At 38.9% G+C, this 57,825-nt stretch overlaps 2 protein-coding genes across 4 annotated transcripts; one reads left to right on the top strand and one right to left on the bottom strand.

The window, feature by feature from the left end:
* Positions 1–7,916: 7,916 nt before the first annotated feature.
* Positions 7,917–37,857, bottom strand: NHLRC2 (NHL repeat containing 2). The gene is made up of 11 exons (XM_038140175.1): positions 37,453–37,857; positions 35,373–35,525; positions 31,305–31,760; positions 28,857–28,978; positions 27,633–27,762; positions 18,564–18,663; positions 17,907–18,138; positions 17,337–17,459; positions 16,050–16,259; positions 14,751–14,976; positions 7,917–13,926 (listed from the first exon to the last, which is right to left on the bottom strand). Exons 1-11 carry the CDS (start codon positions 37,613–37,615, stop codon positions 13,661–13,663), a joined length of 2,181 nt encoding a protein of 726 aa, XP_037996103.1. The 5' UTR covers positions 37,616–37,857; the 3' UTR covers positions 7,917–13,660.
* A 182-nt stretch (positions 37,858–38,039) lies between these two features.
* Positions 38,040–57,286, top strand: DCLRE1A (DNA cross-link repair 1A). 3 transcript variants are annotated; one of them, XR_005257322.1, is made up of 9 exons: positions 38,040–39,194; positions 40,742–42,232; positions 43,569–43,702; positions 44,850–44,968; positions 46,395–46,538; positions 47,430–47,575; positions 48,550–48,704; positions 49,704–49,991; positions 52,084–52,208. XR_005257322.1 is itself a non-coding variant. In XM_038140173.1 (9 exons), exons 1-9 carry the CDS (start codon positions 38,780–38,782, stop codon positions 53,016–53,018), a joined length of 2,913 nt encoding a protein of 970 aa, XP_037996101.1. In that variant the 5' UTR covers positions 38,040–38,779; the 3' UTR covers positions 53,019–57,286. The 3 variants fall into 3 exon arrangements, 2 of the variants coding, with proteins under 2 accessions (XP_037996101.1, XP_037996102.1); XM_038140173.1 differs by lacking the exon at positions 49,704–49,991 and adding an exon at positions 52,852–57,286 and having other exon boundaries at positions 52,084–52,225; XM_038140174.1 differs by lacking the exon at positions 52,084–52,208 and having other exon boundaries at positions 49,704–52,063.
* The last annotated feature ends 539 nt before the right edge of the window (positions 57,287–57,825 follow it).

The following is a 57,825-nucleotide window of genomic DNA, read 5'->3' as shown; positions in this document are numbered from 1 at the left end:
CAGATCAAACACCATGTGTGATGCTCCTGTGTTTTTTATCTGTTTCAATCATCTCCTCATCCACTAGAGGAGAAAAAAAGCCAACAAATATCGTGAAGGCAGATGCATCTCTAGCCAACTTCAACATTTTTTCAGTATGTGATTAAACATCCCTATAAAAAAGCATGATAAAATCTTTGGATCCTTTAGGATTTGAACCAGGACAGACATCCAGCTCAGCTGAACTCGATGTGCCCTTCTGGAATTCCTGGATTAAGGATAAAATTCTCCCAGTTCAGGAAAGTTTTTTTGAATTTATTTTCCTATACATTGCTTAAACTTCAGTGGGACAAACAATGTGAGATTTATCTACAAACAAGTAGGCAAAACCAAGACATTGGAATGATGGAAGCAGAAATTAAAATTTTGTACAAATCACCTATTTTATTCTTCTGGCTCCCAAATCGATTTAAAAAGCTGTTTTGCTAAGATTAAGCACTGCCAGGGAAATAAACCTGTCATACCAACTATTATTACCCTCTCTGTTACCACAGTTCTCAGGAAAAACTCCATGGCACTGAATGCTGTGTAAACACATGGGGAGAAGAAAGTCCCATGTCCATGGAGAGCTTACACTGAGATTTTACAACTGATGGACAACACCAGGCACCAAATGGTGCACAGCCAAGAGCCAGTCTGACAGCAAGCAATGAGATATTGTTGCTGTAGGAGTGAGTGATCTTAGTCCAGCAGAGCCCACAAGTTGATGACATTTCAGTGTTGTAAGAAAGGCTTTACCGGTGTTGATGAGGAAATCCTTTTGAAAAACTAAGGGAAGCCTCAGAGCTTAGCTGTGCAATATTTGCAAGAATAATAGTGGATAATGGTGCAGAAAGATTAAAAAAAACCCCAGCAGCTGGAGCTGGTATCTTGAAAATCAATAGAATCTCACAGATAGGAAATGACCAGGCTGAGAGGCACAGTGAAATGTGTGAAGGGCCAGCATGTGACCAATACCAGCAGGGAGAGCTGGCACCTGGATTCTAGAAAGTCATGTTTCAGTCACCAGCCTTTGGGCTGTGAGATCAACACCTGACAGAGTCACATTTGGGATAGGCAAGAGCAGGCCAAGATTCTGTAGCTAACACAGTGTGTTGTAGAAACTGAGACATGAGGTAGAAAACCTCAAACACGTGTTCAGATTAGAGAGAGCAGAGAAAAGGAGGGGAAAAAAAAATCTGCAAACATTCAGATACTGTCCAAATGCAAGGATGCAGTGAGCTGTTTAAACTGAATGAATACTGAACTTCTAAGGCTTGTCTGTAATCAGAATAATAAATAATCTGTAACCAGATTTATTGTTATCTAGCAAAAGATTGCTTGCAAAAGAAAAGGAGTACCATGAAGGAGTAATGAACAGATGATTAGTTTTCAGGTATATTACATTTTATTAAGTCAAAGGAAGATAAATGGGGAGACTTTAGTAGAAAGAGACCATTCTGGAGGAGAGAGAGAGGGCTTTGACTCCTCAGCTTGGGTGGTTGAGGAACTTTGTACCTTCCAGAGACAAAATGTGCAAAGGCAGCAGGGAAAGAAGGGCAGCAGTCTATAGGAATTCCCACCAAAAACTGGAGATGGGAAAGAGGACTATCAGCTAAGTACGTGATGAAAGAGCAGTGTCCAAAGTATGCAGAGAGATGGAATAAAGGGAAGTACAGAGGCAAACAAAATGAAAATTTCAAAACTAAAAATCTGTTTGTGGGCGTTGAAGGCAACTGGCAGGCCAAGGAGTCTGAAGATGGTTAGCAATGGATAATTAGAAATCTTGCTGAGAGCAATTTCAGTGGTCAGCATGGAGACAGCCACATTAGTGGGATGTGGTAGAGAGGTGAAATAGAGGAAGCAGAACCTCTTGCAAATAACACATCTCATGAGAGTAAAAAGAAAAGGGAAAGGCATGTACATGGTAGCAGCAATTTTTTTTCAAATACAAGAGAAACTAAATTACTTTTCTTTTGAGAGAAAGGAGGTACAAGCAGGCTGCAAGCCTTGGGAGAACTAATTACGGAGATGAATGGAGAGTGAAAAGGGTCACATGATGGTCATTAAGAAAAAACTCAGCAGATATTAATGAGAGGAACACAGCAATGCAGGGATAAATGCATCTATTTGCTGCCTGAGAGGAATGTATATACTCCACTGCCCAGTTAGAAGCAGGAACATTTATTCCACCTGAGGGTTCAGCCTCCATGTGGTTTACACCATGGAGTCAAACTTAGCAGTGAATTGAATCTCTTCCCAAACTGAGAGAGCTCAGTAGGCTTTAATGCTGAGATGTGCTATTGAAGTGCTGTGCTGGAAGGTAATTCTAGTGGATTTTCCTCACTAATTCCCTCAGCTGACAAAACCAAAAAACCCCAAAGCCCCCTCAATAACAAAAAATAGAAATTATGGGATTATAGAATCATAGAATGACTTGGGTAGGAAGAGCCTTTAAAGATTGTCTCATTCCAGCCCCCTGCTACGGGCAGGGACACCTTTCACCAGGATGTGTCACTGCTTTCTGTAGTCCTCACAATGTTGAAGTGGCAAGTCAGAACTGCTTTGGGATAACCTGATTCTTCCTCCTGAAAATTCCTTTGCTTGACTGCAAACATTTCTGAGTTTAAAACATACACGTTTTCTAGGTCAGCTTGTTGGGAGTTTTTGCAAACAGCAAATAATTTCTTTCCTGGGAGGACTTTAATTGTAAATACAGCTTTCCTGTGAGACTTTGAGAAGCTGAGCATGAATTAAATCCTGGTAATTTTTTTGCTTGTCACTGTACAAGGTAGTCCATAAGCTTTCTGCATGTTAGGAGAAGGTGGAAAACAGTCACTCTGAGAGGTTCACCTGAGCTAGGCTGCCCTTGGAAAACAGATGCATGTCTGCTCCCAGGTGCCTGTAGCAAGGCAGTCCCTCTTATACTATCAAGAAAAAAGTTGTGAAATGCAGGGTCCCAGAGGGTTTCAGGGTGATCAGGCCACCCCTGAATGTGAAAGTCCCTGTACCAAGTGTGTAAGAAAAACATACAATCTTGTGATTGCAGTGATGCACTCACATAGACCAGAAATAGGTCTCAAAGCTGCTGAGACCTCCATCCACTAAAATTCGAATAAAGGTATTATTTAAAAATCAGCAAGCTTGTTATATATTGGAAAAAAGACACACTTCTTTATAGAATATACCATCCATCCTCTTTCACTTCTCTTGGCTAAGTTCTGTATTTTTTCTCTATTTTATGTACTTCCATGTAGTCTAAGCCTCCTGTAAAGAGAATTGTTCTGTTCAGCAGCCTCAAGTAAATAAGAATTTTAATACCCTGATAGTTTAAATTCATAACTAATCCAGTTATGATTCGGTAAATGTTTCATTTTACACTTAGCAGTGAATTTGTGAGGCAAATTTTTGTCACTGTCTGCTAGAGACTCCATTACACTCTCTGCATCTTCCTCATAAGCTCTCAGAAGTTCTGCCACATGCACGTCTGATCTGAGTCTATGATAACAACAGCACTTTATAGCACTTCCACTGCTAAGAGCATGGCAAAAATGCAAATTAAATCCATCTTCTTCACTCCACTGCATAAAGGAAAGAAAAATTTAAATGATGGGTTTCTCAGTAGCCCCCAGCAAGTTTCCTTTGGATGTAACTGCCACTTAGGCATTGATGCACCTACGCACTGCTCCGTGCATTTCAATGTTCTGCTTTATCCTGTGGTTCCACTTGCTGAATGTATTAAGATTTTGAAAAAAATGGTTCTATCTCTCATTCTTGGTGATCTCTGTGTCTCAGTATCAACCCCAGATAACTTGGAGAACATCATAGCTTTAGTCAAGTGTGTCAGCGTGCACAAGGAGCAGGAGGGAAGGCGCACAGACCTTGATGGAACGACTGCTTGCGCTCGCTGCTGACACACATCAATGCTCTCATCAGTGATAAATCCTTGTATCAATAAAAACATCATTAAACTGCTGAGTCTGCTTTGCTCTGATTAAAACACGTCACACTTTATGTGCTGTCATCTCAGGCACAGGCTTCGCTTCACTACAGAAGCAATGTGCTGGCCCAAGCCCTGCAGCCTGAAGTGGATATTAAACCTGATGTGCTGCCTTCTCGTTGGAAAATAAAGATGGTGTTGGAACAACTATTTAGTTCTCAAGGACAGTAATTGCAATGATAGCTTCAAAAATAACATTGCAGTTCCATGGTGAATGGATTTCAAAAGTTATGCAGCACAAGGGTAAGTTTGGCTAGGTATTTGGTTTTAGTGAAACAAATCTTCCTTAATATCTAACTACTCCTTAATATTACAGCTTTGTTCAGTGTTTGGAAAATATACCCTGAATTTACAGCCTGAGCTAGGAGCTCTGAGCACTGGCATTCCCACAAACTTTGCTTAAGGGAATGTCTGAGATAGTGAAATTATGGAGAGATTTAACTAAGGGTTATAACTTGCTAATGCTTTTCCAAAAAAAAGAAACAGTATGTGCTGCTCTAGCAACACTTTAGAAAGCTACTTTGCCTTTACAGGCAAAGGCTGAAATCCTCACCTCTGCTTTGACTTCTGTGCTTAAAGAAGAGGGCAGAGGAGCACAAACCTGCTCTACAAAGCTGAGTCACAGCAAGGGTGGAACTTTGCTACCCACACTGGCACGTAAAATAGCCGTCAGGTATTGTTTTCAGCTCCTGGTGGGATTGTGTGCACGAAATACCAGGGTGACAGGCAGAAAAGATAAAATTCAGATGGGGCAGCACAGTCCGGAGTTTGAACAGCCACAGGAAACTACTTCAGATGGGAAGGACAAGCCAGGGAGAGGAGCCCTGTTTAAAGCCCCATTTACCCAATCTCCAGACAAATTGCTCTTGGCAGGAGATGGCAGAATCCCTTGCAATAACAAGAAAATATGTTGGCCCTGTCAGTGATTTTAACATGAAAGGCTCCTTTCCCTTGCTTTTAGAAACAAGCTAATTAATAGTTTCCTAGAGCAGTGGCTTTGTGACCACGGAAATCTGCACCAGGCAGTGCCTCCCGGGGCTCTGGCAAAATGCACCAGCCCAGCTCAGTCCCACAAACGCCATTAGCCACGAAAACATCAGAGATGGTTCGCATGTGGAATGTGCAGCTCGGTGCCCACACAGGGTTTCCGTTCCAAGAACACTCAGAACTTGGGGGTAAAGGTGTCATTTCAGAGATGATGACTGAAAGCCAGTCCTGGTTCAGCTTTGTGACCCATGGCAAGCATTCACTAAGATGCTGAGATTGTGTGACCTGGCCTAAACTTGCTGAGTTTAGCTTGGCAGAAGATTTTGATGAACTTTTTACTGAAACAGAGAAATTACAATCAAATTTGAGTGTCTGTCAAATCTAGACTTGCTGCACCACACTAAGCTGAATATATTGCATCTGCATGGAAATCAAAGAAAGTTAGCTGAGTTTTATAAGCAGTGTGTATAAATAGTTTAAATATTTGAATAGATTATTAAACACGAGGAATAATCTTTAGTGGGGTGGTGGGAATGACACAAATTCAAGTTACACTGCAGTTTATAAGGCAGTAAACATTCCAGAATTTTTGTCACACAGTGCTTTCATTAATGAGAAATCACTGTATCAATAAAAACATGATGAGCAGCACAAGCAGTAGATCATCTCTGTAGGCATGTTGCTGTCCATCTCCAGTTCTACTGGAGCCCATGAGAGCCTGCAATATTGCCCTGTACCCACAGGTTCTGGGTCAAAGCTACAAAACTGTTATCTGAGTAAAACAATTATGCTTTTTAGATGCTGATGCTAAAATACAGTTCAGCCATAATTCTAATTAAACAGGCACCCACATGCTGCAAAGTGTGGCACAGCCCAACCGCAGTAACAAACACTGAGTCAAGTGGAGCTCCATGCAGAGGGATCTTATCCTGTAGCTAAATTTGCTCTGGGATCTCTGCAATAAACTGAAGGACACAATCAGGCAGCCTGTGACTCATGCAGTGCACCACTTCTGATGTCTCTTACGCGCAGAAATGAAAATAAAAGCAGATCTCCTGTTCCCAGAGCCCTGGAGGGGGGAGGCCTCACGACTCACGCTGTTTTACAGACCCTTGGTCACTGAAGGGCCGACTGACACCCACGGCTGCAGAGCCTGTGGCAAAGGGAGTGGGAAACAAACAGCACTTCTTAATTAAAGCCTTTTATTCAAGCTGCAACCCCTCACAGCAGACACATTTCATAACTTCTAGATCTATGTTCACACGAAGATTGACAGAAAAACCCAGCCATGAAAGAAAACATAAAATTTTTTAATGTTTATTTTTCCATGAAAAAGCTTTACAAGGAGAAAGAGGCTGCACAGGAGAAAGCATACATTCTTTAATCACTGTTTATCTGTTGGTTTGATAGCCAAGGCTGACATTTCTTCTACAGTGTATTTATTTGTTCTCATAATATTACAGGACATTTACCCTTCATTTAAAAAGGATCACCATCTATGAATATTGTTAAGAAGAGTTAGGCAACACTGTCAGTGAAGAATTTACATGACCCAGATCAGCTGTAGATGAAGTGCTTTCATTTTAGTTCTTCTCATATTTTGTAACAACAAATGTAAAACACATTTTTAAAATATTCAGATATGTGAAAGGCTTTGCATCAAATGTAATGGAGAAACAAAGGTTTAGTATCTCAAAGAACGGACAAAAATTTTTCAATGCCTACAATGCAACACTGAAATTCTCAAGGAAATAAATAAAATTCCTGTCTTTCCCCTTAAACCACCTGGAGACATTTATTAAGGTGTTAAGTGCTCAAATGTGACTTCTCTCATTATGTGACATAATGTGACATCCCCAGCATTATACTGCTGGGATTTTTAGATGTCCCAGCAGCAGAACCCAAATGAAGTTACACATTTTCAGTGACATAACCTGACCTTTCTTCACTGCCCCTACGCACAACCCTCTGCTGTGTAAAGCACCTTTGCTGATGTGTAGAACAGATGAAAACAACTCCAGAACAAAGACCAACTCTCCATCCCTCAAATCCCAAGAAGCATCACCACTGCCCCTTTATCCGTGCATGTTTTGCCTTCCATCTCACCCAAACCATGATTTCAGCAAGCTGTTTGAAGTCTCCCTGCCACGTTTGATCTGGAGTGTACAAAAGAGAGTAACAATAATTTCAGAACTAAGCTCACAAGATGGAGAAACAACCTTATTTTGAAATGTTTTGTAAGGAGTTTGACAAATAAGCACCCTAATTTAAAATAAATTCAGTAACATGACAGAGAAGGAAAATTCTTCACAGTTTCAGAATTAGTAGAATTAAATCCCTCTGAAGCTTGCAAACGATGAAGGTCAAATAGCTTATTTCAATCAGTACTCCAGCGTTTCTGTAAAGAAACACTTTCAAGTATTGTTACAAAAGGCACTGATTTTTTTCCTTCAGCCATCAAGATGTAATAAAAGCACAGAATTTCTGTCACATTGGGCCAAACTCCTGGCCCTAAAGGTATTTGCCATTAATCTTAGAGCACCTGGATTTCACTCAGTCACTGTCTAACAACCATCTTCTTTTTCTTTATTGATTTTCTTACAAAATCACATAAATCCATCATAGGTTTTAATGGTACAATGTTTAATGGAACATTATTGGTAATGACAGAGATGAGCATGTTTTAGTTGTTCTAATTCTATTTTAAAAGTGAAATTGAAGACTTCTGAAGTTAAAATATTCAATAGATAAAACATTTAGCAATTTGTTTCTCCACTTTACTATCAATTAATTTTTAAAATATGGAAATCAGATTTGGAAATATGATTCAAGCAACTCTCAGGATAGATTCCTTGAACATATGGTTCAAACCCAGTATTTCAGTTTAATCAAAAGCTTGGAAGATAGGCTCTTTTTTTTTTTTTTTTTTAGATGGATGTAAAATCAAATTGGGGATTGCTGTTTTGCTTTCTATGAAGTCTGACAATGGCCAGATGGGTTGAATTTCTCAATCCTTAGTCAAAATGGGAAAGAATACAGTGTGGAATTATCTCTCTTCTGAGGCATGTTGAGTACAGAGCATTAAGTTAAGGCAGATGTATGAACAGGTTTTCTTCAAACAGGATTTCTTTAGCTCAAAATTGTCAATGTTTTAAAGGAACTAGGCAAGACTTAAAAAATACTTGCAATTCTTTTGCTTAGCCCTAGAGCCTGCAATTGGACAGAGTTCCCTGGTATGCTTGAAAGCAAAGGACCACCGAAGAGGTAAACCTAGCAATATTTAATTATAGCTACACAAACATTCCTCAACTCACACCCAAGCTTCCAGCTTCTCATCTGCAGCAGGAGTGCATTACGTGACAATAATTAAATAACCTGCAACAAGACAGCAAATTACTTACGAGTTAAAATATTTAACCTATGGTAGTTAAAGTATTTATCTCTAGCATCAAAGTTTCCTGAAACCAAGAGCCACCAGAATCCCTGCACAGGGGATGGGATGCTCTGGGACAGCTGAAAACAACTGCAGGACCAGGTGGACCGGGCCAGAGGTAAAGGGAAAACTGACTGCAGCTGCATCAGTGCAAAGCTTGATGAAGCTGACCTGAGGATATCTTATTCTAATGCTATCTAGAATTACTTATTTACATCCCTATTCCTGAAGCAGGGGAGGGGCAAGGAGCTGCTGGAGGGAATTATCCTTCCTACTTGGATCCCTCCACAGTAATATGATAGCATTTCACTGTGGCTGCATTTCACTGTGGAAACTACAGGAGGAAAGACAGACCCAAAAACCCTAACCAAAATCCCCCAAAATGGTATGACAAAGAGACTAAGATAAACTTGGAAACTCAGTCATAGGTGTGATGAGTCCCGAACAGGAATGAATCCTAATCCTAAATGAGAGCAGTGACTTCATCTGTAAGAGTACAAAAACTACAAAACATAAATCTGCTGCTTCTAATGGAAGACAGTACTTGAATTTGGTTACATGAACATAATGGAATGTAAAATATTAGAATATTGTAGAATATTAGAATATTGTTTTAAAATTAATGATCTCTCGTTGAATGCAAAAACAGATGTGATTTAATGAAAAAATAACCAGGTCTCACATTTTCAAAAATTATCTCCAATTATTTGTCACCATTCCTATACTTCATTTGCTTGGGACAGAGAAGCTCCTCTAATCTCTGACAAACCAACTTCAATGAAAATTGTAACGATAAATTCTGAATGCTAAATGTTTGCTAACCTAAATCAGTAATATAAATTGATTATATGAGCAAGTGACCCGGCAGATTTCAGTGGAGAATTACTGGGGGTGACTGATGAGCTGTGGTGCGTGGAGAATTCTCCTTAGGTAGGACAAATGCAGCCTGGAGAACCCAATGTGTCACAGCACTTTTCACACATTCTACAACAAAGAAAACTTAATTTTGAGTTCACACTTCTGTGAGAGTGTAGCCGACACGTGTCTTTGAGGTAAGTCAATTAATACCAGTGATTTAAAAAAATTACAGATCTTGAGAATGTACATAAATCTCTGCTATTGTCTGCTAAACTAAAACCATTTAAAACAAGATATATCACTCATAACTCTACAAAGTCAGACATTTAAAGCTTCCATGTACATAGAAAACCTTGTTAGGAATAAAATTCAAGACAATTTTTGGTCAATAATGCCTCTAGCTTTGCTAAAATAAATAATCAATAATTAAAGGAACAAAAGGACATGGCCCTACATAACAAGGAAAGTCTCTTAATTTTCATCATCCCCCTCCTCTGAGCAAGAGGTAAGGAATATATTTTTCTTGATGTTCTCTCAACAAAACAGTTTTACCCATGGTTTCAGCTACAATATTTTCCTACTGAAATAAAATAAGTGCATTAAGAATATATACAATATACTAGAAGCCATATGCACTTCTTCTCAGGATAAGCAGATAAGGCATTTACCTGATGCTATAAAACTACTTTCTCTTGCTTGGTATCACACTACCACAGCATTATAGAAACATTATAATGCTCTACAGGTGGAAGATATGAGAGACCAAACACAAACTGTGAAGAACTGCATCCAATAGAAAAACTAAAAATGATGTGAGAATCTAACACAAAAAGAAATCAACTAAAAACATATGCATAAAATATGTGCCCACCAATAGATTTACACAGTCATCATCCCTACCCTTCCTTCAACAGAAGGGAGCAAACTACAGAAAGATATTACTGAATTCAAACAACATGAAGGAGCTATGAAAACAAATTATCCTCTCTTTTTGAAACCACTTTATCTTTTCTTCTAGTCTAATAAAAAATATTATACTGCAATTGAATAAAATTACTAAAAACATCTCATGGAACTATTAATACATCCATTCAAAACCAAAAGCTGTCCCAGAAATGCAAACACTACAACTAAAAACTGAAAATGCCACTGAACTTGTTTCCATTATACAAATCAACCATGACCAAAACTCTTTGAGGACTTGCTATAGTCTTTTAATGCTTTCTTAAGGTCTGCTGCAAAACCTGTTAAAGCCAGTAGAAAGTCGTGTTTGGGAAAGGCCTTGATTTACAAACTTTTACTGTGAGACGCAAATCTGGGAGTGCTGAGCCATTCCAATCTGCTTAGAATTTTTATATCAGGGAACATCAAAAAACTTAAGCTCCCATATGAAGAGGTAGCATCAATATATCTGATTCTTTTTTTACAGAATAGTAACATTTCCTATTTTTCTGCATCATATTCGGAAGATACTTTCTGGTAATTAAACAAATTTCTTGTAGCTTGTACATGCTATTCAGTTTGCCTGTCTGGTGAAATTTATGGCACTTGTTATTAACTGGAAGAGCAGCTTGTAAACCCTGGAGGAAGAAGTGGAAATAGTATCCCTAAATATCATAAGCTATAAAAAAAATCTGTGCTTTTCTAATCACAGAACATTTGAATATCTGTACACTACAAGTGAAACAGAAGTAGTGACTCTGGGAATGTGCATCCTTATCCCTTGGACAAACAAAACTTTATGTTAGACTGTAGGATTAAAGGCCAATCACAGTAAACACAGAGACTAAACAAGGAGAGAACATTTAGATAGAAAATTAAAAATTATACACTATAGTTCAATAAAGTGAGGAATACAGACTTTCCCCTACATCAGTACATTAATTGAAAGTGTCATATTTTTGATGGTTTTTTATAATATTGGTGTACAGGCAGAATTTGTTAAAGTGATCTAACTGAAATGGTAAAATATAATGTCAATCTAGCTGAAAATCTGAGCTGGGGTTGTTCAGCCTGGACAAGACTGGAGAGACCTTCTAGCACCTTCCAGTACCTGAAGGAGCTGCAAGAGCTGGACAGAGACTTTTGACAAGGGCATGTAGGGATAGGACCAGGGGGAATGGCTTCAAACTGAAAAAGGCAGATTTACACAGGATACTGGGAAGGAATTCTTTACTGTCAGGGTGGTTAGACACTGGCACAGGTTGCCCAGAGAAACTGGGGATGCCAGATCCCTGAAAGTGTTCACAATCAGGCTGGGTGCAGCTCTGAGGAACCTGCTCTAGTGGAAGGTGTCCATGGCAGGGGGTTGGAACAAGATGATCTCTCAGTCCCCTTCCAACCCGAACCATTCTATGATGGGACAAAATGAGAGACAGAAGATGCATCTGATGAATTATATGTTCAAGGTAACTGTGACAGTTTGGTTCCTTATTCTGAACTTCTGAACCTAATGCTTTTTTTTTTTTTTTCAGAGAGCAACAGAAAAGCTGCAGGCTACCTAGAAGCTGATTGAAGGTTTCCTGGCTACTATCCAAAGGTAAACAGACAAACAAGGAATTGTGAAAGACTGAGTTTTACTAAAGTGTAAAAAATAATAAATGCCTAAATCAGTTCTTTTATCTTCATCCAACAGCATTTCCCACCTGTGAACAAAGTAGCAAAGCTTTTTCACTCTTCAAAATGGCATGTGAGAATGGAGAGGCTTACCCAATGGAGCTGAAACAGGGAATTGGAAAGCTGCTTAAAAACCAAACATAAGAATAGTAACATTTCAGCCCTTGCTTTGCTGACAGGTGAGATAACAACCATTTCTGGTGCCACAAAGAACTCTCAGATAGACTGGCATTTCAATGGAAGGAAGAACTACACCACTCCCTTAAAAAAAAAGCCTCTTGGGTTCATGACCAACATTCAGTCAGCCTTTAAGTAAGAAAAAACAACAACTGATAGTGGGGATTTACTGACAGGTGTCAGCAGTAATTGTTTTAGAAAAGACTATATAAAAATTCTTTCACTACTGCACTTTATAATAAATATGTGTGACAGTACTATCCTTCAACTTAAAATCATCTTCTCAGAAGTGATTATTATGAACAGAGCACAGGACCTAACCCAATTACCACTTAAGCATGATGGAAACTCTTCCAGTTCAAGTAATAAACTTGCACCACCACTATCACCCTGCCCCTTCTCATTATGGCAAATTGAGGGAATTTTATTTGCAAAACATTTAACCACCAAGGGCAGAGTTTTGCAACAGAGTTTTAAAGCATATTACTCAAAGATTAGGTTACCAGTGTTCTAGCAAAAGATCAGAAGCTCTAAACATCAATGTAAATAATCCATTATCAAGTATACAATTCTGGTTCAGTGGCCACTATAACAAATCCAAGGTCTAAGAGTGACTTCAAAAGATTCTGAATCAGACTTCAAGAGTGTAATATTCTTCATGATATTACGTATTTGCAACACAGAAGTCTTCAGACTAGTCTTTGCAGAGAAATCACAGAAATGGGAGTGAATCACTCTGCTTGAAATGGATGACATTTAATTTTTGCAGTGTAGATATTTGACCATTATCTACCACTTTCTAAAAAATGTAAATTGGTATGTATCAGAAAAGCTCCAGCATGGCTTTGTGCTGGTTATTTTATATACATATACACATTGCAGAGAGGCACATTCTTTGTTAAAAATCAGCATGAAATTCTTCTGCAGGAGCTTGAACACTTCCTTTCACAGAAAATTTCCTATGAACCTTTGTCCTTCATGTAAGGCTGTGATGCTGAGTTAAAGCAAAATGCTCAGTTTGCAGAAAACTAGAGCTGCACCTAGCTTAAGGTGTATTTTCAAAATACACATGTCATAAGTGTCATCACAGAAGAATAAGCAAGGTACTTCTTTGATAGACTGGAGAAAGAAAATTCCTTTTGACATTCTATTAAAATGCAATTAGGGCATAAAAGGAATTTTGAAGTTTTAGTCCAAAATGATCTACTCTAACACTATTTACAGTGCAAAGATCTTACAGTAACATCATAAAGTAACACCAGCTCTTCCAAATAGACTCTAAAAATTGTTGCTCACTTCTTAAGACTGGCAGACATCCAGTGTGTTCACAATTGGCAACAGAGTCTACAGTATTACAAAGTTATTGCTGCTACTGTAATGTAAAGAAATGAGGTTGTGATGATAAATTTTCCTGTTAGGCTGTAGGAAAAACTATTTCATTTTACCAAGCAAATTATTTCTTAGCTTTGTCATAAGCTCCAGGAAAAAAACAGAGCCAAGTTATCTATCTGTACTTTCTCCCACAGAAATGGTGAATAGCAAAATAAAGAGTGAAATCAGCTGGCTTTGTGTTAGTTGGTTACAAAGGTGTGTATCAGTTCCACTTGAGCTGAGCTGCCTTGGTCTGTGCCAGTGAGCTGCAAGGGCTGGCTGAAGGACACTCCTGCCATCATACAGGCACTGCTACCTTTGCTGCAGTAGTAGAGGCACACTTTGATGGCCAGGGTGGCTTCAGCTGACACACAGCTCCCAGGCAACTGAAAGGGAATGACAGTTTGACAGGAAACATCCTTTATTTCTCCTGTCAGACACTGTCCTTGCAGCAACCAGGTGTTATCTGCAAAGGAAGAACAGATTTTATCATTAGGGTATTTAACACCATGTCTGAAAGCTACAGAAAACGCTAATTCTACAACAAGGACTTTTCCACATGAAACATTAGAAGAAGTTTCCTTCCTGATTATTCCAGTTGTGAATAGGAAAAAAAAAAGTAATTTACAAATGCTTTATCAGTTATTTAAAGATGGAGAGATCTATGGCTCTGCATCAGCACTATAGGTGTATATATACAATATATCTTATTTAAATGCAATGGAACTGCAGTTTCTCCTACAGAGTCTTTAAAGGATATTAAAATTTATTCTGATATGCACAAGCAAAACTTGTTAAATTAATGGCTACCATACATTTGCATCAGAGATCTAATACACCAGGTAAGATATCTGCCATAAATGTATTAAACTGTAGGTAAAATGATGGCTTTTCCAAACAGCAGTGTTGGTCTTATAGATAGGCTGGTGCCATTTAGCAATGCTCAGGTTGATTGTTAGAATGAAACTTTAGTTTCACTTTTATTTAAATATTTGAGAGTATGTGAACTAAAAACCACTGTACACTACATGCACCTAACTCATGGCATTGAGCCACAAAATAATGCAGCACGTATTAATTCAAGCAAAAAGCACTCCACCAGGTGTTTGGCTTTTTTCAATCCTTGCACTCCAGCTGTTAAATGCATCAACTCCAAATATCAATCATTGCATCACAAGATCAAATGGGAACACAGGATGGGGAGGGACGTCTTGATTCATCAGCCTGGGCTCCCCTGCACTGCAGGATGTGCTGATATAACCCACTTCCCATCCTAACCAGGGACTTTACCTTCTGCCGTGATAAACCAGGCACTGGGAGCTTCCTCATTCAGTTTTGAATCCAGAGGAAGAGTCAACTTTAATAAAAACTGAATTGTCTGGCCAGGAGCTACAGTCAGTGAAGGAAGTTCAACATTTGGTGCAGATTTAGGCAATCTCGGTAGGTTTGTTATTTTATCCTTTTGCACAGGCAGGTTATCTGGAACATCACAGGCTTCTGGCTTCAGGATAGGCAACTATCAGTAAAAATCAAACAAAATATTTCTTTTTATTTTCATTAGCACTGAAAACAAATGGACTTTCACAATTCAACCACAGTTTCAAAGTGGCATCATATGGCCATTGTCCTAAACCTTTCAGTGTGCAACAATACTATGACAAAATCAAAAAAGGAAATAACAAAATGTTTTCTTAAAATGAAAAAGCACTGATTAATCCAAATAAAAACAATATTTACTATGAAAGCCATAAAAACCACAACTACTTTGTAGTATCCCTTAATTTAAAATTTTACAGTTGGATTACATTTTTGCTTTAGATAAACTGCAAATGTATTTCCTCCTAATTCTGGTATTAAACTGCATACTTCAGTAATAAAATCCAGGGTTTTAACTAATGCATATTGCACAGTAAAATAGAGGAGAACTTCCCAGAAAAGCCACCAACATGCTACATGACATGAAAATTTAATCACACATTGGAGACTGTGTATTATAAGTGCAAGAAACACATAAGAAAACATTAGGACCGTTATGTCATAAATATATGTATATATTCATTTCAAAAAATCATTAAGATGCAGTGGTATTGTAAGGTGGATGTGAGCACAGATTTATTTGTTTACTATCAAAACAAACTGTGCTCAATTTTGACAGTGGTTTTGATTTGACAACTTGAAAGCCCTTTATATATTTTGCTTTAAGTCACTGACCTCCCAAAATCATCTCTTACAGAGTAATTACATGGCTTGGTAATTGATTTCACTTATTTTTTTACAAAATGGTCATGAAATGCCCTTCATGCTGAAAAACTGGGTGGTACATTTTAATGACTGATGTTTCTGTATTAACCTTTTCTAGAGGGTTGTCACTTTCTGTTTTCATGCAAAAGTTGTCTTTCTGAAGACTGAGGCTTTCAACAACTGTGTTAAAAGGCAATGTTCATTTCCCTGATCATCACAAAACATCCTGCAGATACAGCTACTGTACCGAAAGTTAGCTGTCTCATTTTTATCACACTTGCTGAAGTCTGAAATAGTAATTTGTAACAAGAAACACCGCTATCAGACTGTTTAATAAGTATTACTTGCCATGGAAAGAATTTTTGTTTCCAAGTCCAGCACTTTAATCTGATGATTATTTGTGTCTGCGACATACATGAGGCGGCCGTTTTCTTCAACACACAAACCTCCTGGCTCATTGAAAGCTGACTGGGTAAAGCTGGAACCAACAACATTGCCTGCTTCTCCTGTGCCTGCCAAGGTAGCACAGTTCTTCATCTTGGGATCCACAACCTTAATCTAAGATCAGCAAAGACACAAAGAGCTTCTCTGAGAAAACCCAGCAGGATTAGATGTTCTGTATTATCCCATGTCCCACATTTCCAGTAGCCAGCACTGCTTTTTGGGTACCTCAGCTACCAGGTGTCCATCCTAGATGCTGTGCTATCACTCTTTACCAAGTGACATGTCCCATCTCTCCCTCTCCCCACCCTCTCATGGACTTCACCTCTTCCTTTGGTCTTCATTCAAGGCTCCCTTCCATGATTTTGCAGGTACCTAACCCTCAGCTATAAAAGTATGCTGGATGACTTGTTTTTGGAATATTTGCTGCCCTTCTAGAAACATTTGCGAAACAGTGAGAGCATAACAAAATTAGCATGCTAACTTCTAGATTATTTTTCTTCTACAAATAGATGGGGGTTTTGTAAATAGCAAAAAAGTTTATAATGTTTTATACAAGATCGGAAACAAAATATCATTTGCCTCAAAATTTCAACAAGCATATAGTGTTATACACCTTACTCTTCAAATCAAACAGGTTACTTCTCTTTTAATGCATGTAGTCAGTGTACAGTTAAAAACCTTTTAGACACAGATGCTTATATAACATCACATAAGAACAATCATGCAAAACAATGTCTCTTATCCCAGAGTTCCACGGAGGTAACCCACAATACTTCTCAAAACTTAGGTGTTTTTTTTAAGGGAAAAACAAGTCCTCCTGTCATCTCAGTTTTATCAAACCTGCAGTACTCCTGAGTAAGCCCTTCCAGTTCTTTTACTGTAGTTCAGCATCTCTGGGAAGGCACACAGAAAGTCTTCAGTCTGAACTGTAGCTTGGCACTTTAAATTCACCTTCCCCAAGAGACCATCATATCAGCACAGAAGAATGTGACAGCAAAACAATGGTAAAGAGAAGGACCCAGAAGGGAAGGAAGGAAGGAAGGAAGGAAAGAAAAAGAACCCACAAGGAACTCGTGTAATTAATTTCCTCATCTTAACTGGACCAAGCAAAATCTGTCTATGTTACTAAAATAATTCTTTGTAGTAATAAAAATTTCCAAGTCTGTATATAACAAATTACTATAGACTTACCTTATGATTATAGGAATCTGCCACATAAAGCAGCTGTCTTTTCTTGTCCCATGTTACTCCCAAGGGATGCTGCAGCTTTGCATTTATGCCTGCTCCATCCACATCACCAAAAGCAAACAAATTCTGAAAAATTATTTTATTTAATTAATAGATTTGATGATTCAATGTGGACATGAATTTAAATGATTGTAATTAAATGGAAATTTACTGACTTTAAAAACAAATAAAGACAATTTCAAAACAAAGATACTGAAACCCAGAAGTGTGGGTGCTAACCACGGAAATGGAAACTCTCACATCGAAGTTATAAATATGAATCCAGCTGATTTAATGACCACACAATGCTAAATCAAATTGGCTATTTTAAGAGTAAGTATCTACGGAGCAACAGTCCGTAGACTGTTGCTACAACCTGAGCATCACAACTGCCACACATTTGCATTCCAAGCAGTGAAGTTAAGAAATTGATGGCCACGGAAACTGATTTACCCTCTCACCCCAAAAGTGGTTCCTCCAGGTCAGGCTTGAGGAATATTAGTAGGGCAGTGTGGGGAAGTTTGAGGTGATTACCAATGGGTCTCTCTCTCCTCCTACAAGGTGCTTCACCGCCCCGTCCTTGAGCGAGATGGTTCTCACGGTGCTGCTCTCGCTGTCGGCCACGAACAGGCAGCTCCAGGGCTCCTCTGGGGCCAGGGAGAGCCCCGAGGGCTGGGCAAACCCTGCCTTGTGGGGGTAAGCATTGTTCCTGTTCTCCTCGTTCCCACTCCCAGCAAAGCGAAGGCAGACTCCTTTCTTTAAGTCACTAAAAGCAAAGAGCACCCAATTTCAATCATGAGTTTGAAACAGCTCAGACAAGATGCAACAGAAGCTTCAGAACAGGCACTTGTGAGTTATAAAACCAACTGTAATGCAGCAGTGAGGAATTATTCAATGCCTTTGTGCTTTTTTATCACCTCAGCACATCATTCATTACTAGGTAACTCAGCAAATGCAAGGAAAAATAACATTCAATTATATGAATGGACCTTACCAAGTCATAGCTGTATAGCAGAAGTAGCATCTTTCATTTCATCTAACAGATGTGGGAAAAGGAGGCAGACTTTTAAGCACCTAAGCCTTTAAACTAAATTATTTTCAGTTTAATTTGATTATCTCTCTCTTTGGGATTTGAAAGCTGTTTATCAAGACAAGCAGCAATTTCACATTTCTCTCAGCACAGTTGCTTACCTTCCCTTTGGTAGTTTTCCACCTTCCAACATCAGTGCCCATATCTGGTGAATGCCTGCCATTGCTATCCATAACACATCATCTTCCTGCGGCCCTGAAACTTTTAGAGAGGGGCACAGAAAACCAGATTTAAAAAACTCCACTTTGGAAATGTCTTGTAACACAAAGAAATCATCAAACCAACCCCACTGTGCCCCTCACTCCCTACTCATCTTCCCCATAGGGGAAAAAAAAAAAACCCACAACCAAAAAAACAGCGAGAGAGAGAATGTCTTTCTCTACCAAAACTTGCTATTTTTCTTCTTTTCTTCTTGCTATTTTTCTTCTTTTCTTCTTGCTATTTTATTCCCAGGGATTTAAAAATCGTGGTTTTAATATCCCTACCTGATGAAGCCAATAGTAATAATTTCCCCCCCCTCCCCAACCAAAATAGTTTGGAGTTTCAAAATAAAAGCAATGTTATGCAAAATGCCTGCAATCATTTTAAATCTGACAAGTTGGTCCAAAAAATGAAATTACCACCACTCCCCCAACTGAGATTCTGCCATTCTTCTCCTAATGCTAAATCTTTTCTACACTACAAACCACAAGAGGGGGAAAATGGCATCCTTCATTCTCCAGAATTCATTTCCTTAGAGTGAGAGCTCTCTTCAGAACAGTACTGGTATCATTTTAACAGAGTTTTTATTCAGCATTTTCTGTTTCTTGGATAAATATACAAGTTCCCGAGACTGTTATCAAAGTAACTCTGGTGACTCTTTTCTGCACCTCCCTGTGGCTCCATGTTTTTACATAAACTAGAGCTCCAAAAATGAAAGTCAAACTTGCAAAGTGCCTAAAAGCTTTTTCTGGATCAAAAAAGGTTTGCAAATTGAGTTGCAAAACACACATTTTATAAATTACCAGAAATGCTACCAAAGTTCCAACAATGCCAAAAACACTCCAGGATAAAAAACAAAAACAACACCTCCCAATCACTTTTTGATTAGAGCTCGTTTCTAAGAGATTTAAATTGAGAAAATAAGATTATGAAATCATTTCACTCCTTCCTATATAGTAACTGCTCAGATTCAAGATTTTCTATTTCCATTATGCATATCTTGCACATTGAGATGTTACTATTCTAAGTACCACAGAATGAAAACTGTTAAAATCACTGGTCTATTCAGAAAGTGAGCTTTTTTATCTTGCTATGCTATGCAATTCGTTCTGAGTTATCTCAGAAAGTTCTGTTAATTATTTAATATTCACTTTATCCACCAATTAAATGAAGGAGTAAGACTTGAACTGAGTACTGTTGAAAAATCTGTTCCATTCATCTATCCAGTTCTCTAATACCACAGACTGAAAACTCTCCTGTGACAGCTAGATGTTGAAAAATTGAAAAGGCTTCTTACTCTAATTCTGCACCCAGTAAGATGTATGAAATATGGGGAAAAAAGTATCAATATTAAATTCAAATTTTACTGGATATGTAAGATTGATAGAGAGAAGATCTCTTCTTCAACTAGAGAATAAGGCAGTAAAAATAAGTAAGAGCTTCATAGCTGTCATAAATTTTAACACAAATATTTTCTACTGGATGGCTGTTAGAACAAAGAGAATGGATGTAAGCATGGAAACAGCACAGGCTCTTTGTGAAATTGTGGAGAATATGACAAAACTTTAATTAAAAAAATACACAAACCTAGAAAATTAAAACTAATGCTGCGCAGCTAAGGTATTTTATAACACAGTAGTCCTCTCATGGTTTAATACTTTATGTTCTGACACAAAAGGCAGAAAAAATTTTTCTTTCACGACAGAACAGTTTGAGGACATCACCACTGTTATCCTTGTACAGTTCTCACAGGAGAAGGAGGCCAGGGAGAGCCAGAATGCTAAAATTATGGTAATGCCATCATTATAATAACTCCCTATCATCCATGAATGGAAAGTATTTATTTCTAAAGAATTTATTATAAAACAACATAAGAGAAAAAAGCAATTCTCTTACATTTATTCAATTAAGCACCACATTCCAACCCATCTTGAGCTGCTTTAAAAATGCAGAGTAGTTTCTCCTTATTAGGGTATGTGCTTTCTTATCTGTGCTGTGCCTGTATCCAAGTGAGGTATGGCTTGCAAACGGGATCTCCTTGTGTTATAAACATTCACTAATAGTGACCTACAGCTCTGAGTGCACAAACATTCCCCATTAGATGATGCCTCAGTTATTGTATAATGCTGCAGCTCCTGAATCTGGCTCTGCTGTGTCTGTGTGTTAAGAAGTCACAGTGCTGTCTGCACACAGGCACATCTTCAAACAGTCAGAACACTGCTGACCATTACTGGTGAGTCAGTCTGAATGCACAGAAATTACTTTGTTTGGCACCAGTCATGAGCAGTATCTGTTTGAAGGGATTCCATTCCCAGGACTACCCACACTTTCAGCCTCTCTATCTGGGACTGCATGCTTACTTCCAGTCTGGGAAATAAAAGCCTGGGAATCAAAGTTACATTTTGTGGCTGGCACCACTGACATTTTCTAAATAGACCAAAGTCTGAAAATATTATTCCTGTCTACTAATTTTATCTTTGAAGAACTAAAAAGAACCAAGGAAGAAGTCTGTTGGTAAACTCATCCTCTGCAAATTCTCAAGAAGCAAAAGGGGCTACACAACACACCCTGCAGTTCACAGACAGGCACATGCACAGTGAATGCACATCTCACCTGCTCTTCCGCCAGTGGAAGTTCAGCAAATTAAATGCAAATGTGACATAAAAATAGAGAATCAGTGTTTGTCATGAGACACAATCAGCAAAGCTCCAAAGGAATGCTTTATCAGTGAAGTCTGGACTTTTACAAGTACACATAACCTTTTTTGGATGACTAAAAATCAATTTTCCTCCTTTTTTCTTTTTTTGCTACCTGTCACTCTTTCACACAGTGCTGCATCATGCAAATGGCACGACCCTTTATGAGACAAAATGCTTCTGGAATTTTCCTCCTTAGTTAACATACCTTCCCTCTCATTAAGGGAAATCCTTGGATTTAGATACCAAGGGGGTTTCATATGGAGGAGATAATAGGGAGCTAAAAATTATGATTGTAATGAAGTACTTTTTTATTTCTTTCCCAAGTTTTCTAACTCAGGCCCTCTAACTGTAATGGCAGTAAATATTAAAAAAAAAACCAAAAACCAAAAACAAGCAGAAGAGATAGTATTTGCAATCATGAAAGAACTAATTTGGATTATTTAGTGTTGGGATACATCATTGTAGCTACAGAAGGAGCTAAGCCTGGTTATGTGTTTTATCCATTCCTTATTAAGCACAGCAAACACACACACTTGAGGGTACTTCAGCACCATGGTTTCCCTATATTTCCAACACCTGCATTCCATATTCAAAAGCACTTCCAGCCTCAAATTGTAACAGCTAAAAAATGTGTCTCCTTCTGACCCCAGCATGCCTGGCAAAACCTCTCTAAGACTTACTAAGATGTGTATTTTCAGCAGTTCTGCATCTGAAATAAAGAACTGATAGGCCAAGTATTCTTTAGACATCTGATTTGTAGTTTAGGCTTCTTTATTGTGAACATAGATTTAATTAATAGAATCAGACAATAGACTGTGGAACAGAGAGAATGAGATCCATCACTCCATTTACAAATACAATACTTCTTTTACAGAAGGCAGTTTCAAGTCGTGGACTTCAAAACAATTCTAAGTTCAACACCAGCTAGGATGGCAACTCTGCTAACCCAACTGCTTCTTTTTTACTGCAGAAAGCAATCACTGTCATTATGCATTTTGTCAAGACATAGAGAAGTACAACTTGGAAAAGTAGTCTGTCAAACTAAATTGAGATAGATTACTGGTGAATATTCAGTCACTACTCTCATTATATCCTTACATCAAGACTTCAGCCCTTGGTATGTCACAGGAATGTTTATATCAAAATATTGACATAAGTACCTCATTTCTTAAATTATTTATATAATGAACATGCAAAATACTAATCAATTTTGTTACTATTACTATTCAGCAGTACTCATAAACCCAAAATAAGACTGTGTAAGGCCCTGCTTCACTGCAATCCTGCCCTGTAACTTCTTATTTTCTTATTTCTCTAAAGACTTTTTCACCTAAAACAGCTCTTACACAGGAATAAAACCTCCACTTTACTTCACCTCTCTCTTTAATGAAGTTACTTCTTCTTTGAAATTCCAAGAATCTAAAATAAAAAATAATGCCTATTTACAAGTAATTTAGGATCTAGTTCAACAAGAAAATAAAGACAATGCAGTTCTGTGTCAGTGATGTCTCTTACCATGATTTTCTGTGGAACTAAACTTGTACAATGGCAAAGCCAAATGGGGTATCTTTGAGCTGTACTTGGTATAGGAAACTGCTAAAGAGATGAGCAGGCCTTTTGCATTCAGAGTAAATCCACATTGCTACATCATGAAGTCATATCACATACACAACGTATCTTTGGAAGAATTCTAGCTTTGCTTTGTCCAGAAAATTATTCCAAAGTAAAGCCTGATGATAGCAAAAGCAGCTCTTTTATTTTCAGCTATTACCTAGGAAAATTCCTTCCACAGGACAGTGACAGCCACAGCCTCAATGACAGAATGAGACCAGATTAGAAGGAAAAAGGGTGACATGTAGAAGAAAGCATCCCTTCAAGATACAGACAGGTCAGACATAAACATTTCATGTATGATCTGAGCTCAAGCAGGAAATGCTAACTGCTTACTGCTTAAGTGATTTTTATTTTTTTTTTTTACATTATGAACGAATCACCATGATTAATACAGGAAAAAAAAAAGTTTGCTCTGGAATGCAGTGGTACCAAACAACCCTCTAGCAGAAACACAGAGAAGGATGAAAAATGTCTTACATACTTTTGCCTTTTAAGGGCTATAAAAATCGCACCAGTATGATAAAGTACTGTACTTTCATTTAAATCCTATCTACATAATACTTAAATTGATATAAAAAATTCCAACAAATTTACTGAAAGCATGGTCAGTATTGTACTTGGGAGTTTCTATAAATAGATTCCAATCATGCAGTTTAAGACCAGATTTTGGAATGTGAAACACATGGTTATGTCACCAAGCACAGGTCATTGTCCTGCTCCTTCCAGCAAGAATGCAGCTATCAAGAACATTTCATGCTCAAATCAACTGTGCATTAAACTATCACTTGCTTTCAACACCCACTAAATAAAAATAGAAGGGCACAACAGAGAAAGCTAAAAAAGCACACAGTAATTTTGTAATGTATTTTTAAGCTGCTGTCCCTCCCCTTCCACTTCCCACACAATCTATATCAATGCAAATTTCAGCACCAACCTCAGCAAAGCCAGAATTTAATCCATGGAGTTCATTCAAGAATTTTAACAGGAGGGTAAAACACAAGCTCAGTGGCCACAACTAAAGAAATAAAAAAGATGACAAGGAAGAATACACTGTCTGAATCCTACCATCTGTTTTGTCTCCATTAACTCCCTTGCCTCAAAAGGAGATATTTGTGCCAAATTTGGTTTAAATGGTGTTTCACACTCACTTAATCTTTGTCTCAGATTTCAGGATCTGTATAGAACAGGGCAACAAAAGCCTACTTAGGAAAATACTATGTGGATACTTAAAAGAATGCTACATAGCATCAGTTCTGAATATTAACTTATCCATGACCTTAAAGTTTTTCTCAGTATTTTTCATTTCTCAACCACCTATATATTAAAGTTTTAAAGAAAAAATTTTTTTTTTCAGTTGGTCAATACATACTCTAAACTGTATACAGGAGTAAACTCAAGAAATGTCAATGGTAGAGGAAAAACCTTTCTCTTAGAAGATTGCCATCTTTCCCCTTTGAGACTTTGAAAAAGGTCAGCATAAGCTGTTTAATACTATCTAGTTTAGTATATAACTTGCTTAAACATTTCAGCTTCCTTTTTCTCCCTTTCATGTTCTGGATAGCATAGCTTTGGATACTGAAAGGAAACTCTCAGAAGTATCACTTGTTTAAAAACTATACAATCCATATTTAAATAAACAACTACAAATGTATCTTCTGAAACTGCAGTTTAAGCTACACAGATCTAAGGAAAATGGGATGGTATGGTGTTATTTCCCACATGCCACACCAGTTAACACAAAAATCAAACTTTTAAGATTTGTAATAATGAACCTACATTTGTTCAAGTGCATGTTAACTCCTGCAACTTGCACAGAAAGATATAAGCATAGGTAAAAAAAGGACACTGCAGTGTGGGTGCAAACAAAAGTAATTTTTGAAACTCTCATAAATCACTCCACCCATCCAAGTGCCTAAAGAGACACTGGCAGACCAGTTTTAACGTTCTGACAGCAGGGTATAAGCTTGTAGGACAGCACTCTGAGAGGCACAAAAGCACTCGATGTTATACTGCAGAGCAGCAGAAGATCCCACTATGCTCAAGCAAGTTGCAACTCAGCTTTGCAACTCAACAATGCAACCTTGGCAAACCCTGCTGCATTTCTGACAAACTATTTTGATGTCTGGTAACAAACTTAAAGAAGTCACGGCAGCTTATGACAGTGAAAAAAAGCTTGCTAGACATGCACTGCAGCCCTGGTTCCTCATACTCTGAGACAGATTCCTGTTAACATTCCATTCATTATAACTCTCCATTTTTACAACTCTCTCCAGTTGTAGCTTTCTAAAGAATTTTAGAATTTACTGCTATTACAGTAATGTATATTTTCCCCCATTTTATCTATTAGGCTTATTACCCTCTCAAAAAAAAAAAAAGAATTTTAATTGATTTAATGTCTGCTTAACTGACAGCTTATATTATATTTTGTGGCAATCTAAATAGACAACTGACTAGTAGGTTCTAATTGAATATGAAAAAAACTGCATAGGTCTGAATAAAGTGCATTCAGAGGATCTGATTTCTATGCAAATGCTTATTAAAATTCAGCAGTGTTGAACAGTACAGATGACTAATCCTCTACAGGTGACTAACTCAGTAAATACTATGTTCATGTTGATAACAATTATCATATCAATTAACATTTAACAAGCAGAGCTCTCAAAACTAAAAAAAAAAATCATATATTTAACTACTGACAAAAGCAGAAGAAAGCATCATGAAAAATTAAAAAGTAAAATTATAGGATACTTTGAATAGTTCTGTTAACCAGCTCAAGTTTTTGAAGCACTGATTATTAGTCCCCTCTTTGCTGATCTGTGAAACGGCTCTGCAATAACATCCCACAGGGATCAGCTTTCTGGTTCAAGATCTCTTGAAAGTGACACCATCCAGCCATACAAGTCTCCTGGTTCACAAAAGGAAAATCAGATGGTACAAAATTCAGTAAAACTCCTGCCTGCATTAGCAGCAGCCCACATCTAGTGAGATTCTCTTTCAGGTGCTTCACCTTGCCCTTCCAATTAGGATCCCATATGCTCAACACAGACTGTAAGGCTTGCTGAGCAGACCTTTGAAAAAAGCTGCTTTTTTGTTGAACAAGACATGTTAATGGAGGTGTTAAATCTAGAAACACATCCCAGTTGCTCACTCAAGTACCCAGGGCTGCAGATTGTACTCTGTCTATACTGACAATGTATTTGTACCAGAAGATTCTACACTCTGAGCATTTCTGAAGCAGCTTCATGAACCCGTTGGACCAAGGCCAGAGGAGGCCACAAGGATGATTTGAGAGCTGGAGCAGCACCTCTGCTATGGAGACAGGCTGAGAGAGTTGAGCTGTTCAGCCTGGAGAAGACTCTGAGGAGACCTTAGAGCACCTTCCAGTACATAAAGGGGCTAAACAAGAACTGGAGAGGGACTTTTGATAAGGGCATGCAGTGACAGGACAAGGGGAAATGGCTTCAAACTGAAAGAGGGCAGATTTACATTAGAAATTAGGAGGAAATTTTTGACTATGCGGATGGTGAGGAATTGGCACTGGTTGCCCAGGATAGCTGTGGATGCCCCATCCCTGGAATTGCTCAAGACCAGGCTGGATGAGACTTTGAGCAACCTGGTCTAGTGGAAGATGTCCTTCCCCATGGCAGGAGGGTGGGAAAAATGGACTTTAAAGTCCCCTCTAACCCAAACCATTCTGTGATTCTATGTTCCCTCAGTTTATTTTCCTCCCTCATAACTGACACAAGATTTTAACAAATGCTTCCAGGTCAGTAAAATGTCACTAAACCCACAAAGCACCTCTAATTTCAAGATATTAGAGATAAATCATGCTCCTTCCACACCCCATTCTTCTGCAGATAAAAGAAATTCCAATATTGGAAGTAAATTTTTCCTGGCTGAAATACCAACCTAAGGGTTTTAAGCCACATCAAAGCATTGTTCTGTCATTGTTCATAAACTGGCATCTGCAACTTCTAAATTAGACTGACATGGAAACATGAGAAAACTTTCAACTCACAGTCAGTAACAGCTGAAAACATGGCAGCCATGAGATGCCAGGCTCAGGTGTGTGTTAATTGGGAAAGAAAGCTACTTAAGTGCTCAGAAGGTGATTCTTGCATCCTATTATGCAAAGCTTTTTTTTACCTCCTGATGCTTGCATGGTTTGTGCTAAGGTATTCCTCTCCTGACTGACTCTACAGTGATCTTGAGCCTAATGATTTTATGTCACCTAAACAGGAATAAACAGAGGTCCCCAATAAAATTATTTTTATTTCCTAAACTCAAATATTTACAAGTGGTCAGACATGTCTGTATAGTCAAGGAAAGGAACTTTTAGACAATACTTGCTTCCTGTAAAATGTACCTGCGTCTTAAGTGAGCCTGGCTTAACAAAAGCAATCATTATTTCCTTCCGTGTTTGGATCCAGTAACTACATAACTTGACACAAAAAGAATTTTTCTTCCATCACATACCATTTCAGGATCCAAAGCAGAATTGCAGTTACCATTTGCAATAGAAACTATTGTGTTTTAGACTCAGTTTTACAGTAAATCTTTACTTCTTCTGTCTCAGATTAATAGCAAAACAGGAAAACATTTAGCAAGCAGTCATACATGTAAATATGAGACGTTAAAGCTCAACTGATACAGTACTTGAACTTCCAAAGACCACATCCCACGGAGAGCTGATGGGCTGCTCTTCTCCTTTTGCTCCACCTTCCTTATCAACACCTTGCACCCCAATGCCTGCCACAGTGGTCACCACCTGCAACTCCAGGTCAATCTGTGCGAGGCAAAATGACACATTGAATGAACGTATGAAATTAACTTGACCAAAGTTACAGATAACTTGAGACAGATGTCAAAACCAGAGAAATCCTAACAAATATCAGGCATTTGGTTTCTTTATAGGGAAATAATTAATTTTACCTCCATGCTTGCTGATGGACAGGGAGTATGGGGGCGGGAAAGCAGCAGGCAGAATGAAAACCGTGTGCACGGAACTCTATTCCATGTGCAACAAAAATTAACACTGCTCATTCAGCATTTGCTCAACAGCTGTAGAAGAAAGCATCACAAATTTCTGGATACATACTTAGATAAACAATGGATGTGGATTTTAAATTCATATAGGAATGACATGAAAACTCACATACTGTAACAGTATTTCCCATCTCCATATAAAATAATCTGTACAAAGGCACCTCAGATGCATTAAGGGTACACCTCCTCTGGTCACAAAAGGGATACTGGTGAGGACTCAAGTCCAAGATCTTCTGAGATGCACACAATACTTCAAATAATAAGACAATATGATATTGCATCACCAAACTTACCTTCTGATTATCCTAAATTTGACCTAACCTAATGCAAGATTCCAATTCCTAAACATGCTAAAACTTTGCAAGTGTTGAATCAAAAAGAAAACACTTGCAGCCAGTTCTGGGCACATACCTGCATTTGAGAGATCCAAACAGCCAAGGGAAGTTTGGATATTCACTGCAGCACAGCATTACAATAACTGTAGATAAGAATCTGATAGTACTGGAAGCGAAACAAAACCAGTTTTGCTTCCGGCACTAAGAATAGATGTTTCTCAAAACAGGAAAGTAAGAGTGACTAGGAAAAAACCAAACTAAAACCAAAACCCTGTTATGCTATAAGGAGTAGACCACCTCATCTGCACTTAAAAGGAAGCACAAATGCATATGCAGCCCTTAAAAAAGCCCTGCACAACAGTATTTCCTTATAAGATAGTGGACCAAATTTCCTTTCTGATGTTATTTGGAGAGTAATTCATGTGGTGTAAATTTTCACCTGTGTAAGTAGAATACAGTACAAGAGATTAAACTTTGAATTTCCTTATGGAAAATTTACCTTTCTAATTAGGTGATTTTCTGTATCAGCTACATAAATAACATTATTTTTTATAGCGATTCCTTGTGGTGAGTTGAAAGCTGCCTCTGAAAATCCTCCATCTCTCCTTCCACTGTTTGGACCTATAAATAAAACACAGCAAATGCAAAAGTAATTTCTGAAAAAAGTTACTTTAAAAATAAAGTGTACGCATTTAAAGCTCTAGGAGAATTACATATTCCAGGAGCTGCTTTCACAGCAGCACCTTATACATTTTATATTACTACTATTTGGTGTAGTCTCATTTTAGTCACTGTGCTATGTAATCAAAATAGCCTGGTGCTATTAAGCTCTGAACTCATTCTGCACAAGTTCTCTGCTTTTTTAAGCTCATATTTTAAAGAGAAGTCTAATAGGGTTCTAAATTGTTCTAGAGGAGTCCTAATAGGGCTCTAAATTGTACTAAAAGACAAACAGCAACAATGGAAGACAAAAATAAAAAGCTACAGGGTTTTTTTTTATTCTTGACTACATCAAAGCAAGCCAGCAGGAAAAAAATTCCAAAGCTCAACTCCATATCATTGGTTTAGACTTTGGTGTAATCATAAACGAAACTAATATTTGATTAGCAACATTTTCTCATTAAGAAAACTAATTAGGAAAAAGATTATATGGAACTAATTACACAAAAGAACACTAAGAATGATGGAGTGGCATTCTTCTGCATACAACAGTCAAGAAACAGAAAGGAACATAACATTCTGAAGGTAAGCACTGTACTTCAGAGGAGGCAGCATTTAAAGTGCATTAGCAGGATGTGTCAGCAGTAGACATTTAGGTATGAATTACGTGTGTACCATGATTTATGATGCAAATAACAACTTCAACCTTTGTGCATGCCCACATTTATTACGCATTATCAACTTCATTACATTATTTTCTGCCCACTGAATCATTTAACTGAGTCACTGAAATACACAAACTTTTACAACCTCCTGTCAGAAATCAATTTACACCTTATCACACACACAGGACTGAAGTACTGGTGTGTCAGATTCCAGCAGCTCCCCTTGTAAGTGTGAGGGGGCACATCCCCAGGGAGGGGAATAGTACACAATGCCACAGGAAGGAAGGTACCAGTTTGGAGCTTAGGACACTCCTGAATTCCTGTTTAATGACTGTCCCAGAACACGAAAGGGTAGCTTGTAGGCAGAGACTTCTTCTCACGTATCAAGCAGAAACCAAATTCTCTAATATTTGTTGTAAGAAATTCTGTTTGCACATCCCACAGGAGAAAGGTATTTAGGCTAATGCCTTAATAATAAATCAGGTTAACTTGGATAAATAGCCTGTCTAGACAATGCAGTGTTACTTCAAATAGCAAGAGAATTTTTCCTCCTTTCTTTATACAGAAGAGTATTTTTATGAGATTTGCAGGATCCTGCCCTGGGGCAGGCATTAGTCAATTCCAGACTAAGTAATATAGGACACATCAGCAGAAGTCCTGATTCTGAGACATAAACAAACCATTGTTTTCAATAATCTGAGGATTCAACGCTTCAAATCTGTCTATTTTGGTTGTCCTAACAGTTAAATGCTTGCTGCACTAAGATGTAACTGACCATTTTAATAGGTTTTAAAAAAGAACAATTCATTTGTGAAACAGTAAAGCATACAAAGTGTGTGCAAATTGTCTTCATTTGCATTGTAGAGCACATTGTTATTTCACAAAAGCAACTATGAATGTTAGTTTTCTAAAGCTGAAATGTAACTTTTATAAACTTTGTAACAAATATAACTAAATTTTATATATTTTCACTAGTTTCATAACTTGTTTATACATTATCAACTCAGATTTGACGAGAAGACAGGTCTTTTTATTTGTACTAAGGCAACTGCATTCTCAGTAAGTACTGGAATGCCACTGTCCTTAGTAATTCTCCTCTGCTTTTGAAAGGAGAGGAGATCCTAAATAGGAATGCTCTTCCATTGAAAAAACTCAATAACCAAACAAAAACACATATGATAAACCTCTCCTCACAACATCACCACCACCACTCAAAATTCACTTCTATTGGAAAGGGAAGCATTACAGCCTCTGGTCTTTTCCCTACCTTGCTGCTTGATGTGGATGTATATCCTTTACACCTAAAACCATTTGCAACTCCTTTAGAGGAACACAAAATGCATTTTTGTAATTTGTATTGGACATCACATGAAAACATGAACTTTAGTCAATGAAGCAAGGCAAAACAATTAGGCATCTCTGACAATTGCATTATCAGTCTCCCACTGATGGTCTTACACCATATCCCCCCAAATTGAGTAAAAGTGATTTTAGTACAAAACAAATTCCGGCAATGCTTACAAACAGTCAGATCCTGTAGGAAAAGAACCAGCCCAGGAGGCACAGCAAACACACTCTACTCCTAAACTGAAACTATAATAAACTTACACATATGTCCTTACCTCCAATAGTGTGTAGAATTTGTCCATTTTTACGAGTAACCAAAATCCTGTGATGCCCTGTGTCTGCTATGACCAGCCTTCCTCCTGAATCATCTACAGTCACTTTGCCAGGAAACAGCAGAGGAGAAGGCGGAAGGGAGTCTCTGTACAGCTTTATTCCAATGCTGTTATCTTTGATTTGTCCTCTTTCCTTGTAGAATTTCAGTGTTATAGAAGTAAATAAAAACAATTTCTCTCTGTGTCCCTCTCCAACAAGAGAAAACAGCATATTTCCACGAGGCCCAAGAATGACCAGAGTTGGCCAGCAGGATACTTCCAGCTCATGCCACAGTGTTGCATCTGCATCATTTACTACAGGGTGGACAATATTGTATCTCAGAACAGCACTTTTAATGTTATCCAGAACTTTTTCATTTGGGAATTTCGCTGAATGGACACCAACTATAACAAGACCATCTGCAAAGAAAAATGAAGTTGTGCACTGAAATGTATTTGAATAACAATAAAAAAAAAAAAAGGAAAAGGAAAAATGAACCACATTATCTCATAATCTGACTGACTGCTTCCCAGAATGAGAGAGGATTTGAACAAACAGAAAGCAATTACATCTCAGTAGGAATATAGATAATTATGTATAGAAAATACTGAAACTCAGAAATAACTGTTAGGTAAAATCACCAAATTTTAGGACCAATTACTTCCCCAGCTGGCTGACATGAATTGTTCTCAGTTTCTGAGAATTCTATATACTAAGCTAGAAAATACTTTCAAAATAATTGTGGGTAAGTTGTAGCTGTTCAACTGATACTTTGGGGTATTTTTAAGATCCTTAAGCCTCTTTGTCTTCTGATTCCTGTACACAACCATAACATTTTAGAAAATTCTTCTTCACAGTTACCTAGAAGCCACAAAAATAACACCAAATCTTGGAATTCCAGAATTACCTGGACATAACTACTTCTAGATAAACAGTTAAAGATATAATGAATAGGCCTCTGATATCAATACGGTATTCTGTATTTCAAATAAAAATGGCAGCACTGACAACTATGACAAAATGACAAGCAACACTCATCACAAACAAGGCAGGCTTGAATATAACAATTTCACAATTAAAAAATTAAAAATTCACTATAACTGATACAGTCTTATCAACTCTATTGGAACAGAATGTTGCAGTATCAGACAGCTGAAGTGGTGCAATCATTAACTGCTGAAGTCCAAAAAGCAGGTAAAATATTTTAACTGTGAAGGGATCAGCACCAGCGCTTGTATCTGTCCTTCAAAAACATAATTAAAGCTAGAAAGTCAATTCTATAGACAACACCTGAACACCACAAGTAAGGTACAACATCCCCTCATGAGGAAAACTCCTGTGGAAATGATGGATGCTGTGCTCAGAAATAACAATACACACTCCATTTAAAACACTTTCTTTGAAGGATTACAGCAGAGCACAACCTTGGATTTGTGCCAAGCTATTTCTGAATATTAAAAAGTACTTCCTCTTATAGAAGTAATTTCTGGACTGCTGATAACATGAACTGAATATGCACTGGGGTTTAAAATAACTTTCTGAATGCCTCTTGAAGTACAGAAATAGCACCAGTGAAGATAGCAGCGAGAGCGTATCAGATAAAGATGCTGGGCGACATTCAATCCTATGGAAAGCAGTCTTCACTTTGAAACAGATCTCCTGAACTTCCAGACAATACAGCTATGGCACATGTGCTATAACGTTTATAATGACTTAGGATCACCCTAACATTATAGCTTCCTGTGCTTAAACTTCTCCTCTCCAGTGATCACACAGCTGAAGTTTCAACATGCTCCGTGTAAGGGCATTTGAACCACATTAAAACAAAGTCATCCGAGTATGCATGTACAGAGTATGTATGTACACAATGTACATCAACTAGGTCAAGGTTTGTTCTTGTAACTAAGAAAAAACAGGCAATATTCCTTCAAGTATTCAAACAAGAGATTGAATATCCAAAGCATTATCAGACAGATGCTTTGGCCAAGCAAGATGTTTTGTTCTTCCAACTTTTATCTTTCTCAACCTTCTCAAGCCAACAACTCTCCCCTCCCCTTTCTCCTACTAATTAACAAATCTCATTTGCCTTGGGTGAAAAGATGCACACTGATATAAGACCATGTACTGAAAAACTCTTCCATGGTTTAAAAACCCACTACCATTACTACCTCGTATATTTAAACATATTACTGAAATGTTAAGATTTAGACGCAGCAAAGAGAGATTAAATAATCCTGAACGGGGTTGACAATCAAGACATTAAAGCAGCAGAAAAAAAAACAAAAGGGAGATCTACAGTGAAAAAAACCCAATGTATTTTTCTTTTTCTTTGAACTGTCAAGTACCTTAATCTCTCCCTGAATCCAAATGCTATCCTGCTTCCTATTGCCTTAAATTCAAGATTAATGTTCCACACACCTGTTCCTCTTTCCTTTTACCTCCACTTTCACCCCAAGCATCTCTTTTCTCACTCCAGTTTCTACAGGAACAGGATAGCTGAAATCCAAAGAAAACTTACAGGGGTAGTTCAAATACAAAAATAATTTATCACCCATTAGCAAAGTAGTAACTCCTGTGACAGAAGTTTAATCCAAGACAAAGGAAAAAAATATGTCTCCAAGTGGACCTTTAGCTCAGAGTGCTGCAGCTTCTTCTACACCAGTGTGAAAATATTCAAACATTTTTAGGAGAAAGCTTGTGGGGAGAGGTTGTTAAAATGAGTATTTTGTTATCACATGATTCAACACTTTAGTGTTAAAGACCAGATTAAGGATATGACAGCTGTATTACTACACTCACAGTATACTATAAAATAGTTATCATTTAAAGGTATTGTTAATTTTATGCCAATATAATCTTCCAAAAATCTGTATCTAGACCTTCTTCCCTACATGTCTGATCCACTACAGTCCACTTACCATTTGCCACTCACCTTGCACTTCAAACTGACGCCCTCCCAAAAAATGCCATGAAGGTTTTTTCCTTGTAAGACAAAGTTCCTATTGTTTGAAACATTACACTGCATCTCAAATTTCTCCAAAACAAACATCTAAGCTTTCCAAGGTAGAAAAATTAGCTTGAATCTTCTGTGAAGTACTAAGTAACCTGTCTAAAGCACTACGTAAATTTCACATATATTGCAATTTCTTTCCCTAGTGAAAAAGGTAACACATGAAAATAAACACTGCCAAAATTAAAACCGATCGGAAACAGCAATGGAGAATCAAACATTATAAGGTTATTTACTACATATATATTGTATTTAATACAATATTTTAGGGCTGAAAGTAACACTGTTCTTCATATCCCTGCTAAGCCAATAAAAATATCCCAGATAAGTGAGTAGCTGACACACTCTGTGTAAGACTACAGCTTATCTCTGACAAGCCATCATGACAAGACACTGCATTCTAAACAGAAATTACCCTTCATTTTTATTCAGTCGGAGTGAGAGACTGATCTAATTTCAGATGTGACTTTAAAGACCATAATTCCCTCTCTAGAATATAGGGCTATTAATGGTATACAACATGATGCCAATACCAAAAAAAGTCTACATTAAGCTTACATATTTTGTTATTTCAGTTCCAAAGGGAAAAAAAAAGTTATCTATACCCTATTCTACCACCTGTCTATATCCACTCTACTACCTTGACTATATTCTTCTCAGAGCTGTTTCCTCAGTCAAGGGTAGAAAGTTACCTACTTATATTAATTTTGAGCCTGTATCTCACATTCTTGAGTAGCTTTTTGAAAGTCACCTTATTTATAGAGGTATCAGATTTGGGCTTTAAGCACATATCCTGTCTGCCTAACTGCACAGATGCGACAGACACTTTATTTAACCCATTTAAAAATGTGATGGGAGTACGCACAGTCACCTTTTTTAGGCTACTTAAAAGATTAGAACACATTTTTAGACACCCCTGAAATATTGCCAGCAGTTTAGTAACCAGCAACACAGTGACTCAGCTCCTCAGCCTGCAACAGGGCCAGGAAATTCTATTCCGAGGCAGCCAAAGCACTTCTACCTTTATCAGAGTACTGGTGCTCTAAGGCATGGAGGTCAGGCAGCAGGTGCAGGCAATTGATGCAGCAGTAAGTGAAGAAATCCAACACCACAACTTTTCCACAAAGGTCTTTGTGAAGAGAAATAGGACCCTCAGTGTTTAACCACTGCAGATCTGGAATTCAGAGAACAGTGACAGCCAGTTAGGGGAAGGGTAGGGAAAGGCAGCAACACCACACAATGTTCCTGGTACTTTTAACTTAAAAAATAAATAGTTTGACATCTTTTTTTTTTTTTTTTTTTTTGACATCCCTTTTTATCCAGGTAGAAAAGCAAACACAAAGTTTTTTATTTATGCAACTCATCCTTATGTTTCACAATTCTTCATAATTAGTAAATGAAAATATAATCAATAAGATTCACTGTAATATGAAAGTGTAGTTTGTATCTTTCTATAGGCACTTTTTAATGGAAAGAACATGTAAGCCTCAGAACAAATTTCATACATTTTAAAACATGATCTACATTATTCAACCCCCAACAATGCCATTTGGGTAACAATCAATTATTTAAGACTCACATAAAGGCTACTAAAAGTTTAAAAGTGTTAAACTCTTAATGATTTTTCCAACAGTTTTGTAAAGAACTGATTTCAGAGATCACTGGAATATTCTTGTGCTTATAACTTTGATCTTGATTTTCAAAGTTTGAAATGACAGGTATCAATTAATTCTGTCACATGGGAAGAAAGACAACTTTTTCAGATACACTCAACAGTACTCCAGGTCATTTATATTAAACACTTGACATGAGACATGAAAACATTCTTTCCTCCTCTGATCCCATTAGAGGTATCAAGATAAGGAATAATATCCTAGAATGTGGTCTGCCAGTATTATCTCTTAGCATTTCTGAAAATTATGAAAGCAAAAAGATAGTTATGATAAAATGCAAAGCTAACTAGTTTTTGAACTTTCACTTTGACAGTTTCAGAAAATAAACTCTCACAGCTCCAGAAGCTATTCCTACTCAAGTCAGCAGGAGGCTTGTTTTGTGTTTCTCTAAGAGGAGGACTGTTCTCTATCTCCATATATTTATAAGCATAAATGGATGCACACACACTTAGCTTTGGTGAGAATAATGAGAATAAATCAAGTATATGCATTATTCCCACAGTATAGGAGCTTTGCTGTTCACTTTTCAAAAGAAAAGGGCAGTTTATGTATTTTACAGCATTTCTCTCTTTTCATTAGAATTAAAATACCTTTCATATATATTGGCTACTTCTTTGAGCTCTTTTTACAGGAGAAAATAAGCCTTGACAGAACACTGAAACAATACAAATGGCAAAAACTAAAATTCAAGTCAGGCCCCCAAATCTAGACAGAGAGAGCATTCCTTTTGCTCCACTGGTTAAAATCTGTAATTCATTCCCATGATGCGTGTGATTTTAACCCTGAAGTTCACCTCCTGAGCTCTCAGTCTTGCAGTGTGATGTGAGCTCCCACAGCTGCAGGGAGCCTCTCAAAGGTTAAAAAGACTCTGAGCTGGACCTGCAAGATCTTACAAGGCTTAACTGGCACAAGGGGAGACATAGAAATGTGTGAGAGGGGCAAACCACGGCAGGAGGATGAATGACATCTCCAGCACAGTTTGTGTTAGCCGGGGCATGAAAACTGACAAGCGCTAAGTCCTGGAGACAGAGCCAGGGAACATCCTAAGGGATGCTCCGGGAAACCAAGAGAGCTCAGGAGAAAGCAGGGAGAGTTAGTAAGGTTCTCACTATGACCACAGGCGGCAGATATAAATACACAGTACAGATGGGAACACATTTAGAAGGGAGGCTTTACGGAACGTGTTTTTCCAGCCAGTACCAGGGAGAAGATGTTTAAAGGGGTTCTTTCGCCTTGCCCTTCCCTCCTGGTGCTCCCAGGAGTGACATTTCCCGTAGTTCAAGTGCCATTTAGACAGCGGCTCACGGGGCCGGCCCTGCCCGGTCTCGCAGGCGGCGGCACCTCCAGGCAACCCCCACACGGGGAGAGCCGGGGCTCCGCCGCCTCTCCCGGGGAGCCCCCCGGCCCCGCCCGGGCCGCGCCACCCACCTCCGCCGAGCTCGGGCACCGTCAGGTCCCGCTCGCGGCTGTCCATTTTCTTCAGGTACTGGTAGACCAGGTTCTCCTTCTCCTGGGCAGTGTCGGCGTCGAGCAGCGCGTACTCGAGCTGTGTCTGGGCGGGCAGGAGCCCCGCCAGCCCGCCCGCCGCCATCGCCTCACCCGGGCGCTGTTTACCGGCCTGGCGCTTCACCGCCGCACATTCGGCACCGCCCGCGGCGCCAGGGCGGAAAACCGCGACCGAAGAAGAAAGTAAAGCACAAAGTACAGACACGCAATAACTCGTCTGTCTTAAAGCCGGACCTCCTCACTTATTCCGTGTTTTTACGTATCCTTGGTTTCCACAGCAGCACATTCCCAGACGGAGACCGCGGTGTAGATTCCCGCGCAGCAGATTCAACACAGCCCGTGTTTCCCGCCCGGCTGCTTTACTGTTTTTGAGATGTAAAAATTGAGCAGCACCGGAAAAAGTTGACACCAGGCTCCAGTAATTTAAACGGTGGGATCTGGGGCTTTTTGGGGGGGCAGTCTATGGGAGAAGTGGAGAAGTTGAGGGGCAGCCGCGGTGACGAACCTGCGGAAGCGAATGCGCGGCCACGGCGGGAAACGGCCGAGGAGGCGCCGCCCGCGGGACCGGCGGGACCCGGGACATCCCAGGGAACATCCTGGGGTATTCGGGGGCACCGGGACATGCCTGGGGGCATCCCGGGATATTTGAGAGCACCGGGACATCCCTGAGGGCATCCCGGACACTCCGGGGCATCGGGACACCCTCTGGAGGAGCATCCCGGACACTCAGAGGTACTGGGACACACCGTGGAGCAGCACCGGGACCCTCTGGAGGAGCATCACAGGACACTCCGGGGGGACACTCCAGAGGAGCATCCCGGGACACCCCGACGATGATCCCGTAGCTGAATTCTTCCTCGTTTTGTTTTAAATTTTTTCCTGCTCGGGCAGGAATTTTTTAAATCTTCCTGCCCCCGCCGAGGCCGGGTGGAGCTGAGGATGCTGGGGGCAAGCTGGAGGAAATGGCTCACCCTGGAAGGCTGTGCAGAGTCGGGCCCTGTGTAACAGGAGAAATTGCAAATCTGCAAAGAGAGGCTCGTTGAATTCTTTTTGGGATAGGATCCACCATGCTCCTGTCCCATCAGGGCCTGCTGCTTGGTTTGTGGGCCAGTGTTGCTTTTTTAACATGGGCTTCTGGAGCTTTTCCTCAGATAGTGAAGAGTGGAGGGAAGAGAAAATATACTAGTGGGAGGAAAGGCAGGTTTGTGAACTGTTGCTTAAAAGAAAGGGGAATATTTCATGTGTTGACATGTCTGAAGATGCTTTGTTGGAAGAGGACATTTGGGAGTACAAATCCATTAGGAAGCGAAAGCATCAGAGTAATTCACAGAGCATCTCCACTCCTGTGCAGGAAGTAAGTGTTGGCAAAGGCAAGCCAAAAAAGAAGAGAAATGGCAAAAAGAAATCCACAGAAAAAACTGGTACACCTCAGAAAACCAAGCAGAGCTCACGGCCAGGTCAGGATGTGGATGAATGTAAAGAAGACAGTAGTGTGCACTCCCAGAACAGTGTGGGTAGCCTGGCAGAGCAGAGCTCACAAAATGCAAAGCCCGTTCACGATGGATTCTGCCCCAGCTGCCAGATGCCCTTCTCTTTGCTTTTGGTCCAGACACCTCAGTGGCATGTCTATGAATGTTTGGAAACTCCAGGACCCATTGAAAAAGGTATGAATAGAGTTAAAAAAAAAACCTTCAGGGAAAACTTACAAACTTCTCACAAAATGTTGCTGTAAACCTCATTTTTTATATTCAGCTCAAAATCTGAAATGGTAGTTGCTATCATTTTATCATGTTTTATTATGTTGTTACTGATCAGTTCTATTTTTATAAAAAATTTTTGCTTCTTTGTGAAAAACATGGAAGTCTGACATGAAAATCTCACTTCAGAATCTAATCTCAAAACTCAGAGAGTCTCATGGCTTTTTATCAAGTTTTAGTATTTCATTGAACAAACTGAAGGTGCATATTTAAAATAACGAAACCTGTTACAATGACTGTCAGAAAAAAGCCTTCAGGCACAAGGGTGCTGCTTTTGACATGAAGCTTCTATCTCCTTAGGTATAGACTTTATTATCTTGTATTCATGTTGACATGTGAATTGTTCAGTTGTCCATGGACATTTGGGAGCTGAAATATGCTAATTTACTTGAAATGTTAGCGTGTGGTTTAGAAGTTTTATATAGAAATAGAGACTAACATATAGAGACTAAGATATCCTGTATCATAAGACAAGTGTTTTATTTTGAGCTCTGTACAAGAGGAATAAAACTGACACATTCCAAATTCTAGTTTCATGGGGAAATACCATATCTAAACAGATTCAGGTATCCAATTTATGTCCTTAATACACCTCATAACTTTTGTAAAACAGAAAGCATACAGTCAGGAAACGTGAGTAAAGGTTGTTTTAGGTAATGCAACCATTCTCCTTTTTATATTTTGGTAACCTTCCTTGAGTTTCTTCTCCTGAACGATGACTTGTAAGTCCTTTCATGCTGATTTTGGCAGTGCTTTCAATTTAAGGCAGGTGTTTTAACACCTCATTTCTGTCTTACTCCCGTAATTAACAGGTGAAAAATCCTTCTGGTGGGTTTATGCATTCACTTTAAAAGCCTGAAAAGTTAGGCTGGCAAATTGTTGCTGGGAAAGGCCTAAGAAAGAGCTCTGCATTTTTTTCCCAGCATCTTAATGCTGAATGTTTTCTTCATATAGGTAAATGCACAACTTTTTTTCTTTCTTTTCCTAGTGTGTAATATCAGGCAGTTTAAAATGGAGTTTCAGGTTGATTCAGAATTGAGGTTTGGTTTATGTGTTTGTTACTTGTATTTGAAGTGTACTGGCTGTTTGTGGTGCTACTTCTCTGAGCTTTTTGCTTGAATGTGAGACAATTCTAAACCAGAAGCCATGTGATTATAGGAGCACAGCATTGAAACAGGGTCAAGTATTCTTGTTAATGGGCTGTATAATTCAGGCATAGTGCTGTGTGAGCAGCAGCTGTTTGGTTTTAGGGTGGAAGCTTCTCATTGCTCAGCACAGAGAAAGAGGCCTTGGTAGCTTGAAAATTACTTCTTACTTGTGCCTTCTGTCCTCCAGCAGCTGTATTTGTAAGAAAAAGCTCCTAAATGTTGTGTCACATGTGATTTTTATTTTAACTGTGCCAACTGTACTTGCAAAGGTGTTAACATTGCTCCTGTCTTTGACTCTTTCCATAGAGTGTCCTGATGGTCTGCAGTGCACCTCCACCATTCCATCTCACTACAAGCGGTACAGCCATTTTCTGCTTGCTGCAAACAGGGCAGGGGAGTACCTTGTAAACCCTTTGGGAACCACTGTGGAGATGAAGATTACATCTTCTACTGCTGCAAAGCCCAGCTGTTCCCCAAGTTATGCAGAGGAAACCTCAGGGAATGAGAAACCCTCTACTGAAATAAAACGTGCCCCAAACCATGACTGTGCATCAATGGCACAGAATTCACCACAAATGAAGTCTCTAAATATGATTAGTGGAAGCACTTCCTTTTTTGCAGGTGTTGAAAAACCTCAGCAGGCACTTCAGCTTCCAGAGATGGCAGATAATCATTGTAAATTTGAATTTTTTGATGTTGCATCCTCTCAGGAAAGTGAAACAGGAAAACATCTGTGTGTGGAGAAAGATACAAGTCAGCCAAGTCTGCTACAGTCAGGAGTGGATTTCAATGACTATGAAATTTCTTACTCACCACTAAGTACATTTGAGGAAAGTGAAGAGGAAGAGGAGGAAAAAGTAAAAGTATCACAGAATAAATTATTCGAAGTGCAGAACTCAGAAGAAGAAGACTCCAATTCTGTGACATTTAAAACATTAGATGAACTCCTCTTACAGAGGAAGCCTCAGTATGAGCATGCAAAAATGGAAAATTTCATAACTAAAAAAACCCTCTGTGGGGAAGAAAATACATTGAACCCTCTAGATCCTCAGCAAGGGGTGGTAGCCAGTGGGTCCTCTTCTGCTTGTAGTTACAAGGAGGTTGAACAGTCACAATTGATTTCCTCTGCTCCCAAAGCAGGAGCCACAGAATCAGAAGATGCTGGTGCTTGTGCTCTGGAATCTGCAAATGTGAATTTTACTGGGACATCACTGCTAGACAGAGAAGAAGCTGGCTCTCTTCTGACACAGAAGAGTAATGTTTTGAGGGAGCCAAGTAACATTTTAACTGGTACAAATAAAATGACTGCCAGTGCAATTGATAAAGCAGCTCACCAGGAGAGTTTGCAGACAGCAGTGGAGAAAAAAGGAAATCCTAACACAGCTGCTGTGTGCTTTCCCAGCCCCATCTCTTCTAAATCAGTGCCATCTCTTTCATTAGCAACTATGAACACTAAATCCAGCCCTGCCAAAGAACTTAAACAAATGGACATTGGTGTTTTCTTTGGGCTAAAACCCAAAGCAAAGGAGGAAAGCAAAGGAAAGGCATGTTTGAAGGAGAAAAAGCAGATACCAGGTTCAGTATCTCCGGATGGAAAGAGGCCCAGACAGCAAAAAAGGAAGGCCGAGGGGTCTGTGGAAGATGTGGAAGCAGTTACAGAAAGTGCAAGTAAAAATGAAGCCGTTGCAGATGTACCTTCTGGTGGCCAACGAAGGTGGAGAAAAAAATTTAAAGAATTTCCTACTACAGGTGAAGAACCAAGAAAAAAACACTGCCCCTTCTACAAGAAAATACCAGGTGAGAGGTAACTTGGTTTTTCATAGAGGTGAATTTATTTTGGCTGGAGTGTTGTGTTTTTGTCCCAGTTTTGGACTTCATAATTTTTACTCTTGATAAATGCTTTCTTAAATTATTTTTTAAATATATCTGGTTAATACACGGTCCTGATTCCTGAAATTAATTTTTTGCATTGCTTCAGTTGTGCCTCAAAATTGTGTTGTCAATAGCAATCATTTCCTTAACACTGAGGTAAAATAATTGAGTTTAATTTTGCATTTAAGCTTCAATAGTATTAGAAATATGATTTATTTTAATTATGAAAACAAAGAAAGAAAATAGAGCGGAAGAGTTTAGTTAAGAAGACAACCAAGAATTTCTCAGGGTCTCCTCAAGCAATTAGGTAAATTAGAGAATGATGGTTCAGCATCTTAAAAAGCTTCAGATGCTCACACCACTAAAGTTAGTTTTGGGTCTGATACCTCTCAAACACTTGAGGATTTTTGGTTAGGGATATTTACTTAGATCAGACTGCTATGGCTCTTTGACTTGAAGTTCTAGCCTCAATTAAGTGGAGCTCTTTCTAGTTCTCCTAGAAGATCTGGGAAATTTGTGTAACATAAAATGAAAAATATGAGTGCCACTAGCTGAATTAGTTCCGTGCACTGTTTGCTGGTTTTAAGAATAACCCAATGGAAAAGGACTGTTTATCAGTATGTTTGCATTTAAAATAAGTATTTGCAGAGAGAAGGGTAGTCTTCTATACATGTCTTTATGCAACATCTTTATATGAACGCTGAAAGCAAACAATGGCAAGTGAGGCATGTTTCATCTCAGCAGAGAGATTTGAAAACCCCAGGTTGCTTGCTTAATAATTATGTTATTGCATGCTTTAAAAGAAGTATTGAATTTAGAATAATTGAAGAATTGCAGTTTGATTGCAAAATGCAGTTCTGTTAAGCTGCAGTTTCCTGTTTAGTGTTAAAATATTAGTATTAGATTTCAATCTATGTGAACTTCCAAAAATACCAGTTGAATGCGGATGAATGTGTCTTATTTGCTTAACCAGTTGCCATCTCTATAAGAGGGCAGCTGAACAACATATTTGGGAGGACTTTGAAAGTGTGTTTTTGAGCAATTTGTGAAATTTTCATTTTAATAAGTGAAAATACCTTTTTGCAACTGTTGACTGATACACAAAAACACATTAATCTTTAAATGGTGCCTTCAATTGTTTGCAGAGTAACTATTACCTTTTAACTGTGAAGAAAGAAAAAAACAAAAGCCACATCTGATTAGAAATTGGTTCTGAACATTGCATGTTTACTGGCCGGATTCTCTTCCCTCTTTGCTGTAGGAACTGGTTTTACAGTTGATGCCTTCCAGTATGGAGAAATTGAAGGCTGCACAGCTTATTTCCTTACTCATTTTCACTCTGACCACTACAGTGGACTAACAAAAAACTTCAGGTTTCCAATCTACTGTAATAAGGTAAGGCTTTTCAAGATTACTAGATACCATCATATCCATATGCAGCTGTACTCACTTTTGTACTGATGGAAGTAAATAGAAGATCAGTGGTTGGGGTCCTTTACTGAGTCAGTGAATATGTACAGGAGAAAGGATTCCTCACAAACAAAATGCACTTACCTTGATTTGACTGATCAAGAGGATTAGTGAAACTTCCCTCCCTAGATACTATGAAAACAAGTCAGGTTTAAAAAGGCTCTCTAGATGTCACATAGACCAATCTCCTGCACAGTGTGGGTCTGCCTTCAAAGTTAGATCAGACTGCAGGGAGTCTTTTGTCAGTCAAATTTTGAAGATTGGCCAGATTTTACTATATCTCCTTGCAACCTGTTGCAGTGTTTAACTTTTCTGGTTTTTTTCCCTCCTAATAATACATTTGAAATTTCTGGTTTTGCAACTTGATGTTGTAGCTTTTTTTGTTTGTGCATCTGAAGAATTTGGCTCCATTTTCTCTGAACTGTTTCAGTGATGGGAGTCTCAAATAGATTCTGCATGAGCCATCTCTTTTCCACGTTAAGCAAGTGGAATTGTTTAGACTGATGCTTTGTGTCCTGTACTTTGGGCTGCTGAATGGCCATGACTGCCATTGGCTGTTGTATGTCCAACCAGCTCTTCTTTACCTGTAATATGGAAGGACACCTTGCCTAATCAACACATCCAGAGCTTGCATGAAAAAAACTATTTATGGTTCATTCTGGAAGTTTCCTGGAATGCATGTGTCCTCTGTTGCCCTTGCAGTTGCAGTGACTGCAGTCCTCCATGATAACGTCCGGGGGGCTGTTACCTGGAAAGTTCTTCACTTGTTTAAAGAAGCTTTTACCCACCTCTTCTTCTTGACTTGATAGTCTGCAACAGATCTTCTTCCCCCTTGTTTATCTCCTCTCTGATTCCAATCCAGGCTTTTTGGCAGGCTTTTAACAGTTTACTACCTGAAGACAGCTTTTCTCAGTTTGCTTTTTGAGAAGTGAAATGCTGCTGAGAAGCTTGATTATGCCCAGGGCCTTATAGTTTCTCTCTAAGCCAGTCTGGCTTTGAGAGCTTTTGTTTCTAAAATGAACAGTGCTTCTTTCAGACTTTGCTCCTGTTTTAAATCCTGTCTGTGTTGCAGATAACTGGCAATCTGGTGAAGAGCAAGCTCCGAGTCCAGGAGCAGTATGTCCACGTGCTGCCCATGGACACGCAGTGTGTAGTCAATGGGATCAAAGTGCTGTTGCTTGATGCCAATCAGTAGGTATCACTGCATTTCCTGGGGGAAATTTCTTACAGGTAGTTAGCTTTTGAAATAGGTGAGTTATCTTCAAAAATGGAACGGGGTTTTTTTTTAGTTTAATTTGACTTTTTTTGTGTACTTTGTGTTAACCACACGTAGCTCCATAATTTTTGTTTGAGAGGTTGAATGATTTCCTAGTGGTCTGAACACTTCTGGTTTTTGGTGTCTAGTTGGGAACCTAGTAGATTTGATTATCAGATACATTAGGTTTCTGTATCTTGAACTAATGATGGGGAATTCCTGAGCTAAAGAAAAATGTGGTACTTTGGATTCTGTGAGAGACATAATCTAGGTAACATTTTGAAAATTGAGCTTTGAAGAAAAGGCTGTTGAAATCTGGACAAGATTTCTCCTGAATTTGGTGATAAAGGGTGTGATTTTGTCTGTTAGACTTGCACTAACAGACAAATGTGGTAATGTTGGATTTAAGTTCAGTAGCACCTGACTTCCAGTCCTGTGCTCTTGTTCTGCCTCTTGGTACTTTTTTTTGGCCATGGGCTAGAGGAAGACTCCCTTCCCTGTAGTACATATATTGAAATTCAGGACTGTCACAGCTGGTTTGAACATTGCTTAGCGTAGGATTTGTTTGTACTTGGAGAGATAAAACTCCAGTAAGTCCTCTGAGAGCCATCTCTAGGAATGAAGGAAGCCTTGTTGCTTATGTAATTTGTATACTTCTGATTTTTCCTGTTTGTCCCTCTGATTCTCTGCTCCAATTAAAAGCTGTACATACCTTAGCTACAAAGTTCAGCTTCTTGAAGAGTTCACCAATTCTTTTAGAGTTCACCAGTCCTTTTAACTTTGTTTCATGCCAGTTTATCTTTTTTTGAGATTTCATTTACCCTTTGGAGGTAACTGATATCTAAAATAGTCCCACTCAGGTTTTCCAGTCTTGCCCTTCAGAAAGCTTTGGCAAGCAGCTGCAGAAGGCACCATGGGTTCACTGTCACCAGTAAGGGAGTTGTATTTATAACCAGGGAGTTCTGGATCTAGGACAACATTTTAAAATCTGCAGATAGAGTTTAAAAGAAAATGCTCCAGTAAGTCCTGCAGGAAGGAAGATGAATCTGCAGCAATACAATTCTGTTTCTTTTGAACAAGAATGCTGCTTCTCTTTGGTGTGCTGTTTCCCCTTTGTATCAAATAATGTTTGTTTCTTCTTTCCATCTCAGGTGAGAGCTCAAGCTTGTATGTGACCATAGGATTAGCTGCAGAATTCCTTTAGAAATCAGGAATTTCTAGCTAAATTAGTCTGTATAGCAGCTATGATCTAAAATGCTATTCTGTGCATGTTTCTACTGCTGAAGGGAGGTTCAAAGTAGTTTATCTGTATAGAAAGTTGACGTAACTTGTATGTGGGGCTTCTTTGTTTGTTTGTTTCAGTTGCCCGGGTGCAGCAATGATCCTTTTCTACCTGCCAAGTGGGGCTGTTATTCTGCACACAGGGGACTTCAGAGCAGACCCTTCCATGGAGCGCTACCCTGCTCTGATGGACCAGCAAGTCCACACCCTTTACCTCGATACCACGTGAGTTGTCTGGAAATTGATTTTTTTAAAAAATTTATTCTTTGTCTTTTCAGTTTAGTAAGGCTTTGAACCAAATATGAACCAAATAAATGTAATTGTAAATGAGACTGCTGTGATAAGACTTTTTAGCTCTATTTAATATTGAATAAAAGCAGAGATTTATTAAAAGTACATGTATGTGTAGCTTGTTCATTGGTCGTGCTGTTACATTAGAGAATGAAAGTGGGTGATGGAAAAGATGCTGAAGTATTTCCTCAGGTCACCATATTGTTTATAAGTGGTATTAAATTCAGGGAGTCAAAACTCATGCATTAAGTGTTCAGCTTTAAAATAAGAGGTTTATGGAACAGTGGGTTCAACTCTATTATAAAAAGAGGTGTGAAGGAATTCAAAGGTGAAAGAGTGCCAAAAGGCTGAATCAGTTTTGGTAGTTTTCATTAGACCTTCCTCTGATTCATTTATATGAAATTGTTTTTATGTGAATGATGACTAATGCCCAGCTGCAGACTTTCATTTCTGTTCCATATGTTTCTGTGAATGAGTAATGACTTATATTATGGTTTGTATGACAAAAAATAGATATAAGGATATAATCAGGATGTGATAGAAATATCTAGCTTGCAAGAGCATTTGGTATTTATGAAAAAGAAAATGTAGAATTCAGTACCAGAGAGTGAATAGTTGTAGAGAAAACACTGATATATGCTCGGTGTGATTTTTGGTGCAACAATTTCATCTGGGCACCTCAGTGTTTCTAATAGACTGCTATTACATAGAAGAGTTATGTCTTTCTCACTTCCGGAGTACATGGAGTTTTGAGGCCCTTCGTGGTAATTTCAGATGTCTTTTATCTTTTGTAACAAAGTGATTTATTTTGTTTCCCTGCCCCAGATACTGTAGCCCTGAGTACACTTTTCCTGCACAGCAAGAGGTTATCCAGTTTGCTGTCAACCTTGCCTTTGAGACAGTGACTTTAAACCCACGAACTCTAGTTGTCTGTGGCACTTACTCCATTGGAAAAGAGAAAGTTTTCTTAGGTATGTAAAAGAAGTGTAGTGGATCAAATAACTAATTTAATGTCTAATTTAGTGTTACAAGATGGCTCTCTTGAAGATATAAAAGGTTTAGTCTGAATGTTCAGATATTGTGTAAAGAAATTAAATGTATTTAATAATCCTCCTGCTGTTTAAGTTTTTGAATAAATAAGTTTTAACCTTCTGAAAGAAAGTGTTCTACCATGTTTACAACCTTCCCCCCACACTGAATATACATGTGGCCAGTTTATATACTAACTGTATGAACCTCTTTAATTGATTGTGGTGAGAAAATTGCTAAGGGCGATTCAAGAAATAAATAGATGAGGTCTTTATGACATTTTTGTTGTTAATAATTTCAAGAAACAGCAAAGGGATGTTATTCTTAGACTTCTGTTTTGAATTTTTCCTTCTGGTTTATATATTTTATATCTTTTCTGGCTAAATGAAGATCTTGTGTGCTATCCTTCAGTCAGTTACAGCACCAGGAACCAATATGATTGCCCAAATGTCTGCTTCAGGGCAGGCAGGTGTGCACCATTTGTGCTTTTGTGTATATTTAAAATCATCAATACAAGACTTACTCCCACTGAAATTTAGTCTGTCTTCAATGTGGGCTGTTTGTCACCTATTCCAAAACCTGCACATTTCTGGCATCTTTGGAATAAATACCAGTTCACCTCAGTAACATTCTACCAAAGAAATGTGACTTAGAATCTCTTAAGGTACTCTTCCTTCTTTTTCCAATTGTCATAGAAAATTCTGCTGCTAAAATATAGGGGACAAAGGTTTTTAAAACCCATTATAGGATTCTCTCCTTAATGTTAGAATACAAAACACTATATCCTGTTGAATATGGATTTCTTTTCTAATAGTAACAATTATCTTGTACAATAATCAAGACTATGTCCAAAACAAGGCAAAAAAGAACTCTTACAATTTTCCTTATCTGATTTCTTCCTAATGAATCCCTAAAGCAATTGCTGAAGTTCTGGGCTCAAAAGCAAGTATGTCCCGTGACAAATACAAAACCCTGCAGTGCTTGGAGTCAGCAGCTGTCAATTCCCTCATCAGTGTGGACTGGAAGGGTACTTTGCTTCATGTTCTTCCCATGATGCAAATTAATTTTAAGGTAAGTTCAGAAAATGGACTGTTGATGAACGTGCTAGTAAAATTCTCTTGGCTCTTCCCAACCAGTGCTGTGTTTGGTGCTTTTTAACCTCTTGTCAGATCATATTTATTTAGTGGGGCTTTGACATGTAGCAATACATTGAAAATGAAATGCAATTAAACATTAATAACTTTTCCAAACATTACGTGGTACTTGTGCAAGATAAGGTGAGGCTTGTTCAAAGACTTACTCTTTGCAGGCCTTTTTGAAGTAGATTTATGTAATGACTGCCTGATCTGTCCTCTTAGCAATTAATATATTGTGACATGGAGTTCCTGCTTTCAGCCTCTCTTTTACCTGGTCCAGTGTAGGAAAAGTCTATAAGGATTTTCTGCCTGTGAGGCTGTGTTTTGAGGCAGCCTATGAACATGGCCAACTACCAGTTCTCTAATATTTGTCACAAAAGCAAATAAACTGGTTAATTTTAAAACATGATTTCATCTAAGTTGATTTCAAATGCACATTTGGTTGAGATTTGAGACAGTGAGTTTTTGTGGTTGAGTATTTTTTCTGGGATTTTTTTCATTTGGAAAGGTGACTAATTCCTAAGTTATTCTAAATAGACAAAATACTGTAGGGCAGTAAGGCAAAGCAGCAGGCTCTAGATTAAAGTAACCTGGAAGAAAGAAAAAAACCCAGTGGCTGTTTATGCCTTACAGGCTTGGATTAATTTTCCTGTTTTGCTTCAGGCCTGCTGTGCCATCTCAAGCAAATCCTTCAGACCAAGATGGTATTTAGCTACAGGACTATTCAAGGTCAGAGTTGACCTAAAAGGGAATAAAAAAGGCTATATGGTTTGGATGGAGCTGCAGGAGATAGAACTTAGTATCTTAATGCTTTAACTTTGTTCCGTGATGTTTTCCGTGGTGAAACAGAAAATGAGTAATGGAAATACGTATGGGTTTATTTTTAGTGTGTTGTGCTGTCTTAAACAGAAATTTATTTTAGTTTCTTCTGCAGATTTCTGGGTTGCTAAGTCACCTGTCCCAGCATGCGTGGATACTCATCCAGCTGGACTTTCAGGGGGTGAAGGAACCCTCAAGGGCAGCTTTACTTCCCAGAGGGAGGCAGTTGTGTCAGGCAGGGTCTCACCTCTGAGATCAGCAGGCTCTTGACAAATCTCCAGTGTGACAAAAGCCATGCCTGGACTCTGAAAAGGAGGCCAGGAAAGATGAAAGGCACAATGATCCAGTGGGTCAGAGTCCTGGTCTGACAGCAGGGCCCTCTGTGCTGGGGCTGTGCCCTCAGGTGAGGAGTTGAGTGCCATCATTGGTGATGTTGTGTCCACGGGAGCTGGGCATGCTGGGGACACTGCCAGAGTGCCAACGAGGCTGCAGCTGGGGGAGTGCCTGGGTGGAATGTACTGTCAGTAAAGTGTGGAGAATTTAAAATGCTTAAAGATGAGTTCATATGATCATTTATCTTACTTTTAGATTTGATATATATTAAGAAAATATTAAAAAAACAAACCCAGAGATGTGGTACTTCGCTGCAGTATTTGGTTTTACCCCAGTAAAATGCAGGGATTGCTGTATCTACTGACAAATGGCTGTTCTTGAATAAGCCAGATGAGTTTAAGTGGTGTTAGGGCTGGTGGTAAATTAAATATTTAATCATGTTTGAGTCTTTTCCTAACTTATGGAATCTGTTTGTGTGCACTGCTGACTTTAGTGACACTCTGAATATCAGGCTGTCATGGTGATTGAAGGAGGTTGGTGTAGCAGTGAAATACATTTTCCATTCAAAAGGGTGAAGGTTTAGAATAGTATTGGCTAAAGCAATAAACGAAGAAATTGGAATGTGTATTTAAAATGGACTTGTTATGAGCAAACACAGCAGTCATTTGTTCTGGGGAAAGAGGCCATCTTCCAAAATGCATGCATGGTTCTTTTGCAACAAACAATTTTTTTGTAACTCAAAAATTGAGGCTTTTGCCTAACTTGACTATGTGGTGGGAAATTTCCAGGGAACTGAGTTCTGTGTGTCTGTGAATCTTTCATCTTGTTTAACTCAGCAAGGTCTTGTACTGGCATTGAGGTGAGACTTTCAGAAGTGAAAGTGATTGAAATGCACAAATAATTTTTTTTATAAGCTTGAAATTGCATCCTTAATGTGACTGTTGCACACTTGATTTATAACAAAGCTCAAAAGCAGATTAGCATTGTTAGTATAATAATCATTGCATTTGGAGTACTATATTTAGATTTCATTAGAGCAAGGGGAGAAAATATGTGAATAATTACCTTAATCTATGTTAATACTCCCAAATGAAGTGTGAAGGAGAATTAGACTGCTACAGTTATACCTTTAATCAAGTGAGGACTGAACATTCACAGTGTATTGAAAGTCACAGCAGTGAGCCATAATTCCTGTTGCTGAATGAAATGTCTTTGGTGGTAGGGCTTTTAAAAATTCTTTTATGTACCTGGTTTGATGAATTCTCTATGTTGCTACTGGACATTGCACTGAAGGTGCTGTTAAACGTGGCAGCTTTCTGCTGCCCTGTTATAGAGTTCTCAAGTGTCTGACAGGTTAGATAATCTTCTATCACAGCCCATCTATCCCTGTCTACCCTCCTTTTTAATCAGCCTTTATTCTGTATTCCTTTTTCTTCTGCTAATATAAAGTTTGGGTTTGAGTTCTGTAACCTTGTAGAGCTTTCAGATTAGGAATTTGCCTGTAAGATTTTATACAGGACACATGAAATTGATTTTCTATTTTTAACTTGGAGCAATACTGGCTTTGCTTTATGCAGGCATATGATTGTACATACTTGGAAACTTTTTCAAGGTAATTTTCTTTTTAGAGTGAGAAGATGAGAAGTGGTTTCCTTCCTGTCTTGGAGAGGTGGTAAAACATGGTTTAGTTCTCAGAGCAATACTTAGCTCATGCACTGGCTTGCTATAATTTTTTTGGGGTAGGTTAATTAAATCTGGTTACTTGTGGGCATAAGCAGGTGTCAAAACCTCTCTGATGATTTTGCACTGAAGCAGCATTTCACCATCTTCTATCTCCACTCAGCTGCTGACCTCTAGTTTAGAGGAGGAAATGAATGATTTGTGGAGCAAGATTTATAAGAAGGTGTGATTATTCTTTGTGTTCTAATCTGTAATGCATAGCTGTTCATATGAGCCTAATTCAGATGAAGAAATTGAGATCCTAAGGGACAAGTTGTTTTGCAAATGTCAATATTTGTCATTAATAATTGCAAGCTGGATGATCATTAAAATTAAAAAATACCAGCACATGGAAAGAAAAAGTCTGGGTCCTCTCCATCATGAAATGATGGAGTCTAATTAGCTATTTAATGGGATTAAATATATGCATTTTTTTTCCACAGGGCTTGCAAGATCACTTGAATAAGTTTTCTGAGAATTTTGATCAAATTTTGGCTTTCAAACCTACGGGGTGGACCTACTCTGATTCATGCCTTTCTCTGGAGGATATCAAACCTCAGACAAGAGGAAAAATCACTATATATGGTATAAGAGTGGCAAAGATTCAGTACATTTGGCTTTATGTGGATGCTCTTCCTATTTTTATTCTGAAAACTCCTACTGATTTTGTAACTGCTGCTTTTTCTGGTAACTCATTGAGAAACTGAACAGCTCTCTTCAGGAGAGATCTGTGAAATGAGTAATCGAGAACACCATAAATGCAGATTTTTACATGCATTTTGCACCTGTACTTGTCATGTAAATAAAGACTTTCACCTGATACAGGCAGAGACTTCAGGGATGGAGTCTTGGCCTGACTGATGCCTGTGGCAGTGTAGTTCCAGAGCCAAGATTTCATTCTCTGTCTTGTTTCTGAGAGAGTGTGTCTTCCTCTCGGTTCTTATTGGTGGGTGGAGCTAAAACCCTTAACACTCCTTTAACCAGGTCACCGATGTTGCTTAGCTTGTACTGATGAATGACTTGGTGGCTTAATGCAAGGTAATTTTCCTAGAAGGGAAGATTGGAGGGGGGAAGGTAGTTTTACCTTAGCTATAAACTTTAGATCCCAAATAGGAGTTGAAAAAACCATTTTATCTAAAGTATTTCTTAGCTGGAAGGCTTGGAGGAAGCTCAGTGGCCTGACAGATGGCTGTGGTTTGTTTTCATTTCAGGGATTCCTTACAGTGAACACAGCAGTTACCTGGAAATGAAGCGTTTTGTTCAGTGGTTGAAGCCACGGAAAATCATCCCCACTGTCAATGTTGGTGACTGGAGAGACAGAAGCTTGATGGAAATGCATTTTAGAGAGTGGATGACCGAGGGCAATAGGCATAAATAAATATAAAGAAGAATGTATATTTCAAAGGAAGTAGACTGGTATGGGAATTGAGTTCCTGTGAGTTTTATTTATCTCCCTTTTCCACAAAGCTTTCTTTAGGGAGGACTACACTGCCATTCTTTGAAGAAAGATAAATTTGGGAAAAGAAAAAAAAGGCACCTTGCTTTCATGTGTATCTACTACTTTTTGTTTCCCCATAACATACCCTTTTTGGAAGTTCAAAATTTAGGTTATTTTTATCTTACTCCTTTTCTCCTGTTCTTAATTTTCTTCATGTTGTGGAGATGCTCAGATGTGTAATGCTGGGGACTCAACAGTCTCCAGGATAATTTCTGAAAATAAGTTATTGTAATAAATGAGACAATAGTAAGCTTATGTCACATGCTGTCAACTCAGGCTTCAAAGAAGCTCATTTCATGAGGCAGAGCTGACTATTGTGATTTAAATCTTGTTAAAAAAACCTTGTGAGAGTATTGACTTGGGCTCCTGCAGCATTTGTACTTTAGACAATTGTTTACAAAAGACACTTCTACATTGTGCTCAAGATTTTTTGCCTTTTTTTTAGCGATCTTTTTTAAAATAAAGAATATATCTTATGCCTGTGTGTTCTTCCTGAACAAAATGCATTTCCTTTCAGTGCCAGAGTTGCTAACCTGAACAATCTGTCTGCACTGTCCTTGGTGAATGTGCTGTGTGTGTTGCTTGTCTAAAGTTGCTCTTGTGTCCTCTGTAGTGCCAGTTGTCAGCAGGTGTTCAAAGCACAGAAGTGGTTCCTCCCCAGGTAATCTCCATTGGGGTTTGCAGGGTTGTTTATATACAGGTTTGTCACCTGAATTCTGGAAAAACAAGAAAGGCAAATACCAGCACTGGCAGTAGAAAGATAAATTTAACTTTGCATTTTTTGCCCTAATTCCTACCAGATTATCCAGTGCTGCTTTTTTTTTGCATCTGCCTGGTATTTATGTACTGAAGTACGTGGATTCATGCAGGCACGCTAGTAAAATTTTAATCACTAAAATAAAAACTGTTCCAAAGTTCCAGGATGGAATCACATGTAGAAAGTCATTCCCCAGCCCCTCAGAGTAGCTTGTCTGGAATCCTTAATGCTATTTTATGTTGTAAAAACATTTTTTTAATGATCAATGCAAGTATAAACAGATCTTTGAGTGACGAGCTCTGTAATGTGAAGTCACTTGTTTTATTTGTCTTGCAAGAGAAATAAGTGGGGAACTGATGGCAAAAAGATTCTTCATACTAAAAGAATTGTGAATGAGTATTTCACTGACATAAGGCATTGTTAAATGCTTCAGTTAACTTCAGATTCCTTTAAATGCTTAATGTATTTGTTTTACATCATGCATAGTGCTAGCTGGCTGTCACAAGAACAGGTGACTGTCTTGGACTGGACTGCTCATTCCTAGGATTCCACTCCTTTTTGGAGGTGTATGAAGCCATCTTTTATGGCTTTTGCAAGTACCAAGCCTGAATGAATGCCTTGTACAAATCAGAGCAAATTGGGGGATTCTATGTGGCAGGCAATTGTTTTTACCAGTTGAATTGTTCAGGAGTTATGCGTGGGGTTTTTTTGCCTTCAGGGCCTTTTTCCTAATTTTTGCATGGAGTATGAGAGGCTGGAATAAGCACCCCAGCATCAAATCTTGGTCACAACTCAGACATCTTCTTGCTTCCATAGCTGCATTTTCAAAAATTACTGTTCCTACAGAGAATGAGTGTGTGTGGTGGGGGGCTCCCACTGGGGTGATGCTGTTCCTGGTTTTGCAGTTCCCTCAGTTTGTGCCTCTGGTAAATCAGAGCCCAAACAATTCAACTTTCAATGCAGCCTGATGAGTGTGAGGCACCTGTTACCTCTCTGTGGCTCTTGACCTCCTGCTATCAGTTTCTAGCCTGTTACCCAGAATGAGGGGTTGGGTCTTTTATCTTTTTTCTTTTAAAAGCAAACTGATTTGTGAAAGTAACCCCAGGAATGGTGTATCTTGGAAGAAACTGGCACTGGCATCTGCTGGACTGACCCAGTGAATCCTGCCCTGATGTGGGGCAGGTGGTCACGGGCTCATGTCAGTCAGCAAAGCAGAAGGGCTTCAGTGCTGGAGGCTTTTTCCAGTTCTCTGCTCTGCTGTAGGTGTTCCTGCATTGGCCCCTGGGTGCTTTCATTCCTCCCTCTCTGCTTTGTATTTGTACTTCCACCAGCAGGTTTTTGTGTGTAGATGAATTCTGCAGTATTTCATCCACCTTCAAGGTAGGAGATCTCCATCTTACCTACTTACTTGGCCTCCTTTTTATGGAAAAAAGGTGTTGTCAGAATCCAAACTCAGGAATAAATGATTTTTGTTCTCTTTATAATAAGGTTAATAACAGGATTAGGTTGAGTGGGAGGACATACAAACAGATGTGGAAAACTAAATATAACTAACAAGAATTTTGTGGGAAGATGTGTGGCACTTTTTCCCTTGTCTTGGTGGTTCCAAGGGACATCTCTCTGATCTCAGCAGTTTAAGTCCTTTGGGGAGTGCAGACCTGGGATAAACCAAGTTTCAGTGTTATTGTACAGATGTCATTAATTAGGACTTTGAGTCTGGCTCTGCTTTTCCTATGAAGAATTGGATTTTTTTCTGTCTTTGGGCAGTGCTGGCATTAGAGATGGATGAATTAAAGCATTAATTATTTTGGTTGAGTGTAGGTGTTCTGACTACAGCAAAGGTGCCACCTTTTCACAGTCATTGCAGGGGACTCAGACCTCTGTGGTGCTATAGACCAAGTCCCCTGGACAGGGGGGTGGAGGAGTTAGCCTATATTGACACAAATACTACCAGATTTCACTAAAGCAAGCTGGGCCTGTGAACATCCAGAGGCTCTTCCTGTTTGTGTGGTGCTGACAGGCTCAGGGCAGGAGGCACAGCCAGTGAAAGGGGCAGCTGCAAGATTCACTTGATCAGCGCCCAGAGCAGCTTCCAAAGCCAGCCCCTCTGAAGGATCACTTTGTATTTCCCATCAGGACTCCTGCTCTGATTACATATCACCCCAATAGGCAGATAAATGAGCTAAAAGCAACTCTGTTGGAAAAGGGTAGCAGGAGGGGAGAGGGGAGATGAGGAGAGCAGCTCCTGGCTATGCTGGCTCTGGCACTGGGTTTCAGGCTGGCTGTGATAAATGAAAGCACCCACGGCCTGTGGCCACCCCTGGGAGGCTGCTGGGCAAGCACATGTGAAGCACTGCAGAATAAAAGCATATGGGCAGCTAAAGGGAACTTCAAGGTGCTGGTATCTCTCTAAGCCTTGATGTGAAATAACAATTGATAGCAACTTGGAGTGGAGAAAGGAACTGAGGTGCCATTGGCATGGTTAAAGGATTTCTCTTATTTGATCAAGCCTGTCTACTCCTATGAGCTTTGTAAAGGTTGTTAGGATAAATTTCCATTTAAGTTTGTTTTCTTTTTTAAGGAAGTGTGACTTCAGATACATCCTTCATGCAATTAGGGCTTGATTTTGACTGAACATAAATTTTGAATTTGAACACTTTTGGGGGGATTGTGGGAGAGTTATTTCCATGTTGGGGTAAAGATGCAGTTATTGCTTTGGTGTGTTTTCTGTGTCTGCATGACTTCTGTTGAGTTTTCTTTGGTAGGGAAAAAAAAAACAGCAGGTGAGTTTTGAAAACAAGAGAATGCAGCCCAAACATTTCCATCCTCCCTTGGCTACAGAAAACCAGCTGCTTCTCATTTCAGAACCAAAACAAATAAGACCATTACTTTTAAAGGTGGGTCACAGGCTGCTTTATGTGTTAAGGATTTATAGTGAAATGATGCAATTTGAAATTTTATTCAATAGCCACCATTCCAAATCAAGTGTGTTTGTAAAACATTCAGTATTAATGTTTGTGAACCACACAGTATTAGTATCTAGTGGGATTCTGACTGGCATGAATGAAGTTCACAGGAAATACTCAAAGCTTGTCAGTACCAATATCAAAAATTGAACATCTTGTACTTAAGTTTCACATCTTGGTACACATTATAAATGTGCATTTGGAGTGCTGAATTTAATGTTCTCCCCAGCAGTGCAGAGAAAAGCTAGGAGATTTCAGCCTCTAACAGAAATGAAGGGGTAAGACAGTCTGTCACTGTTTGCAGAGGAGGAAAACAGCACAGGAGAGCTGACTGCTGCCTGCCCACAGAATCCAACCAGCTCTACCTGCTGTCTGCAGGCAGGAGGGTTGGTGGAGGAGCTGCAGCCCACAAAGGCAGAGCCCTACACTGCCTGGAGACCTCTTTCTCCTTTCTACTCTGGACCTTTACCCACTGTTGTACAATGGCACCTTGTTATCAAATCTCCAGCGAATACTTTGGCAGAGGAAAGGCTTTTCCACTCTGTCACATCTGCTCTGGTATCTCAGAGCAGATAGGCACTTGTTTGTGCCAGTTTCCAATAAATTCTTATATAAACCAAACAGTTTTATAAACCTCTAAGCTTTCCCATTTGGGCATTTCAGTTAAACTTTGTTCACCTTTCCTTCTGTACATTGTCTTGCGTGTTAGGGGTGGAAGAGGAAGAAAGTTCATCACCTCAGGGAAAAAGATAAAAGCAATGCCCTGGAGGAAAAGGTGACATGAGGACACAAATGCCAGCAGCAGTGACTTTGGAGCCGAGTTCAGCAAGACCAGGGCTGGCTGTGGGGGTCTACATGTGCTGCCTCCTGCTGCCTCCCACCCCTCCTGCTTGTCCACCACAATCTTCCTCCCTGCAGAAGCCATGATTTCAGTGAACTCTGTTGTGAAAAGCAAAGTTGATTT

The sequence above is a fragment of the Motacilla alba genome, chromosome 6 (assembly GCF_015832195.1).
Source record: "Motacilla alba alba isolate MOTALB_02 chromosome 6, Motacilla_alba_V1.0_pri, whole genome shotgun sequence".
NCBI lineage: Eukaryota > Metazoa > Chordata > Aves > Passeriformes > Motacillidae > Motacilla > Motacilla alba.
This window is presented reverse-complemented; position numbering and strand designations above follow the sequence as displayed.

Coding starts and splice junctions, on each gene's coding strand:
- NHLRC2 (XM_038140175.1), bottom strand. CDS start 37,615: ATGGCGGCGGGCGGGCTGGCGGGGCTCCTGCCCGCCCAGACACAGCTC. Junction 35,526..37,452: donor GGTGCCCGAGCTCGGCGGAG/GTGGGTGGCGCG, acceptor TCTGAATTCCAG/ATCTGCAGTGGTTAAACACT. Junction 18,139..18,563: donor GGAAAACTACCAAAGGGAAG/GTAAGCAACTGT, acceptor CTTTGCTTTTAG/TGACTTAAAGAAAGGAGTCT.
- DCLRE1A (XM_038140173.1), top strand. CDS start 38,780: ATGTCTGAAGATGCTTTGTTGGAAGAGGACATTTGGGAGTACAAATCC. Junction 43,703..44,849: donor TTCCAATCTACTGTAATAAG/GTAAGGCTTTTC, acceptor TCTGTGTTGCAG/ATAACTGGCAATCTGGTGAA. Junction 48,705..52,083: donor TGATGCAAATTAATTTTAAG/GTAAGTTCAGAA, acceptor TTTTTTCCACAG/GGCTTGCAAGATCACTTGAA.